The sequence below is a fragment of the Syngnathoides biaculeatus genome, chromosome 11 (assembly GCF_019802595.1).
Source record: "Syngnathoides biaculeatus isolate LvHL_M chromosome 11, ASM1980259v1, whole genome shotgun sequence".
Lineage (NCBI taxonomy): Eukaryota > Metazoa > Chordata > Actinopteri > Syngnathiformes > Syngnathidae > Syngnathoides > Syngnathoides biaculeatus.
The window spans coordinates 22,415,557-22,480,260 of NC_084650.1; the positions used below are offsets into that span (position 1 = coordinate 22,415,557).

Consider the following 64,704-nt stretch of genomic DNA (forward strand, 5'->3'; position numbering starts at 1 on the left):
CTCACATGACATGCCATGTTTATAGGGGCTGCTTGGATTTTATGACGGTCCCGCTACATATTTCAGTGTTACGGAAGGCAGGTTTGTGTAATATTACAGTAATACACTGTTTGTCACGATGCCACGCTCAGTTACTGCTGTAATCTTATTCTGATTGTTTAATATTTAATGACTAGAGATTTTTCCATACAAATATTGATTGAAGTTGTGAATGTTCTGCTGTTTTAGCCCAGGATTGTGATAGAATATGGCATGTTCCAATTTATGGGCAATTTCAGGTTATACCGTAAATTTTGTGTTCCCTATTTGAAGGAGGCATCTTTACTACAAGAGGCCTCTATTTGTAAATATGCTTGATACTTTATCCTTTAGTTCCCAGAAAGAAACGGTGCTTTTGGAATTTAGTAATTGTTCCCTACATTGTCTCCCCCTCTCCTGTACAAGTACTGCACACTTGAAAAAAATTTTGTGTTGTTGAGAAGTTCCTCCTATTTAGACATTAAACATGAAAATACTTGACAAAAGGGCAATTCCTTAATTTCCATATGAAACAACATTTTTCATTGTACAGTATTTTGTGTTGGTGAATCATAATCTTGGGGAAAAAAAAAGATGATTTTATTGAAACCGGTCCCCAGTCAATCGCAGGGCTCGTGTAAACAAATGGCCACTTACTGACATTCATGGCGACAGATGATCTACTCTTCAATTAAAATACCTGCAGTGTCCAGATGGCCTATATTTTACGAACAAGTCACATCGATGTTTGTTTTTTTTTCTCAAGAAATAAAACTGCCAGTCATTTCCAAATTCCGTAAATCGATCTATTTTGGAGGAATCAGTAAATAAGTAAATGCCTTGGGAATGGCCCTTTTTCATTGCCAAAGTGGACACACTGCCATTAACGGAGCTGGAGACCAAATGCCATGAATAGAGTGGAATGTACTGTACTATAAAGTTGCAGTATTCAATAATCAGAATCAGAACCTACTTTAATGGCCAAGTATGTAACAACACACAAGGAGTTTGTCTCCGGCAGTCGGTGTTACCATTCATGTTGAGTACTGCGAAGAAGAACAAACAAACTAACAGGAGTGAAGAATAGACATTCAATTAATAATAAACTATTCCTTATAAGAGTCACAGTTGTGCAAAGATGCAAAGTCTCCTAGCATTTAGAAAAGTTAGAGGGGGTCCACCCCCCACATTATGTTAAGCTTGTACAGAGTGCCCATACCATTCGTGGTTCACAATTATTGACCAGTGCAATGACAATTTTCCAAAGGGAGCCGTTGAAAGTGACGAATCATGCGATAGTCTACAGTATATTACCGAGTATCTGTGATAGGCTCCAGCACTCCCGCGACCCTCGAGAGGATAAGCGGCTCAGAAAATGGACAGATAGTTTTGTGCTGCGCCCCTGATTGATGATCTCTCACGTCACACTCGTGTGCGATGACACCCTGTTTTAGAGTCACCGGTACAAAGTATCTTCTAACCAAATGAGGGTCTAGCATAACAAAGCTAACTGTGCTGCCTGGAACGTGCCTATGAAAATAGTCATTTACTCTAACTATTGTATTCTATGTGAATGTACACTGACATTCTACCGCCACCAATGTGCTCCATTTTCTCTGAGTAGTTCACAAAGTTGCTGCTTTGTGATTCACCCAGTGCAATTGGTGCATTTGAGTGTCATCCAGGAAACATCTGTGCTATATTGTCTTAACACCATCAGTGGAAGGCCAGACTGAATAATCTTCTGATATCACTTCGAGAGTTCCATCTAAGTAGGGGGATATTTGCAGGATGTCGTGACACATATTTTAGTCAACTTCCACCAGTTTTCACCCACCACATTCCATTATTCCATCACGTGTTTTGTACAGCATGTGATTAGTGTTGACTCGTGTTTTGGCTCTTAATGTCAATTAAAAAAATGTGAATACGAATATCACATGGCCCACATATGGATGGATGGAGATAATGTATATATATATATATATATATATATATATATATATATATATATTATATATATATATATATATATATATAAAATTGTAGCACCTTCTTGTTTTCAGATTTGGGGAAGGTGTGACCTAAAGGGTAACAAATACAGTTTAGTGTGATTTAAATACTATTAATTGATGGAGCGGCACGGTGTCTCAGCTGGAAAGCGTTGGCCTCACAGTTCTGAGGTCCCGGGTTCAATTCCAGACCTGCCTGTGTGGAGTTTGCATGTTCTCCCCGTGCCTGCGTTGGTTTTCTCCAGGCATTCCGGTTTCCTCCCACATCCCAAAAACATGCAACATTAATTGGACACTCTAAATTGCCCCTAGGTGTGATTGTGAGTGCGGCTGTCTGTCTCGATCTGCCCTGCGATTGGATGGCAGCCAGTTCAAGGTGTACCCCTCCTGACAGCTGGGATAGGCTCCTGCATTCCCGCGACCCTCGTGATGATAAGCGGCTAAGAAAATGGATGGATTGATAATTCATATGGTTGGGGGCAGAATACGTAGAATACCACTGTTCCACAAATGTTTTATTGAGTTGGTAGTGTGAATGGTGTTTAAGCCCCATGGCTCCATCAGACAGTTCATGTCTGTTACTCTTAGTTTCTTCTTCTTTTCCTTTCGGCTTGTCCCGTTAGGGGTCGCCACAGCGTGTCATCTCAAATGAATGCACATTTTTTTGGCACAGTTTTACACTGGATGCCGTTCCTGACGCAACCCCTTAGAAGCTTACAGCACCTGGTATTCCCAGGCAGTCTCGTCTCTGATGTACACAATAAAAATGTATCTGAATATATCTTGTACAGGTAGGCCCTTTACTCCTGATACCGTTAAGGCCAGATGAGAACCGCCTGGTTGCCCTGACTATTTATTATTGGAATAGAGAGAAATAAAAAATCACTGGCTGTTCAGTCAAAACAAAAATTGTGATAGGTGGGTGACAATACGAGGACGGCGCTTTTCCTTTAAACTTTTGGACAAAATTAATACAAGGTCACAGTACTGAGCAGCATCACAAACTAATCATGATTTATACTTATTCATTTAAACTGTCCAACTCTCATATGGTGAGCATACTTGTAATCATCATGGACACACTGTGTGTGGGAGAGAACGCCATAAGGGAAAATGTGTGTCTACCATGAAAGATTAATGGCGTGTATGCAAAAAGAAATGCACATTTTCCAAAAGTAATGCAAGTGGGTGAATGCTTCGTAATCTTGAGAGAGATTGTGTAGCGATAAAATCATGAATCTGACATTTCCGTTAAGATGTTTACTCTGGATACTCACACTGGTACTCACAAAACCAACAAGTCATCTTACAATATTTCCAACATAGTTTTTTCCCCAACATTTTTCTGATTCACAATCAGTTACATTTATTGCAGTGATATACAGTGCCTTGTGTAAGTATTGGGATCCCTTGAACTTTTAACCTTTCGCCACATTTCAGGCTTGAAACATAAAGATATAAAATTGGCAAAAAGTGGGACACAATCTTGAAGTTGAACGAATTTTTTGGGATATTTTATACTTTTTTAACAAATAAAAACCTAAAAAGTGGGGCATGCAATATTATTCAGCCCCCTTGGATTAATACTTTGTAGCGCCACCTTTTGTTGCAATTACAGCTGTAAGTCACTTGAAGTGTGTCTCTATCAGTTTTGCATGTCGAGAGACTGAAATTCTTGCCCATTCTAACTTGCAAAACAGCTAGAACTCAGTGAGGTTGGACGGAGAGGGTTTGTGAACAGCAGTCTTCAGCTCTGCCCACAGATTATCGATTGGATTCAGGTCTGGACTTTGACTCAGCCATTCTAACAACTGGATACGTTTATTTGTGAAGCATTCCATTGTAGATTTGGCTTTATGTTTTGGATCATTGTCCTGTTGGAAGATAAATCTCTGTCCCAGTCTTAGGTCTCTTGCAGACTCTAACAGGTTTTCCTCCAGAATGGTCCTGTTTTTGGCTCCATTCATCTTCCCATCAATTTGAACCATCTTCCCTGTCCCTGCTGAAGAAAAGCAGGCCCAAACCATGAGGCTGCCACCTCCATGTTTGATAGTAGTGATGGTGTGCTCAAGTTGATGACCTGTGTTGCTTTTACGCCAACATATCGTTTTGCAGTATGGCCAAAAAGTTCGATTTGGTTTCATTTGACCAGAGCACCTTCTTCCACATGTTTGGTGTGTTTCCCAGGTGGCTTGTGGAAAATTTTAAATGAGACTTTTTATGGATATCTTTGAGAAATTACTTTTTTCTTGCCACTCTTCCATAAAAGCCAGATTTATGCAGTGTACGACTGATTGTTGTCCTATGAACAGATTCTCCCACCTCAGCTGTAGATCTCTGCAGTTCATTCAGAGTGATCATGGGCCTCTTGGCTCCATCTCTGATCAGTCTTCTCCTTGTTCGAGGTGAAAGTTTAGAGGGACGGCCAGGTCTTGGTAGATTTACAGTGGTTTGATACTCCTTCCATTTCAATATGATTGCTTGCACAGTGCTCCTTGACATGTTTAAAGCTTTGGAAATGTTTTTGTATCCAAATCCTACTTTAAACCTCTCCACAACAGTATCTAGTATTTCTGCCTGGTGTGTTCCTAGGTCTTCATGATGCTCTCCGCACTTTAAACAGAACCCTGAGACTATCACAGACCAGGTGCATTCAAATGGAGACTTGATTACACACAGGTCGATTCTATTTATCATCATCAGTCAACATTGGATCATTCAGATATCCTCACACACACCCCACTTTTCAGTTTCGTATTTGTTAAAAAAAGGATAAAATATTCACAAAGCACTGTATGTATTCCTACTAATAAAGAGGGCAAGTAGAAGATGTGTTGATCAAAGAGGTGAAAACGTTATTCAATCATACTAGGGGAGCATGGTGACATAACGATTAGATGGAAACCAATCCTTCAATACTTTCACAAGACAGTGTATGTACACATGTAGATTCTATGTGTGTGTGTGTGGATATATACACTGTATACACACACATTCATACATACACATTATATTTATATATATATATAAATAATAAGGGTTGCGTCAGGAAGGGCATCCGGCGTAAAAATTGTGCCAAACATATGTGCGTTCATCTGAGATGACACGCTGTGGCGACCCCGAAAGGGACAAGCCGAAAGAAACTTACTTTTATATAATATAATGCGCACACACACACAACCCCTAAGGAAGGTGGTATGGTGGATCAGCTGGAAAAGTGTTGACCACACAGTTATGAGGTCCCGGGATCAATCCCGGACCACCTGTGCGGAGATTGCATGTTCTCCCCATGCCTGCGTGGGTTTTCTCCGGGCACTCCGGTTTCCTCCCACATCCCAAAAACATGCAACATTAATTGGACACTCTAAATTGCCCCAAGGTGTGATTGTGAGTGCGGTTGTTTGTCTCGATGTGCCCTGTGACTGGCTAGCAACCAATTGGGGGTGTACCCTGCCTCCTGCCCGTTGACATTTGGAATAGGCTCCAGCACTCCCCGCAACCCTTGTGAGGATAAGCGGCTAAGAAAATGGATGAATGGACATACATATACACACACACACATAAACACACACACACAGTATATATACATTTAGAGATACAGATACTCTACGTAATATATATATATATATATATATATATATATATAGAGAGAGAGAGAGAGAGAGAGAGAGAGAGAGAGAGAGAGAGAGAGAGAGAGAGAGAGAGAGAGAGAGAGAGAGAGAGAGAGAGAGAGAGAGAGAGAGAGAGACACACACACATTTGTGATAAGTGAATATAATTGTGTTGAGTATTTTTTTGTGGGTTTCTTGAGTTGGCTGGTTGCCATTTGCATGTGGATTTGTGTGGGCTTTGCTACCAGTAACTACACTCACTTCACTTCACACAATGTGACCTTTTATTCATATTGTTTATGCCAGTCTAAGTGGGCTCTGGTCTATAACTATAATTTATTGTCTGACTTGATACTGAACCTTCGGTTTTAATTTAAGAGGCTTCACAAAAGTAGGACATTGAGTGCAGACTACCTCACTGTTCAGGGCTTTGAGATGGTGATGTGACAGTGAAGACCTTTTATTATTACATACAGTTAAACAGTAGCATTCATTTCATCCATCCATTTTCTGAGCCATTTAACCTCACAAGGGTCACGGGAGTGCTGGAGCCTATCTGAGCTATCATCGGGGAGGAGGCAGGGTACCCCCTGAACTGGTTGCCAGCCAATCGCAGGGCAGGCATTCATTTCATTCATGACCATCGGATTGCAAAATGCCAGGAGTTTTTAAAGTTGTCAACCTTCACAGGAATTCAAGGAAAACGTATGAGAATTTTTAGGAAATCATGGGATTAAATGGGGCTAAACCAAGATATTTTTTTTTTAAATGACGGTTGTCTCTTAATGGGAGAATTTAAATGTGATGACATTGAATATGTCGGAAGTGATCGTGCTCTATGCGCTGTCAACAAAATTGGCAGCACTCAATCTGTTTCAAAGGAAGAATCGGCCATCCATTCATGCATTTTCTTAGCCACTTATCCTCACAAGGGTCGCAAGAGTGCTCGAGCCTATCCCAGCTGTCAACGGGCAGGAGGCAGGGTATACCCTGAACTGTGTTCTATGTTGCAAGGCACATCGAGACAAACATCCACATTCACGATCACACAACTTGGGGCAATTTAGAGTGTCCAATTAATGTTGCATGTTTTTGGGATGTGGGAGGAAACCGGAGTGCCTAGAGAAAACCCACACAGCCACGGGGATAACATGCAAACTCCACACTGGTGGGTCCAGGATTGAACCCAGAACCACAGAACTGTGAGGTCAAAGCTTTTCAAGTTGATCCACCGTGCCGCCTCCTGGTAACAATAAAACACAAATATTGATATAACTATTTGATGAATCCAGAGAATGCCCAAATTATGTTTTTATGTCTCGTTGAGTGCACCTGCATATGCTGCTCCACCATAGTTAGAAAAAAAATAACACAGTCATGTGTTCTAAAAATAAAAAATAAAAAAAGTCTCTGACTTGAATGCTCTTTTAATGACTCAAAATTATACGTAATATTTTTCACCCAGACATCACCTCGTTTTTATGAGTACATTTTTAACCCTTATCCTTCAAGGACTTCAGTGTGACGACCATTCCTCCAGCATCGCAGAACTGAAACTCATCCAGGGAATCATCGCGCACAGGAGAGGAAATGGGATTTCCGCATGCCGCATGAACACACTCATCCTTTTCCTCATCTTCCTCAAAGTCATCCGAATACTCCACTTGGTCCTCAACATCGTGACAGCATTGTGAAAACACTGTAAGAGCAAAAAATGATGAGTTTGCCTTGATACGTGTTGAGCTAAGAAGGATTTTTCCTTTTCTTTATTTATTGCAATAGTTTAAAAAGAGTGGCTTTGTGACAAACTGTGAAGGAAATAGTGGAATGCACGTATGCAAACTGAAAACCAAGAATGATTTTTTTTTTTCCCCTTCAAAACAAGAGTGTTTAAAACCACAAGAAATATTTTGGTCACTCAACACAATAACTCGAGTTTTGACTCCTGAAACTTTGACGAAGCTAATTAATTCTGCGGTACAACGGACCTTTACGTCGGGGAATTAATTCTTTGAAGTTAGATTAACAAGCAGAGGTGAACATTCTTGTTACAGTGACAAATGTGTTTCAGTTTTGAGGAACTGGTGGTTTCGTCCACATTTTCCCTTCATTCACCACATTAATGGTAGTTGAAGCTAGTTTCTACTTTTCATTTTTAGTCAGTGCCAAGCTAAATACCCCCGATGCGGAGCTTTTTGTTTCTGTTTTGAGCGCCCACTCGAGAATTCTTTGATGGCTTCCTCTGAGTGACTCATATATGTAAGTAAAAAAGCCAAAATAAGCTATAAGACAAGTAATGGTGAAATGTCATCACTGTATAATCGCTAGTTTGAAATATTGAATGTGTTTGTTTTTAGGAAATTGCAACATCAATAGTTTGTCTTAATTTCAGGAAATGAAGAATGTGGACTAGTGTAACAGTAACACGTTGCATGAGTATGGTGAAAAGTAAATCTTCTTACTTTGGCTTGATTTGAAGAGCCAAGAGGAGCTTTTTAAACGCCGCTGCAAGTTGCGTTTGTACATGAGTTAACAAGTTGGACATTCTGCCAGAACATTCTGGTAGATTGGAAGCATTACCATAGACTAGCCAGAAGTTGGGCTGCACTGTATTTGTTTACCAAAAGAGGCTCGTCCCTCGGGTGCAAATCTGCTCGACTTCTTATACCTTAATGTATTTTCTGTGCGGGAACACATAAGGGGTTCATAAATTTTATTGTTTTATTTTGTAACAATAATTTTATGGCTATATTTTTGAAAAAAAAAGTTCAGGAAAAGAATTGTGGGGGGCATATCTGATAAGGTGGAGGGCTGGATCTGGACCAGGGGCCTACGATGTGGCAACTCTGGCGTAAGGTAATGATTTTCCATTTGTGTATGCTAGCTCCTTCTAGTCTAGTGGTAAGCTACTCAGTGTGTGATATGTTGAAGGGGAAATCCAGTGCTTTGCATGAACAATGTATCCAATAGGTCATGTAATATGTACTCGATTTTGACAATGTGATGTTAAATCCTTTCATTTAATAGTGTTTTGAGAAGATTTTTATCGATAATTACGAATTTTCAGGGGCGCTGCCATTTTCACGAGTCACATGACTTACGTGCGCGGATGTAACGTGTAAGGTGCTACACCAAAGGCTCGATTACATTGTGCCCAGCGCTGATTTCTTGTATTTATCCTCATCTGATGAAGAAATAGCAGTATCGGTTGATCGGGAAGACAGAGGAATACTTCCATACAGATGTGAACTTGTGCCTGTAAAGAATGTTGAATATTTGGATGGTTCTTCAGGCGGAAAGATGCTGGAGCCTCACTACTTGGAGGCCTACGCATGGAACATAAGCGCGTAAACAAAGGCCCCCGGAGCTCCGGGCCGGCAGCCGCGGATGGTTCCTCAGATGGGAATGACGCAGAGTCTGATGAGCTTTGGTATCCGGAGGCTGGCCCGAGCCGAGCTTCGTTGTCCGCCAGAGGCCGTTAGCCGAGCTTCGGCGCCCACCAGAGGCCGTTAGCCGAAGCTCGGTTTGCGGCCCACCGCCGGAGCTCGGTCGTCAGACTCCGCATCATTCCCGTCCCAAGAACTGCTGCGGGCCCCGCGCTCCGGGGGCCTTTGTTTACGCACTTGTTTGCGCGCAGCCCTCCGGGTAGTTAAGACTCCGGCGTCATCCCGCCTGAAGAGCCATCCGAATATTCAACATTATTTACAGCCAGAGGTTCAAATCTGTATGGAAGTATTCCTCTGTCTTCCCAATCAATCGATACTGCTATTTCTTCATCAGATGAGGATAAATCTGAGAAATCAGTGCTGGGGACAATGTAATCGAGGCTTTGGTGCGCCACCTTACACGTCACATCCCCGCACCTAAGTCATGTGATTCGCAAAAATGGCAGTGCCCCTAAAAATTTGTAATTGTCGATAAAAATTTTCTCAAAACACTATTAAATGAAAAACGATTCAACATCACATTGTCAAAATAGACATAGACATATTACATGACCTATTGGATACTTTGTTCATGCAAACCACTGGATTTCCCCTTTTAAGTTCTTAGCAATGAACGTATGAAACCAACACCTGAAACACGATCTTGTGGTCAGTTGTCTTTAACTTTTAAGCACGATGCATTTAGTATCTGCAGAGCTGACTATGTTTTGGTATGGTTTTAGGTATGAATTACCCGGGAACTCAACAGAGCCTCTCCTTGTTGATAAACCAGAGTGTCGAGTTTGTTCTTCTAAAGAAGACCAGCTTCCATCCTCGTCCTCATCAAAGTCATCAGGGTAAAGAGAACCCCAGTGATTCTGTCCATCAGCACAGGCACCATCATCCTGGACAAGGCACTCCTCGTACATTGTGTCGTGACACTGAATATGTCGTAAGTGATCTTGCACAAAGGCGCTGTCAACAATATTGGCAGCGCTCAGTCTGTTTTCCGGTTCAATGCACAGCATTTTTTGGATTAAAGAGGAGATACTTTGGGAGTAGAATTCAGGCACCGGCTCGTACTGTCCTTTGGTGATCTTGTAAAAGAGACTGAGGAGGTTGGAGGCTGCAAATGGAGGCGTGAGAGCACAGATCTCATAGAGCAGGCAGCCCAGAGCCCAGATGTCAGACTTGGAGCTGTAAGGCACATCCTGGCACAGTTCCGGGCTCAGGTAGCAGGGCGTTCCAATACATGTAGAGGCCATGTCAGCTGTGCTTGACATCACTCTGGATACCCCAAAGTCACCTAACTTTACAATTCCTTGTTTAGTTAGTAAAACATTTGAGGTTTTGATATCCCTGTGAAGTATTTTAGCTTTGTGTATGTAACTCACAGCCAGGGCGACCTGCACAAACCATCCCATGACGATGCTCTCCGTGAAGAAGTCGCTTGGTTTCCTCTCTTGGACTCTGTCATCTAATGTCCCGCCATCGCAGTAGTCCATCACAATGTAAATAAAGCCGTCATCAGGGCTCACGAACACGTCGCTGCAGTTCACTACGTGAGGTTGCTTTAACTTCCGAATTATCTCGGCCTCTTGAAGAACTGCGCTGTGTGCTCTTTTGCTCTCCAATTTGATCCTCTTCACTGCGTGCAACCTCTCTGACTCAGCGTTTCTCATCAGGAAAACTTCTCCCGATGCCCCCCTGCCCAAACACATCACCTTCTTGTACTTATCCATTTCCTCAGGCACAGGTCAGAGCTGTTAGGCGACCTGCTCTACACAAGAACGCTGCGCCATGATGTTTTTGTGTGTGTTTCAGTTGCTATAGAGACCAGGCGCTGTGAAAAGTGAGAGGAGGGTCCTTTGTGTTCTGTTAATAAATGTCCATAGAGTCCTTCCATTTGTATTCTTCTCACAAGTTCAATCTGTTCGTGTGCTACGGGCTCCTTTACGCAAATGAGTTGTTTATTAATTCATTATATATGCTGTATGATTTAAAAAAAAAAAGTCAACTCTAGAATGATGCCACATAAAAATAACATTTTTATTCTCCGTGCAAACTTAACGTACATGTATTCTTTTTGTCAAAATATGATGTAAAATATTACATTGCTAAATAGTTACTGCCAATTTGAGGATAACGACATATAATCAGCATTTCCGTTTGACATACATATCTGCTCAGGAAAATTTGAAAGTTGCAGTACAATAGAATTGAGAACTCAATTTGGGCGTGTGAACAACACATTTTACATTAGATGGCGCAACAAAGATGAGCTATCGACAATGTACCAATGTTCGCCGTAGAAGAAGACACAAGTTGACTGCGCATACGCAACAAAACCACAAGCAAGTGGTGTTTACATTTTGCATTCTATTTTGAATTTCAGTAAAAAAAAAAAAAAATACTTAAAATGCCACCGAAGGGCAAAGAAGGCAAGGGTACGAAAGGTTCGTACTCTCTTAGTTATGCATTTTTGCTTAAGATTCGATATATCGTCTCAAATCACGACATAGCTTGCAACTGCGCTCATCTACTATACAGTAAAGTACGTGGGCTAAGTTAATAGTAGTTATTATTGTAGCGTTATTGTCGATTTTCATCATTATTATTATTATTTGTGTGATGGTCCTGGCCGATTCCTCATTGCTGAATCTTGTGCTCAGTAGGAGCGTCAGGAAGTACAGAACCTGAGAAGAAGGAGAAGGCACCGAAAGGTGGCACTGCTGTAAAGGTGGTTACTTTTTTTCTGTCTAATTGTGTACCCCCAACCAAAGTACTCACGTGTACCTTTTCTCTAGGTTCGCCACATCCTCTGCGAAAAACATGGGAAATGCATGGAGGCGATGGAGAAACTGCAGGCGGGAGTTCGTTTCAGCGAAGTAGCATCACAGTACAGTGAAGACAAAGCAAGACAAGGAGTAAGGAGGACACTACATTCAACCTTGATTTATCTCATTCCTAATTACATTGACCTTTATGCCCAAGTTCACTTCTTGTCTCAGTTTAGTGTTGTACAAGTTGTTGTTTATGTATAATATTAAGTAGTAGGGTTTCAACAATGAATCGATAATATTGATTAAAAATGTATCTTTAAAAATGTGCTGGCAAGGAAGTTCATCGGGACTCCAAATGAAAATGTGTTCTCAATTGCTCCACCTTGACAATTAGAGGCTGAAGCAAGCTCAATAGTGTACCAGGTTCCGACGACGCGTTTGATATCAAGTGATAATTAGCAATCATTTCTCCAAATGAGGCAAAACTTCCCTACTGCAGGCTGTTTATTTGTCACTCCCAGTTGTAGTTTGCTGTAAACTCTGCGCATAAATATATACAAAGAAGGCATTCACAAACATGCGAACAAAACAATTGGAAAATTTGAAATATTAAAATAACACAGTGTAGCCCTGTTATATACTTCTGGTGTAGTGATAATAAATGAGACATATGGATGTGTGTATAAAGCTCTTCACAACGGATGCATGTCACACCACACAAGATTGCCTTGAGGGGGTGGCGTGGGTGACTTGGGCAATTGGGGAGGGACAAATTTAAAGTGGACCACCACGTGCAACCTAAAGCACCTACATATAAAACTATTATGCATTTTATGTTTAAAACATGTACAGTATGATTGATCAAATTTACAAAAAAACATAGGTCAGCTATTAGGAATATTTAGAATTTTTTTTATTGTTCTGCCTGCCACCTGTTTTTCTGCAATTTAATTAAAAAAATATTGGTATTGCTCTTGTGTATCATCTATGGCCTGTTGTCAACGGTTTTATATTTTTTTAACAATTCATAATTTATTACTTGGAACAGTGCTGGTGTGTTCATATAACAGCCAATTTTTTCCTGGCCTACCAATTTGAAATCCAGTACTCTTTTTGAGGAAAGGGATGAACATTTTAAAAAATCTATAATCTGATTCATTGTGGAGAAAAAACATTAACCAAGTAAGTGATTATTAAAATGGTCAATAGTTGCCACTTGAAAAGATAGTATTGAAGCGCAGTGGATAGCGGTAAGGACGTTTGTCTCACAGTTAGGATGAGATTCACCTGCGATCCTGATGAGGACAAGTGATATCGAAAATAAACGGATGGTTATGGTAACATTTGGGCTAATGACTAATGTCTTGCACAGGGCGATCTGGGTTGGATGACGCGAGGATCCATGGTTGGACCCTTCCAAGAGGCTGCTTTCAACTTGGCCGTCTCCTCCATGGATAAGCCGGTTTACACAGACCCGCCTGTAAAGACCAAATTTGGTTACCACATCATTATGGTGGAGGGGAAAAAGTAATGAGGAGTGACATGAAATTTGGACTTCTACGTTCAAACTGAGCTCCGTTTTCAAAGTGATTGTTTCAGTGTTCCTCCCTTGGGCCAATGTTTGTACAAAGGAAAGAAAATGAATAAAATGTCTTAGTTAATTGCACACTACCATGTTCTTTGTTTATCCATATACATTCACTCAGATCAAAGCAGTGAATGAATTGTTATTAGATCTTATTTAAGGTAACAGGGTGCTTTGATGGAAAATATTAAAGTATGAAGGTTGTAACAAGAAATTGCTGAGTAAGTTAAATATTGTTTTTCTAGCTGTTACATAAAATGAGAGACATGTTAGAGCCTAAGAAATGTCCTTATTATAATATCACATCCACAAACAAAACTTCGGGATGCAGCCTTTTACACTAATCTAAAATTCAACCCAAAATTCTGAGCAGGATGGTGCATTGGTAATTTGCACCTCTTGTTTTACAGTTCTGAGATTCTGTGTTTGAATCCCAGCTCGGTCCTTTCTGTGTGCAGTTAGCATTCTTTTCCATGTACAGCATTGATTGTTTATCAACGTGCGCTGTGATTGACTGGCGACCATTCCAGTGTACAGACCGCACGTGTCCCCCAAGGTCATCTGGGAAAGGTTCCAGCTCACCTGTGATCCAGATGGGGTCCAATGCAAAATTAACGTGCATATTGCAATACAAGTATCACAATTTTAAATATTGCCTGTAAAATGTTGGTACTTAGCCTAGATGATTAATTGTATCTTAATTTCTTTCAGCCACGTGTAATACTGCAAATGGTTAAAAAAAAAAAAGATTATAAAAGCCCTATGAATGGATGGACGCCAGACGTTATATCGCGGTTGCCTCTTGGCTAACAAGTTGAGATTTGTAATAGTCATTAGTTATTCTGAAAATTCCTAATCAATCAAACGACCAATCACGACTAATCAGATATAAAGTCAAAGTCAATAGGTGTAGCCCATTTTCAATTCCTTAGCTCCAGCACTCCCGTGGCCCTTGTGAGGGTAAGCGGTTTGGAAAATAAAATGGTATTTCCGAGCCTAAAACATAATGAAAATAAATATAAAATAAAATCTGTCCACGTTTGTTTGTGTTGGTTTGGTTTTGGGGAGCATCGCGTCTTCCAGGCCGCTAGGTGTCACCAGCGTGATCGCCGAGGTCCTCGGATCCCCCCCTTTGACGTTGCCGAGCTTTGCTAGGCGATTGGCGAGCTAAGATGGCGGCGCCAGAGGACCCTGAATTATCGCAGGCGCAGACCGAAAAACTCCTCCAATTTCAGGTAAACTGGGTCTAATGCACGACCCGACACCAGTTCGTCTTGACGGGGTGGCTTTGCCGGCCTCGAACTGGCACCTTTTGGCCGAAGTGTCAGTGTTTGAAGCTTTTTTTACACAGTCAACTTCAATTGTGGTTAACTTCAGAGCTAACGTTAGAACCAAGGCTAGCATTAGCTTGCATCTCTTCAAGTTAGCCGACTTTAAAGTTAATTGAAATGATTGGAATCTCAGACGACCCGTTGTGTCTTTTTCAGAGCCACCGACGCAAGATGCCGGTTTCCTAATCATTATTTGGTATTTGCCTTCAGAAGATTTTGGCGCTGTTGTCATTATATAGCTGAGTCCTTGTTTCAAAGAGTTCAGTTTGATCGCTCTCTGTTGTCATGAACGAGCTCCCACTAAAGTTTTTACTCATGATGTCATTTTTTGCAAAAGTGTTCCATACTGAAAGCAGCCCAACGCAATCCTTTAATCCAGTTGAACTATACTGGTGTTTCCTTGATGGACATTTAGAGCTAATGCCTTGGTTAATGAGGGGCGTCTCTACGTCTCCCTGATACACGTGAGGCAAATTTTGCTGTTAACCTTTATTGTGCAAACGCACTTGTTTACTCAGGTAACTTTGATTCCTTAAAACTTGACATCACCTGTAGCATTAACTCGTAATAGCTGCTTCGACCAAGGCTTAAATCTCAACGAATCAATTTAATTTATACATGTATTCTGTTTTTGACAGGACCTTACTGGCTTGGAATCAATCGACCAATGTCGACGCACGTTAGAGCAGCATAACTGGAACATTGAGGTAACCTACTAGTTTTCATATGCTGACCCACCACACTACCACAATTATGTGTGTTCCACAAAGATTCATCTTTTACAAATATTGTCATTGTTCAATGTTGTTAATTGAAATGATCGTGGCTGTCCTTTGTCATGGCGGAGAGGTTGGAGAAATGGATTGTGCTACACTGAGAATTGTTTCCTAAGATTACCCAAAAGTCTCCAGGGGTCTCCAACAATACAGATAATGGATGACTCATATTCTGTAAAACAGTGATGAAAGTTCTCCGGATTTTTAAATTTTCATGAAAATTGCTCTGGAAAATTGAGGAAAAATTGCCTAAAATTAATCCCGATATAAATTGACAAGATTGAACGAGCATGCATTTGAGTTAATTGTTTTGCTTTCAGGAGTGTAGCCATGTTGAGGCACAAACACTAGTAACAGTAATGCCCCTCCCTTCGCATTCTCTCAAGATGTCGCGTATTTTGTGTGGTCTTGACATTAATTTACGTGTTTATTTCATAAACGTTAACTAAACAAGCCTGCTCCAAAACAACCGGTATTCACCCGGAAACAGGAAATGCAAGTTAACCGTACTGAGCATGTACGAAAGCGCATGTTCAGAACTGCTTCACATAATGTGAGTGCATTTACATCGAAAGTTATCAACATCACGAGCCATGTCAAAGGAAATTCAGTTACAGCATGGGTGCTCATTGCGTCGATTGGGAGGCAGTGTGACTGCGTGCCCAAAAAAAAAAAAAAATAAATAAAAAAAAACAGACTATCATCCACCTCGTCGTTGGTTCAGGTGTGGCTAACATGTCGAGCGCATGCACATAAAAATGCGTTCCAGCAAGCCGGCCTCCTATTTACGGCAGTCCCGTGGTGTGTGCACCCCCCCCCCCCCCAACAATACGTCATGATTGCCGACAGGAATGTTTGTTCCAATGTATCGCGAGCTTGTTGCCATGAATGGTGACCATGTTGAACTAAACTTTCAGCATTTACAAACGATAGCGTGTATAGACCGTTTTCATGTTTATTCCTTGACAGGCCAGTGCGTTTAACTTTTCTTCAGATAAAGTTTGTCAGATCAAGAATTTTTATTGATGAATATTTTTAAATACCGTTGTATATCATGTTCTACTAATATCAGTTGAAATTGAATCGAATTTCCGTGCCTAAAATACAATGACAAAAGTTAAAGAAATGAAATCTGTACACGTTTCTTTTTGTTGGTTTGGTTTTGGGGAGCAACACGTGTACTTACACACACAGCCAAGCTTGACCTCAGCAATAATGAACAGCACATTTTATATTTTTTTGTGTCCTGGATTCCCTGGAATGATGGTCCTGTCGTTGGGTTCATAACTTTGAAATGATCTCATCACCAGTGAAGGTTTTATTTAATGCTTCGTCAGGATGTGTGTCAAAGTGATGCTTCTGATAATGTGCTGACCTTATTCATTAGGTTGATTAAAAGAAAACTCGTTTTTCAGGTGTTAGGGGTACGTTGCCTTCTCTTCATACAGGTAGTTTCCTGTGGCAAAGTCCCAGAAGAAATTGCTGTTGACTATGGTGAAATGCCTTTGGGCGTGTCATATTTTTTACTAACTGCCAGACTCATGCCACACAGATCGGATACATACAGTACAGACTTATCACTCATTTTAGTGAAACCCGTCTTCTAAATTTTACCATGACTATGGCGGCATGGATGCACATCTATCTCATGGATTTGAGGTCCGGGCTCAAATCTGGCAAATCTGGTGTGGAGTTTGCATGGTCTCCCTGTGCCTGCGTAGGTTTTCTTTTTATACTCGTTTCCTCCCACATCTCATTAACTTGCATGGTAGAGTAATTGCAAAACTCTAAATTCCCCCCTTGGCGTGAATAGGAGTGTGAATGATTGTTTATATGTGCCCCATGATTGCCTGGCAACCAGTTCAGGCTGTACCACTCCCCCACAGTCAACTGGGATAGGCTCCAGCACCCCCGCCACCCTCGTGAGGATAAGCGGGATGGAAAATGGACGTTGTGACTATGTCCTGCTGCCGCCATTAGTGTCAAGATGGATGGCTAACATCCTGCAACCTGGTCAGGAGAGTCAAAAAGCAGTTTAGCTTGCCAGCCCTCTCCAATGGTAGACAGGAAGTGTCACAGTGTTGTTTGATTGACAGCCTGCTGGCAAATATGGAAATCTCGGGAGTGGGTGGGGGATAAATGTGGTTTTGCATGGATGGGAAGTAAGATTGGTTTTACCAAGTGATGAGCCAAATGTGTGGTATTGTAATTTTGAATCCTTGGGGAGCTAATGTAAATGGCCTGAGAAACTACTCATAGCTTGCGAGCGACTTGTTGGAGGCACCTGGTTTTTACTTTATCACATGGCTTGGCAAAGTTCTGTGTGTGTGTGTGCGCACGCGCACGTGTGTACATTCTTACGTACCAGTTGAGTGTCTCGTCAATGTAGTCCCATAATGTGTTGTTCGCAGTTTCTGCTGGTCCCATCGGTTGTCCTGGTTCATTTGAATGTTTGCCTTTCAGGCTGCAGTACAAGACAGACTCAATGAGCAGGAAGGAGTGCCCAGTGTGTTCAACCCTCCACCGCCTAGACCATTACAGGTCAACACATCAGACCACAGAGTATATAGTTATATTGTCTCCAGGCCACAGCCCAGGGTAGGTCTCATGTAGTTCATTGGAAAATTCATATTTGAGTTGTATACATAGAGGTGGGTCTCGGGAGTGCCTGACCACCCATCAAGTGTGAAATCAAACATTAGAGGAAATCTTTTGTTGGCTGCTTATTTCCAAAAATATGCTCTTGAATGAGCAATTCTGAATTTTATTCAATAGTAGCCAGACTGATGCATTTGTGTCTGATAAGATTAAACATTTTACTGTTCTGTATTTTGGTGCTTGTCCATCTATTGTTTTAATTTGCTTTGTATTTCAGGGCTTGCTAGGATGGAGTTATTATTTGATAATGCTACCTTTCAGATTTACTTATTACACACTTCTGGACATATTCAGGTAAGATGAATAACATTGACCTACACCAAGTGCTTGTGGAAAGAGGAAGTTCACAGACGTGTACAATATTTGTCTTCCAGGTTTGCCCTGCGGTTCGTGAGGCCGGACCCACGTGGTCGTGTTACAGACCCTGTTGGGGATGTTGTTTCCTTTATTCATAATTTTGAAGAGAAGTATGGTCGCTCACATCCTGTTTTTTACCAGGGAACATACAGTCAGGTGAGTAAAAATGTGGATCAGTTTTTAAAGTAAATGTGCTTTGCTTTGATTAGACACAAGATAAGTCTACTTTTATAGAGGACTAGAGAAATTAGAGAGTATTGTTAAGCGGCAGAAATTTGAAGACAATGGCACCACTACACAATATATTCCGAAACCACCGCATCCCGTCCTTGATGATCACGTTGCTTTATCTTGTGAAACGCTGTTGGAGATGTGGAATGTGTTTCCATAGCGATGACATCTGCATTGAGCAATGCTAATGTATTGTCAGGTTATAAAAGAACAAAATAGCTAGCTAGTCAGGTCAATATCTGGGCTAAAATCCTGTTGCCAGTCATAATTCCTCTTTATACTCCGGCGCTCACATGGCTGACAGCCGCTGCATCGCATCACGTGACCGATGGATAAGGCAGTGTGGCAAAAATTGTCGCTCCTGAATGCTGCAGAGATCAGAGCTTGTGATTGGTTCATTTTTGTCACATTTTTTTCACATTGGTTTCACGTACCACCTACACTGGCGCCTTCATGATTGATTTTGCAGAATCATTAACCGTATTGTCTGTTCATCCATGTCGATTTGTTCTAGCAGACATTGTACAACAGTCACCATTGTTTTTGTGTCACAGAAATGAAAGTAGAAACGGCTCCCTTATATGGCTAAAAAAAAAAAAAATTCACGGAAACGCCACCTTGTGGTTTCCTAACCAATACTAGCCCTAGCTACATCCCCGATTTGGAAGAGAAGTACAGTACATTTTCAAAACTGAGTACATGAGTAATACTTGAGTATAAAAAGAAGCCTACATGGGAAGTTGATCTATGTTCACAAAAATCCTCCATTATAGCACAACTACTTTATGGAGTAGTAGTTCAGGAGTTCAGAACGTTCATTGAAAACTTCTTCCACACCAGTGAATATGTAAAAAAAATAGCCATCTAATATTTACTGTCAGGTTGTGTAGGTTTGCTGTCATGTCTGATTAGTTCTATTTGGCACCAGCATAATTTGAGGCAATAAAAAAAACTTTATTTATATCTACACTTCATAATTTGTTCATCAAAATCTGTCTGAGATTCCGCTTGTTTAGTGTTCCAATCCTATTTGACTAAGTTCTCGCACACATTTTGACAGGCATTAAATGATGCCAAACGGGAGCTCCGCTACCTTTTAGTCTACCTTCATGGAGACGATCATCAAGACACTGATGAGTTTTGCCGGTATGTCTTTTGATTTTTACCCCATTTTCTGTGAGGCTTCCTTTTAGAGAACAAATGTGTTGAGTTTTGTGTATGTCATGTGCTTGTAAGCTTTCTGATGTTTCCAGATTTTTTAAGAATGTATTTATATTTCAAGAAAAGAAGAGATTAATCTTGTGCTGCACATTTATCGCTCTCTGTAGCTCCACGTTATGTACAGAAGAGGTGGTAACATTCATCAACACCCGAATGCTGTTCTGGGCATGCTCAACAAGCAAGCCTGAGGGCTACAGAGGTAAGCAGACTGGTTCCTATTTGACTCGGCATTCAGGGCAGTAATACTGGTGTTATTTATTTATTTTTTAAAGTTGGACACAAGTCAAGTTTACATGTGTGAAAATGTCTTTGCTGTTTCCCTTATATTTTTTTTACTCTTATTTAAAAAAAAACATACTGGTAAAAATTACTGAGACACGGCAGCAACACGCTAGCACAGCGCTAGAAAAAAAAACAAAACATACCGTTAAAAGTGACTTCCTCTGCACATATATTCCACCGGTCTCACAACGATTACCTTTTCCGCTCGAATGCCCCCTTGCGGCCGTTAGAAAAAATGCACAAATTAGCTGGATCACCCCATAAGCCACAGGATTGAAAGCATGTGAAAAAAGTCACGGTTTATAGGCTGGAAATTATGGTAATTTTGAATTGGACGTCATTGTTCAAGTGGACTTAAAGGGAATATAGTTTGCCAAACCAACTTTCTGTAGTACTTGGGGTGTAAAATTGTCTCTGGTGCCTCTGGAAACATGAAATATGAATTATAACACACAGCCTCCAAGGACAGTTGAAAACTACTTATAAGAACCTCCCATGATGATGATTACCATGTCATGATGTGCATCTCGTGAGAGGGCGGAGCTAGTGCTCGCAGGGGAAAGAAACTGCAGCATGACAAAAGTCACGCTTTCCCATTGAAGGCAGCTCAAGCTTTGCGTCTGACAAAAAAATATTTTTAAAACACTGCCCGGATGAAGGAGAAAGAAGACGTGTCCGATACCAGTGATAAGTTGCTGATTATGACCAGATGATGAAGTTATTGTAGTCAGTGAAATGTACACACAGCGGTCCATGGGGGGGTTAAGGGAAGCATTGCCCCCTCAATGTCTTAGATCAATCCATACAGTGAATGGTTTGATAATTTCAACACACCTGGCTCCATGACTGGAGTGTTTCCAGAATCTCATTAACTTGGAAAAAAAAAGTAGGAGAAAGTGGAAAAGTGAATCATGGACCTATTTGGCGTTGTCAAATGAAGACACTCCCAGATGAGAAACTCTCCTCTTTCTTAACGGCTCGATTGCATCCACAAACTGACACAAAGCAAAAATTTGGATCCAAAAATAGCAGACAATCAGGTTCTCCTCCTCTGTTTGGCACGAAGCAGACATGTCACTTCCTTATAAACGCATTTTGGCACTTTTCAACAGCTGTCCTCGTCATGTGACCCATTGGTAAAATGATACACACACTGAGAAGGTGTTTCGCTTAATGAGTTCAATGCATGCGTCAGTGCACCAGTGGTGCTGGACCCATCACAAAAAAAAAAAAACATTGAAATTGAAAAAAACGAGAATTATTGTTCTTAAACTGTTAAACTAGCTCGCGTATTTCACAAAATGATGAACCTCGTCCCATCTTTGCTAGTGAACAACAGCCTTTCAGGGATACACCTTTTATATCCAATCATGACACTTACCTGTTTCCTGTTAACCTTTTCTTCTGTGGAATGTTCCCAACAGTTGAGGTCATTCCTCAAATCAACATTTTGTCTTTTGTTGGCCCTGTCCCAGCGTTTTTGGGGATTACCTGCAGGCATCAAACTCCACATGAGAGAATGTTTTCAAATGATGAGCTGAATGATAAAAGACACAACAGGTATGAGCAGCAATGATGATAAACGCTCTTGTCCATCCTAATTAGTGTCCCAAGCGTTGCGGGAGAACACTTATCCATTCCTGGCCATGATCATGCTGAAGGACCGCAAGATGACAGTCGTCGGCCGTCTGGAGGGTCTCATCCAGCCCGAGGACTTTGTCAATCAGCTCACCTTCATCATGGAGGCCAACCAAACATATCTGATGTCTGAGCGCCTTGAACGGTACTGAGAATAGTTCAATTCTAATGCTGTGTTCAGAACAGCTGCAAATTGAACCATTCGCAATAACGTGATTACGTATGAAGTCGATGCAGTTTGGGTGAATAAGCGAAAATGGCCAGACGACTTACTTTTGACACAAGAAGCAAAAATTCACTTCTTTGTCCATTCTGCTGGGTAAGGAAATTTGAACATCAAACCATAAATCGCAGCGTTATAGTCAGTGTTCACAGAAGATGGCTAAGCCGTGCTAAACTAGCGCTAAGCTATCGCCAAATGTAGTTATGGAACATCCCTACACCAAAAGGCTTTCAACTCTTGTAGTAGTGGAAGAAAAAACCCTGACATAAATGCTTAAACTTGAGCGTTTGACAAGGGTTAGAAATCTGACCCACAAAATAGCAGTTATGTGCTCTAATTGAAAATTTTGTTTTCAGGGAGGAGAGAAGTCAGACCCAAGTGCTAAGACAACAGCAGGACGAAGCGTACCAGGCATCTCTTCGTGCCGATCAGGAGAAGGACCGAAAGAAGAGGGAGGAGGAGGAGCAGCGGCGGCTGGAGGAGGAGAAGGTTCGGCAGTGCGTTCTAGCCGAGGAGAGGAGGCGACGAGTGAGTCTTGCCTTGCCGTGCATCGCGACATAGCCCGCCTATACTAACAAGTCGGGTCACATTGCACTTGTTTTTATTTTGTGACGCCAGACATTAGAAGAGGAGAAGGAGAGGAAGTCGGAATGTCTCCCGCCAGAGCCGCTTGCAGATGATCCAGAAAGTGTCAAAATAGTGTTCAAGCTGCCCAATGACACGCGGGTGGAAAGACGATTCCTCTTTGGGCAGTCTCTAACAGTGAGTCCGCACTCCGGGTTGTGTATTTTATCGACGTGCTTGCATTTTATACTTTGTTGGTGATCAGTGTAGTTTGAATAATCCACTCGCCATCTAAGGAAAATATTTATTCCATAGAATCCGCTTCGTGTATAGTGGAAAAAAATAATTATAAACCCTACACAGTAAAATGTGACTCTTCACAGCTGGGAAAAGGTCCATTAATAAGGGAGTTCAGTTTTCATAGCCAATATCTTTTGATGCTGTCTTGGTACACAGCATACATGCTCAGTAAAACTTTATTCCATGACCAGTGGGGCAGTACTTTAACTTTTAACCCAAAATATATACAAAATAGCAAGCAAGAAATGTGTACATTAGGACGCCTAAGATGTATAGGGTGTTCCAGAAAAATTGATCCACACTTTCAATAATTTGTAAATTATTTTACATGTAAAAAAAACCCCAACATTACAATTTATAAATGTATAAATTTTTTGGGACACCCTGTACATTTATTTTAAAAGGTCAGGAACAATTTTCTCCTCTCAGCTGGATCTTGACAAACAGGAAAGAAACGAAAACAAAAAAGCTCCCATCCTTTAATATTTATATACATTTTAAATCTTCCAGCAAACAGCTACATCTTAAACTCTTTAAAATACATTCATAGCTTTGTTTCTAATTACATGATACGTTAAAAGGTGATTGCTGAAAAAATTATTTAGTACGGAATGGTTGCGATACAACGAAAACTTAAGAATTTTGATTTTTGACTCGTTTGTTCATTTGTTTGGAAATTGAGATTCGCGTTTCAGAGTGAAATGAATGGAAATGCAATCATCTTCTCCGGGCCAAATATTTTTTTTTGTTGTTGTCAGTGAGTGGTTGAAAATATATTGTACTAAAGAAGTAAATTAAAACACAGTATTAAATTGAAAAAAATGCTAAATAAGTAGACTTTACACGGATTTAATCGGTCAAATCGGTATCAAATGATTTTTTTATTTTATGCTGATCGGTCAATCGGCTTTGTCAGAAATTCGCTGATCCGATCAGTGACATCATTGGTCAGCTCTGGAAAGACAATTAACACCGCGTCACCATCGCGTGCAGTACATGTGAATACAAAGGCAATTTTTTTTTTAGGCCTTCTCTTTTGATGTAGAACTGTAACTGTCTGGCGGTCAATAGTTACTTAAAAAACACATAACATGCTCTTAAGGGACTTTAGACGTGCTCTTTACAGGGACTTTTATATGATTGTAATTTTAGATTCCCTGAAACAGCGATAACTCCTTCTATGGCATTTAAAATGTATAATTGCAAATGTCTTGACACAGAGGCGTTCACGCTCATGTTTTTCCTCGCAGGTAATCTATGACTTCCTGTTCTCATTAAAAGAAAGTCCAGAGAAATTTCAGATCGTCACCAACTTCCCTCGCCGAGTGCTGCCCTGCCTTCCGACTGAGGAGCAGCCCAACCCTCCCACGCTGAAAGAGGCCGGACTCAGCCGTTCCGAGGTCCTTTTTGTTCAGGATCTCACGGACGATTAAAAACAACAACAGCAAAAAAAAGACCTCATGCCACTCCTGTGTGGGAACACCTCTAACGCCCATCCGTACCCAACCAACCACCCTTTGTCCTTTTTTTGGGGAGGTTAAATGGCCACTATGGGATCATTCAGTATAAATCTGGACTAATGTTAAGTTCCCCGTTAAGCAGCCAATGTTCACCTGTGTTTGCAGGGTTCCCAATAGCCTGGAAAGTCTTGAATTTTATTAAATAAATTTTTCTTGAAGTTCTTTCTCGAACCTTTTTTTTTTTTTTTCATGCAGGGGTCTCGTCTCACGGGTGTCAGCAGCCTGTTCATTTTGTTTCTATACCCTCAAAGTAGTCATCAGAGGCTGGTTTTTAACTCCTCTAAAATAAAAGTATTGAACGCCCAACAAGTAGCTGAACCTTTTTCCTAAACCAGACACAGGACCACGATGACCTGGGAGTATCTATTGATCGATTTGGACTCAAGGATATTGGCCACGGCTTCTTATTGCCTTTTACTTTCCATGTTTTCCCCGAATGCCTCATGAGATCAAACCAAATTTAGACTTGAAGGAAATATGGGAACCCTGTTTTAAATGAGTGACATGTACATAAATGTTCATAAACATGGAGTCCCCCCCACCCCTTCCCGACTCATCTGCGTCATCTAATGACCAGATGCATGTTGACTATGCAGACTGAAGTCCGTCGCGTTTAACAAGAAAGAGGCCACACGTTTTTTCTTCTACGTGGTACGCTTTTAAGTCTGCTGTCACTCATTGTTTTGCTTGTGACATCCAAATAAGCTCTTGTAAAGATGTAATTTCCCCAACAACTATAAATTAAAAGGAAAAATGAAATTTGGCTGTATTGAATATTTGTGATTGCGCCACAGCTTTAAATGACACGAGCCTCATATTGGTATACATAATACATTTATTAGTGAACAACCCTCACCAATCAGCCACAACAATTGAAAAGAAAAAAAAACATGATTGCACTACTTGGTAAAGCATAACTAGCAACTTTCATTTAAAAAAAGTACAAATCTTAGAAAGTTCAAACAGTATACAGATGCAGATAATACACAAACTAGTTCATGTTAAATGCTACAAACAATGAGTCAATGGAATGAGAAATGAAAAGAACCATTTCCTCTATGTAACGTGTATATATATATATATATATTAGTTTCCTTCCTCCCACCCCTCCGCAATACAAACATGGAACAATGAGGTAACTGTAAATGTGCAAGTACCAAAGCAAAATATATCTGCCTAACACAAGACGCGCCCCTGGCTCTGTAAGGTGGGTGGGCTGAGGACCCCTTTAACAAGCAGGGAAGGTAAGAACAGTAAACCGCGATCCCAGCACAGCAAAAAAAAAAAAAAAAAATCATTGGTAAACGATAAATGGCATCTATAAAGCAATCGATCACAAATCCAAACAAGTTTTAGCTGCTTATTGGAACATTTTTTGTTGTTGTTACACCAGACAAGCTGTTAAGATTATTGAAATCAAGTGAAAGACTACAAGACTCTATTCTGTGTCGTCTTCATCAAGAGCTGCTTCAACGGGAGTTTTTTCTCTCTTTTTTTTTTAAAGTGGGGTAGCTGTATTGTCAATTCACATAATCATAACTGTAATCCCAAAAATAAGCGCTAATAACGGAGTATATGTGAACAATACATTTTAAGATATTGATACACTGAGGGCAAGTGCCTGAGAGGCTGGTACAGTACTACACTTGAGTATGTATGACAACACTTTTTAAACCCTTAAAAACTATAATTATAATGATTTCCACTGGGGTATTAGTATAACATGCTTCAAGAATACATGAGATCCATGACAAACTATTGCATTCACGCAAGTGAGTTTTCATAGCTAAAAGCAGAACATCTAGCACCTTGTCACTATGGCTTCTTGATAAAACTACAGTAGTCTCAGAGCAGGTTGTTTTCAGTCATTAGGGCAACAACAGTAACACAACACGTAAGAATTGATGGACCAAGACCGTTTTTCCCCCCCCCCCTCCCAGCAAAATGAAGATAGCGCAATAAAATCTTGTAGTCATTCAGTTCTATTAGAAATATGTGCAGTACAATGCATGGCAGTTATCAGCTGAGCGTTAAGATCCAAAACCTCCAGAAGCCAACTAGAACTGGATGACAAGCATGCATATTGTGCACCGTTATATACTGCAGGTCCGCCCCTGCCCATCCTCCACGCGCTTGCTCATCTTCTTTTTTCTTTTCTTTTCTTTTTTATTTTGAAACATGCAAACACCTTCTGGAGTGATTAGGTAGGAGTGTGCGCACATTGAGAAATTGGACCACAGCAAAAAGTCAAAAACTGGTTTGTAAATGACTTGGTGTACGTTGCCTCTTTTTAGTTTTTTTTTTCTTCTTTTTAAAACATGCCTTGTCTTTAAAACGTGTACTATTTCAGATATATTATAATTGCTTACATTAAATCCTTTGTGGGCAGAAGAAAATGACATAAATTCAGTTATATCCTTTCCGTTTGACACAGATGCTTCTTGTCCTGTATCCTCAATAACAGAGTGGCCCTGAGTTTTTTTTTTTTCCTCAAACATACAATATAGCCTGCGAATAGATATGTATGTACACATAGATTAATTCTCAAAGCTGTGGGTAGAACTCATTTAATGGCTTTTTTTTTTTTTTTTTTTTTAATGGCACACACGTCAACGACTCACATTCACTTAAGACACTGAAGTAAAGAAAAAGGCAAGATCCCTTTACACGTAAAAGCAAACGCTTACGACTGCCCGTTAGTGCTTACTAATTTTTTTTCTTTCTTTTTTTTTCATTAAGTGTCAACACAAGCAGGAAAAAGAGAAGTCCAACAGTGTTTGTACACTACTGAACACGTTCCGTCATTTGAACTCCGTGCGGGTCACATTGCGGTGCAAGATGGACGGCGTGCTGAGCAGTGTGACCAGTGACTTCTACGACATTCGTCTTGTCTTCAAATCTAAAAAGCATTCACGCGCAAGTTATTAATACACTTGTTCTTTTTTTACTTTCCTTGAAACACCGCCATTAAGCTGATGACCACGTAACCACAACCTAAACGCAAACATTGTTAGTGCTCCAAACGCTTTCCTTCAACTTAAGTTTCTCTCAAAGGTTACAAAGCAATAAATAAACCTTTAAGAAATGGTGAAAATGACACAGTTATTTGTCAGGATTAGTGATAGGTTTGTGCTTGTCAAGGTCATAAGAAGGCAGGTCTAACATCTGGAAAAGTAGGCGATATTTATGTACTGGATTTGGCTCACAAACAAACAAGACATTAACAGCCACGACTTCCTTCAACGGGAAGATACAAGTCCATTCAAAGTTGGCGCTGCGGACATATTGCTGTCAGCACAGGACGCCAGCACGCCGTTCGGACTGCGGCGACGCGCATCTGTTTTAATGCTCGTCTTTCCACATAAGCGAGCCGCTCCTTTAAGATGAACCCCCCCCCCCACCCCCCTCAACCCCTTAAGTTGGATCATTTTGGTGGTAATGCTTGCTGTAAATATTGCTAGTCGGAATCAACAGTTCATGCAAATCCAAGCATGCCGCCCTGTATCCAGTGGTTACACAACACGTCGGCTCCGTGAACAGGAAACGCACGCACGCAGAGGAGACACGTAGCACTTGTGCAGTTACGCTAGGTGACCTTGAAATGATATCGTCCATGAATCCAAGACACCTTTTTGGATACATGTGCGTTTCGGAGAGGATGGTGTGGCAGATGCACATCACTTGCAGTCTCAAAGCTCAGGCTGAATTGAAAGTGGACCCAAAACTGTCAAAATGATCAATAGCGTATTGCAGAACAGATATAAGAAGAAGCCCGTTTAGCCAACACTAACATGCATCTATGGTGCTTTCTCAACACATCCTATTATTAGTCTCTGTTAATTGTGTCCAGCCTTCCATCCTCCAGGTTCCTGACTCCTTCCCTTCCCTCACGAAGACCACCACCGTGACGAACCTCACTTATCTCAACAAATACAACCCTGTAAAGAAAAGCAGCAAACAATGCGCACGGATAGGGAAACTCTTTGGAATCTGCAACAAGGAACGGGGAAGGCCAGAGAAAGAACCAGCTGGTGATTCCAGCACTCCCGCCTTCTGGCTGCTAGCGGGGGTTTTGTTTTGTTTTTGTTTTTTTTCCCCACAAGACTTGTGACAAATGAAGCACAGCAGAGGTACAATAGGCTCCGGGAACCATCCCGGACTGCTTATTATTTAGGAAGTGGATTGTTAACTGTAGTTAGTGGTAGGTGTCCACAGCTTTCGGACTAACTCTGGCATGTGCGCAGCATTTTCCACTTCAGCTCTCACTCGGCCTCCCGGTGCACGTCCGACGCGTCGGCTCGGCAGATGGGACAAGTGCGATTGGTCTGGAAGTCAAGTGGAGGCGCCGTCACATTAAGCTCATGCCCATCGACGGTCTTTAATGGACCTTTCCGACCTGCCGATCACTCATATAATAATAGCCAATCAGATAGCTGCATTGTCTTAACCCCTGGTTTGACAAGCCACTGCCGCCATTTTGTCCCACAAGCAATGCTGGTTGTCAGTAGCGTGTGCTTGGAAAAGTTAATGTTACAAAGAAAATGGTGGGGGTCGTGCAATTCTGATGAAAGATATCCTGCTAGGTTACAAGGGGCGCGGTTGATTAATTTTCCAAAGCCTAAAACAGTTTCTAGGATGGATGAAGGCTCGCGGAAGACCGCGCGTACAACCGAGTGTGGACAATATCAACAAACACAAGGCTGTATGTTCGAAGGTAAGTGAGGGAGAACTATCTTCTCTGGAGTTTGGTTTCATTATTATCAGTGCTTTATACATTGCAGGAGAACAACTTTCACTTTGTTAGCGTATCACTGACCTGCTGAATGAAATGTGCCATGTTTTATGCCGAAGAGTCGGGTTAGTGATGCGTAAATGCGCGATGTCATGCAAGAGAAATGTCCATTTTCCTATTTGTATCACATCAGACTTTTAAGACGGAGCACTGGGTTCCATTAGGAGCCAAGTCAAACTTTTTCCATCTGGTGACTACGGTATTGAGTTAATCACCATTGCTTAAATGCCCTTGTAGAAAATCGAACCTAACTCACTTATAAAGACTTCAATGACTCATGATCTTTACAAGTATAAAGTACTCACCCTACTTTACATGTGCAGTACGATTCCACTATTTTATCCTATTTAATTTCAATATGAAGTCTGTGAGGCGTCAAACGTTTTTGCATCGATCGCCAACGTTTCGCTGCAACTCTGACATTGCGTCCTGCTCTGTCCAAAATCTTAATTCTGGGTACATATCCTTGCGCGAAATAGTTGAGGCCTCTTTGTAGAACTATCTTGGACAAGTCTGACGCATTTGGCAAAAGACATACTGCGATATTATGTGGAATACGCGATAGAGAATCAACTTCAAACCTGTTCTGTTCAGTCACCATTTTGGAAGCCTGTGGGACATGGCAACTGTAGCTAAGGGGGCGGAGCTTAAGATCAGCAGTCGGAAAGGTCCATTGTCTTCACGTCGTCATCTTACCTTTAACCATTTATCCACACATTTGGCGTGGAATTCGTGATTGCAGGGTAATACACGAAGTAGCTGCCTACACTCAAAGTCACTAAAGCACACAACGCACCTGAAGACACAAAAAAGTGAGTAACACATTAAACCTATGTAAAATGTATGAAAATGTTGATTTTTCAGAGCATTTGAAGCAAATTTGTAAGTTGCCAAATGTACCAGCCAAAATCCCAGACCTAAAAACTTGTAGTGACATAACAAATACAAATATATTGTGATATAAACATAAAAACGATAATTATAGTTCATAAATAACTCCTAGTTTATCACAGGTAAGTTCCAGATAACCACCACGATACCCAAAATCCAGGAAGAAGTGACCAAATATCGATGTAAGGTTAAAATATATGCAGCGCCAGGATTTTTGTCCACTTGGGGTCGCCATCCTTTCACTCTACACTCCAGTCTACGTGACCTTCAATGTGGACCTGACATGCAAAAGAGGACGTTTGGATGATTGGCTGTTTACGGGCTTTAGCCACTGAGAGAGAAGAGTGACTGCGTTAGATGAGTAAAACCCGGTTCAAATACTCAAACCCGACTCGTGAAGAAGCTGAACACTTTACCAAAACCGACATTGCATGACACGGGAAATGATGTGCTGAAAAATAGAATGAAGGTAATGTGGAGGCTTACAATGTTTGCTCAGATAGATGATTCTCTGAGCTGAACCTGTAGGATGGAAGTTGCTCGATGTCAGCCTTGTTGAGTCCGCGTGGTTTTGCTTCACCCAACCTCTCGGCCAAATTCAGTAAAGCCTGCGGGGAGGCAGATGCTTAGCAAAACAGGCGAGGTTTGTAGAAACATATCTCGACACTTGTCAAACCTTCAAGGCCAGATATTTTTAAAAGGCTGCTCTAAAAGGCATAGCACAAAAAAATGGAAAAATATGGGTCTTAGGGTGATAAAAGTTGACAACAATGCTGTATATGATGAACTCCCAGTACATTGACAAACATTCTTGTACTATTGGACACATTACTTTTGCTCACACAGTTATACACAAATCGGTGACAAATCGTCCACCATCCTTGCTTGTAGACAATGAGCCTTTCAGGGACGTGTGCGCCTTTTTACAGCCAATCATAACAGTCCCATTTTTCCAATCAACCTGTTCACATATGGAATGTTCCAAATAGGTAGCGTATTTTGCAGACTATAAGGTTCAGTTTTTTTTTTTCCAGGCGTGATTCGACTGAATGAAAAAAAAAAAGAATGAAAAATAGCCAGGGGTCTGGGGGCTGCAAGCATGATCAAAGGATGATCACCAATTTTAACGTCCAAGTTTCATAAATTGTATTATGAATGAAATATATCTAGTACATCTATAAATAAATGCTATTCTGTTTTCATAATGTAGACAATATTTCATATTCATTATTTAGGTGCATACCTTTACCCTAAAAATTACAAATTCAACTAAGCAAACTACTAGAAGTGAAACTAAATTTAATTCAGATTTGCCTCATTGCATGCAAGCGTGCTTTCATAACGTGGATATCGTATCCATTCAAAAACGTTTTAATTTTTGTTTTTGTAAATGATTGAAACGCATGAATTTGACAACAATTATTATTAATTAATCAAGTTTCAATTTCAGTAAATAATACGAACATTTTTACAGGTAATTGCTTCTAAACTCTCACCTCCTGTCTGAGCCAACATACTAAGCCTGTGAGGGCCCCCTTTGACCACTGTGAGCAACCTCAGACGTATGCACTGTGGTCAGATAGGTGTCATCCACTGAAGCTACAAGGCTCATTCAAATATTCTGATTACAGCTTTTAAATTCCCATCAGAACATTTTTAAGAACAATTTTGTGTTTTTGGAAACCTACAATGAAAATGTCAACAAACAAAAAAATACATTGCTAACTAAACCAAGCTAACTATGAACTATAAATATGCAAAGGTCGCTTCCAACTTTGTTTCAATTTTTTTTTTAACCCACAATGATATCCCTGTCTGTTTTTCTTGGTGTAAAACTGAATTATTGCTTGCAGAATATCTTCAGCAATGGATGTTGAAAGCTGAACGATGTTCCCAAACAGTTTAAGGTTAATGTTATGGCGTGCCTCCTATATTTACAATACAGAATTAGCTTTTTGTGCACTGTATTGTCTGTGCTTTCATCCTCGATCAGGCTGTGCCAGGGCGGAATTTTAACATTACACACCATCTCATCCTGTACTTGCTACTTTGGCTTCAGAACCAACCTTTTTTTTTTACTCAAGAGGGAAAATATCATCCAGTTTCACCGCTTTTTCTGATATTATTTACATACCCGACATTCATTAAAGCAACAGCAATTCTATTTTTTTTTTTTTTTACTTTTACCATTACTATCAAGAGTAAACACAAGCAGCATGTCTTAACTCTCTTTGCCCTACGTTGCCCAGACTGTGTTGCTAACTGGTGGTGTTTGTAATTATGAATGTACCCCTTTAAGAGCTAAAGGGGGCGGAGTCAGGCAAACTAGGAGTAGATCATGTGCTTTCATATTTCATGTGGGGTCAGACTGTGGTTCACTGCTGGATCGGTTTTCATGTACGCTGAGAAGTTGCCTGAAGATTTCATTGGATTTTAGTTACCGGACATTTGGAGTAACACAGGTGGTTTTGGTAAACTTCTTCATATGTTATTTATACTATAGTTATCGGAATAACTCTTATGTTAACATACCAGGCATGTTCTCAGTTGTCTCATGTAACGTAAGCATACTGTTCAGCGTGTTGTTGCCCTCTATTCTACTTTTATTTTAAATTGTTGTCATTTAAATTTTCTATGACATGTCTATTCTTGGTGTTGTATTTTATCAAATAAATTTCCCCCAAAATTCGACCTATATTCCAGTGCGACTTGTATATGTTTTTACCTTAGTTTTTATGGATTTTCTAGGTATTGCAACTTGTACTCACGTCGTGTATACCGGAAAATACGGTAAAAACATTTATTTTGCACTCCTCAACTTCCCTCGGCTTTTGTTGCGCCTGTCCCAGATTTTTTTAGAATATGTTGCAGGGATCAAATTCAAAATGCATCTTAGGATCAAAAGTGTGGCCAAGCAGCGAGCTAACCTCATAGTTCTCCATTTCTACATCATCCACATCAAGGTCAAGACTGATGGCTGGGCCTACTGCTGTTGGAGGCACAGGAAGCATTGAGCTGAATCAAGAAAGAGAGAAACAATGACAGGCAACCTTTCTCTGCTACCTCTCCATTGACACAAGTGGCGGGAAGATGTCTTTCGTCTCAAGAAATGGGCACGATCCACACTGTATACTTACAGGAAGTAAGGGAGGAAGCCTGGGTAGTAGGATGGAGGAGGAGGGGGTGGAGGAAGAGGCTGCTGTAGCCGGTATCTCTGTCCACTTGCTCGCCGTGGCAGCATGTGAGAATATGGCTGGTTGGGGGGGGGGGGGGGGGGAGAAATTAAATAAACTGTAGATGTGAATCGTTACACACCAACCCTAAATATGGGAATCACTAGCAAATACAGATGAATTGGATTTGCAGTAAGACGACAATTACAATTACACATGGAAAGTCCCTTGATACAACTTGTGCTGCAAATTTGTGTGACATAAATAAGAAATTACTTGAAATATTTGTGAAAGTCAATTTTAGCAGGTTGCATTTGCATATTTGCACTAAAAAAGAAGTGACTGTATCTTGGAAATGGAAAAAATATGAACAAAAGTTCATATTTGTTTTGGTTTAAGACAGGCATGCAGGGGTAGCCTATAAAGGAAATACTTTGATACTTCTCCCCCAAAAATCTGACAAATCATCAATAACAAGATGTAACCACGTTTTAAAAATTTAAAACGTCATCTTGCATATGGAGCATATAATATGGCATTTGAGATATCACACAAGTCTGATATTTAGCATTTACAAAACGTACATTTCTGTGCTCTACGTTAAAAATGTATATGTTCTCATTGGTCCTGTTGATGCTAGATGGAGGGAGATTCTGCAATTCACATTTTCATATTAAAAAGGTCAAATTGTAAATCCTAAAAACTATACTGCAGATTTTGAACACACAAACACAAATTGGGTGAAAATAAAAGTAAACAAGTGATTCCGTGGGCTGTCTTACCACTCCAAAGGGAAGCTCCTGATGCAGAGGCTCTTGAGGAAGGTACTGTATGGGCAGAGATGGAGGCAGCGCTGGTGGGTGATGTGAGGGAGGGTAAGAGAAGGTACCTAACGGGTGCTGGTCCCCTCTAAGGTCAACTTCATTCTCTACTCTCTGTAGAGGCTGATAAGGAAAACCAGTTTGATAAATGCCAGAAAGCAAAAGTGACCACACAGTTGGTGCCATTTGATGTGGACTACTCACCATGCGTGGATGCTGAGGCTGTAAAGGGACAAATTGGCTCATCGAAGTAAGGTGCGGCGGCTGGTGGGGGGGTACAGATGGGTTTGGGTGCAATACAAAATGTTCGCTGGAGATCAGGGGCGGGAAGGCTTGGTAAGATACCGGCATGTGCTGCATTGTACATGCCTGTATGAGCTGAGGGGTGGCAAAATTACAGGAAGAGGCCCATTATTACAATATATTCTTGCATATGATGCATCCTCCACCTGATCTACAAATTCAACTTTCCTACATGTTTTAGTTAGGGCTAAGCGATCTGACAAAAATGTGCTTCATGGTGTTCACAAAAATAAATCCTGAAAATCATACATTGTATTTTCTGGATTTTTCTTTTCAGATCATCTCTCTCACAGTTGACATGCACCTACGATGAAAATTTCTGACCCCTCCATGATTTCTAAGTGGGAGAACTTGCAATATAGCAGGGTGTTCAAATACTTGTTTTCTTTACTGTAAATCCAATCTCAAATACTGGTAGTTTAATATGTGAAGAAAAACAACATTATATTTATGGGGAAAATAAATTGCAATATCCGGGCAGCAGTGGGTGTCAACACAGGAATTTAGAACAGTATGTTCTTAACCCCATTGAAAAATACAAAAAATAAATGCATTTTCCACCCCGTGGTCAACCATACGGGTGGGAACAGTTCGTAAAATCCACGATCTGGTTTGCATCTCGTTTTTTTGTTCACGGTTTTCTGATCAGTACATGTTGACTCTTGGGAAAATCAATGACGTTTTATACATTTAAAAAATATTGAAGGGGGGGGGTTTATTACAGCTCAACTGTTCGGGCACTTTTCTCTGATTCTCAGCTGCCTAATTCTTCACTTGTTGGTGGCCAATTTCCATGTTTGACATATTACACAACCGTAGTTGAAAGCATGCGCTAAACATGGAACATGAACTGAAATATTACTAAAACTACAGCACTGACAAGTGTTGCCACAACGCCATGTTTGTCCAGGCAACACCACGCATAGCATACGTTAGATCAACACATTCATGCCGCTAAATTTGCTAATTCACAAGACACATTGTATCTTATCCACTAAATTCTGCAGAGAAACAGACTGCACCGCTGCTATTGTGCGCTACATGAAAGCCACTGACATTTGGGCTTTTCCCTTTCAAACTCACAGGAGGAGGAAGGCAGCAGAGTAGAGAGAGCTGTCCACTGAACATTACCGAGCATGCTGGGAGCTGCTGAGTGTTGCACCCCGGCAGAGGTTGCCCAGCGTGGATGGGAAATCCGTGGGTCGTCACCGTCGTAACAGTGTATGATATTGGAACAGATCCCTGGGGCATCTGACATAAGAGGAAAGAGAAGTGGATAGAGATGAATTCAAATCTGAGGCAATGACTACAAACTGGACCATCCACATAGCCAAGTACGGCGGTCGTCTTGCGGACCCGGAGACAACATAACGCAGTCACTCAAATAGTGACCTCCCATGTGGGAGAAATCGTGCCCTAATTCATGGATTTTAATTACCATAATTTCCGCCCTACAGAGCGCACCTGATTACAAGCCTCACCCAGTACATTTATAAAGAAAATACATTTGGTACATACATAAGCCGCACCCGTTTAAAAGCCGCAGGTGCCCACATTGAAACGTGATATTTACAAAGAAAGACACAGAAAGAGTTTTTAAAGTTTTAATACCTTACCTTAACGTAGCAACAACACGGTAGCACGAACAGGGGTGGTAAAAAAACAAACATACCGGTAAAAAAAATAACTAAACAAACAATCGCGACAGCTACACAGTAGCAACACGCTACCACAGCACTAACAGGGGCGATTAAAAAAAATAAACATATCAAAAAGCCTGAGACGCGGCAGTAACACAGCAGCAACACGCTAGCGTGGCGCCAACGCTAGTGAGGCGCTAATGCTCGCACGGCGCTAACAGGGCCGGTTTAAAAAAAAAAAAAACAGGTAAAAGTTACTTCCTCGGCACATATATTCCACCGGTCTCACTGACTTTCCGCTCGAGTGCCCCCTTGCGGCTGTTAGAAAAAAATGCACAAATTATCCGCATCACCCCATAAGCCGCAGGGTTGAAAGAGTGTGAAAAAAGTCGCGGTTTATAGGCTGGAAATTACGGTATCATTTGTAGGGGAATACAATACATCTGACAAATTGCTAAATACTTTTGTTGTGTCTCACGACAAATACATGCCTCACCTAAAACCTGGTACTCTGCAACTGAGAAAGCACTGCAAGTAATTGTATGAGGAAACACGGTATTGGCTACTGTGAGAATAATGTAGTTGTCGATGTGCTACCTGCTCGTGTAAATCCACCATGATGGGGTTCTGCTGAGGCAGGTGGGCCGCAAAGTGAAGCATACGTGGGGGTGTGCTGGTGGGGCTGTATTGTCTGGATTCATCTAAAGGAACCTGTTGGTGATGCTGGGAGAAAAGTAGATGATGGAGATTCTCATCCTGGACCAGGGAAGAGTGCAGCAAAGGCCTGTCTCGTAGCCCCCACTGGCGCCTCACTGGTGGGCTGTTTTATATATATATATATATATATATATATATATATATTAAAAAAAAGCACATCACAATGGGTTTTATATGATCAGGATTTTGGGAGCTGTCCACAGATTATAAAAGTAACCCTATCAATGATGAGCTCATGCGACAAAACAATATATTTAATTAAATAACATATTTATTCAACATACTGTGCACTCTTTGGTGACTAACCTAATTCTTTCCATTACCTTCTGTAAACCAAAACATCATAAACTGGTGTGTCCTATTAATGCAAATGCAATTAATCCGTTACAACCCCAAAACTAAATGACATTTACCTTTTGTTGGCGTCAGTGTGTGGTTAAAAATGTTAAAACACTGCTATAAAGAAATAACACTTACAGTGCCCTCCAAACTTATTGGCACCCCTGGTTAACATGTGCTAAAAGCCTTTAAATAAATTCAGTGTTTATTGCAGAAGAATACGGTCACACTGAAAATGTAACCTTCAACTCAAATGAATTGTAAGAAAATTAAAAAAATTCCCGACTAAAAAAATTATTATTTTTCATTAAATCACCTGTTCCACAATTATTGGCACCCTTAATAATTCCCAGGAAATAAATATAATTGAAGCATTTCTGTCATTTCTACAGTAGTTTACAAAGTTTACCAGAGTATGTAGGAACATTTCATTAGTAATTAATCACTTCCTGTTTCCCTGGGGTATAAATATGACGTGACACAGAGGCCATTTCTCTTATCCACTCTTAAACGTGGGAAAGACAAAGGAACACAGCATACAAGTGAGGCAGATGAGCGTCGACCTTCACACGTCAGGCAGAGGCTACAAAGAAGATTGCCACCCAACTGCAGCTGCCCATATCCATTGTAAGAGGAATAATTAAGAAGTTCAAAACTGGAACAGTGGTAAAAAAGCCTGGACGAGGACGAGGAGAATTTCATTTTGCCACCACGCACAGTGAGGAGGATGGTAAGAGAAATCAAAAGATCTCCAAAGTTCACTTTTTCAGAATTACAACAAATGATAGCATTCTGGGGTCACAAAGTCTCCAAATCAACTATCAGGCGCTGTCTACACGCCAACAAGCTGTTTGGAATGCATGCACGGAGAAAACCTTTCCTCACTCACAATCATTAACGCAAACGCCTGGAGTTCGCCAAGCGGTATTGGGGCTTCAACTGGGACCGTGTGCTTTGGTCAGATGAGACCAAGATTGAGCTATTTGGCAACAAACACTCTAAGTGGGTCTGCCGTGCCACGAAAGATGCGCAGGCTGAAAAGCACCTCATACCCACTGTGAAGTATGGGGGTGGGTCAGTGATGCTGTGGGGCTGTTTTGCTTCCAAAGGCCCTGGGAACCTTGTTAGGGTGCATGGCATCATGAATGCTTTGAAATACCAGGACATTTTAAATCAAAATCTGTTGCCCTCTGCCCGAAAGTTGAAGATGGGTCGTCACTGGGTCTTTCAGCAAGACAATGACCCTAAACATATGGCCAAATCTACACAGAAATGGTTCACCAGACACAAAATCAAGCTCTTCCCATGGCCATCTCAGTCCTCAGACCTCAACCCCATTGAATACCTGTGGGGTGAGCTGAAGAGGAGAGGACCCAGGTCTCTGGATGATTTAGAGAGATTCTGCAAAGCGGAATGGCTGAAGATCCCTCTTTCTGCCTTTTCCCATCTTGTGAAACATTATAGGAGAAGCTTAGGTGCTGTTTTGTTGGCAAAAGGGGGTTATACAAAGTATTAACACCAGGGGTGGTAATAATTGTGATACACATTATTTGATGTCAAATCATTATTTTTATGTGTGGGATTTTTCCCCACTGAAGAAATGCACTTGTATTGAAGGTTGGATTTTTCTATTTTTTTCCATTAAGGGCGCATATTATTTAGAAAAAAAATAAAATATTAGAAGCTAAAAAACACATCTTAACCAGGGGAGCCAATAATTATGGAGGGCACTGTAATTAACATGGTAACTGTTTATTGCTCAGTGACAGTAACTAAAGAGGGCCAAAGAGAAGAGTAGGACTCTTCCATTGAAAAGGTTTTCCAGAAAATCATTGGTTGATCCAGGGATTTTTTTTCCTGCTCAGAAAGAAATTAAAGTGAGAAGGCTCTTTTGCTTAACATTTTCACTGCCTCGCTCTTCACCAGCGAGTACTCTCATTCAGTCTAATAAAGCGCAAAAAAACCAACAACAAAGACGCAGGCCCTGACTTGCATTGCGTGGAATCCACAGTCAATAACGGTTACAAAATGCAAGAAGAACGGATCTTTCCACTCATCAATAAGTGACACGTGGTTCCTCACAATATCTTTTGCAGTTTCCCTTTCCTTCTGAGCCATTCTTAATGTTTAGCCCTCATCGTTTACCAAAAGTTGCGGGAACACTGGACCTACTTGAGTGGTCATGCATTAACGGGGCAGAACTTTGGCCTCATGACAACATGAATGGACAGCTATTTTGACGTAATTACGCAGTATATTTTATGAAAAGAAAATAATCTTCTGACTTTTTTTTTTTTACTACAACTATGAATCTAATGAGGACATTGCGGAATTTGTGATTGGATGTTGAAGATCTGGAGGCAGACACTAAAGGGCTAAAAATAAATTAGCTTTTACACGCAAACATAAATAACAGCAGTGCTGAACAAAGCCGGAGTAAACGAGATTGTGTCAGCTGTAAAGTCTTAATTGGCGGGTCAGATCAATGTGGGGAAATATGACATTACAGCCGATCTCAAAATGCAAAATATCTGCTGATCACATTGGTGGAAAGTCTATCAGAACAAATTAATGAATTCTATGAATGTTAGGAACAATCAATATAAATGTGTACACACAAAAATAATCATTTACATTTAACACCAAATTGATTATTCAACGGCTCCTCTATACAGTAATTTCCAAATGTAGACAATATGATCTTTCATTATTTAGTAACAGCAGCAACACGCTAGCACAGCGCTAACACGGCTGATTTAAAAAAAAAAAAAAAAAACTACCGGTAAAAACGACCGAGACACGGCAGTAACACAGCAGCAACCCGCTAGTGCAGCACTAACACAGCCGTCTATAAAAATAAATCAATGAATAAATAGATACAGAATAAAAATAAAAACACACCGGTAAAAGTCACTTCCTCGGCACATATACTCCACCGGTCTCACTCTTACCTTTTCTGCTCGAGTGCCCCCTTGGGGCTGTGAGAAAAAAAATGCAGAAATTAACCGCATCTCCGCGTAAGATGCAGGGTTGAAAGGCCGGAAATTACGGTATATATTTTTGGGAATTTGAGAGAACTCTGGGAGAACACCCACGCAAGCACTGGTAGGCGATGAAAACCCCACAGTTAGCTTGCACCCCAGATTCGAACCCCCAACCTCAAAACTGTGAGTAGGATGTGCTAGCCACTTGAACGGCATGACACCTTAAAAAAAAAAAAAAAAGAAATGCACAAGAGTGTTTTTAATTGTACCTTCTCCTGAGATGCACAGGGGTGTTACAGGGCTCTCCAAGGAACCTCCTCGGGTTCAAGGGGGCTGTTGGGGGCAGCCTATTTACTGCTACTTCCCATGGTCGCATTGGTGACGTCGTGCAGACGAGTCACTCTCTGGGAAACGAAACTACACAGTGGCGGAGGCACTTGTATGTCGCCTCCGATTGTCTTAACCCTGCAAAATATAAATAAATAAATAAAGAGACAACTCTAGACTCATACAAAACACCAGTGTTTATGCAGTAGACACGTAAAAACTATGACTGCCCGAAACATGAAGTACGCCTTCATAAAGCAGAGGCTTATGTTTTTGCCATATTGTACACACGAGCGTGGACAATACGATTGCCTACAAATTTGGACGACTCAGTACACTTTTCACAATGTGTTTTTCATACAACACCTACCCCAAACAGTACAATACTCATTATGATGTTTAAACACCACTGAAAAGTCCAAAGTGTTAATAATTCCGTCGTGGTTGTCAAACATGCTTTCTGCTTTTTGGGACCCCTGGCTTTCCATCAGGCTCAAGTGTGTCAATGGGCCCCAAAAAATTAGCCAAACATTCAGTAATTTATTTTTAATCATAGAGATATTTATGACTCAAAGGGAAATTTAACCTTGACTGTTGTATCCATATTTTGTTGTACGCTTCATAAATGGAGAACCAAATATTTGCAGGCAAGCAAGGAGAGATGTCAGTGTGAAAGAGGGACTCTAAAGTGCTACACCGCTGGCTCTTGAGCTGCGGTGCCTTGCTCAAAAGTTACCTCAACTGCAGCCAGGAAGCAGAGCAGCATGTCTTGAACAACTAGTTTCCATTTTAGATTTTGTCTATATAATAATAACCTTTAATACCATGAACATACATACATGCACATGAAATTTGTTTTCTAGATTTTACCCAACACAGAGAACACAGTGAGGCAGAGGGCACCTTCAGCGCCCGGGGAGTGACTGTGGACCAACATGTTGTGGCTGGTTGTACATTCATCCATTTTCTACAGTGTTCCCCATTTGGGTCGATGGTGAACCGGAGCCTATCTCAGCTGACTTTAGACAAGAGGCAGGGTAAACCCTGGACTAGTCAGCGGCCAATCTCAGGACACATATAGACAAGCAACAAATGTCACTCATAATCACCCCAGTGGAAGAGAAGCAATGCATTAAAAGAACAATAAAGCAACGGTGTGTTTTTGTTTTGGGATTCTTCGTCAATATAACTTCCGCTCTGAACTTTTAAAATACATCCCCAGGAGCATCATGGTAGGTCTCATCATTCTTTCTGATATTGTCACTTCATTGGCTTGCACTTGCACAATCTAATTACTTTGAAAAACAAACGATTTTTTATGATTTATTCGTCTGCTGTTCATCTTCCGATCACGCTCCTCAATTCTCTTCACACTCCAGCTACAAAAGGGCTCGAAAGGCGGTGAAACCCAATGAACTCTGTAACCACGGGGGTATCTGACAACCCGAAAAGTGGGCCAGAGGTGCCAAGGACCAAAAAGTATCGATGCAGGAGACAATAAGAAAATCCATAAAATTAACATTTTTAATCTTCCAAGACAACAATGTCTATATACTTGATTCCAAAACCACACGTTTTGTACACAAAAGGCGAGAACAACACACATACGATTTCAAAGAGAAAAGGGACAAACTGCCCTAGTTGGTCTATCATGAAAAGCCTAAGCCTACTGGAATAAAATTAGTGCGAATATTTAGCAAAAAAAAAAAAAACAACAACATACATACATAAGAGCCGTCCGTCCTCCGGGCGTTATTAGGGGTCGCTGTTACATGGCTGAACAAAAACATGGAAAGCCATGTGCTCAGTAGACAAAGCAACAACAAAAGCTCTCGCGTCTCTCCTCCATTCCGGTCCACTTTGTTGTTGCACCGCTTTTAGGGAGCCGTGTCGCACGAAGCTGTGCAGACACGCACGGCGGTTTCTCTTGGAAACACAAAGGTGACGGCAGATGAAAGCCCCTTTCTGCCTGGGACAAGTCGACGTCCCCTGTTGAAGGAGAGCTTGGCTAGCTACGTTAGCCGAGCTATGCTAACGCTTTGTCCACCAGCCTCGTAGCAAGGACAGTTAGCAAGCGCACTTTTTGGGCTCCAACTAAAAACAAGGGGCTCACAGATAATAATAGTAATGAAAAGAAGTTGAGCAGAATAAAAACACCTCAAGTTGGGACTTAGTCATAATGAGAGTTGGTGGCGCTTGAGATCTTACTTTGGTGGCTAGTTTGTGTGGTCCGTGGCGTGAGAAGGAGATGGCAGGTGTTCCAGCTTCCAAAATGCCGTCTCCCCCCCACCTACCCTTCTCTGTGGCGGCCTGCGAGCGACGCACGTCCTTCGATACAACGCCGTTCCCCGACTTTAGTCCACAACTGTTTCCTCCGACTGATAAATATATGAATCCCATAAAAAAAAAGTGCCCGACGGTCCTTCTTGCTAACCCTAGACAGCTAACAGACGCTTCCCTTTTACTGCGCAGGGTCTACGTCTCCACGGAAACGGTAAAAAAAATAAATAAATAAATCCACAACGCGTCAGTGGTAACATATCCCGAGCAGATTTAGAAATAAACGACACAAATGCCGTTTTTCAGAAAATGCTCTTTGCCGCGTGCACGTTCGCTACACTGCATTGTTACGGCCAAGCCACGCCCCCTATTTTGGATTGACCAATCGGAGCGCGACTAAAGCAGACAAGCGACGTCCCGGCAAACGGTGCAAAGTGTTTGTTGTTACTTGCGAAAAAAAACACCACAGACAAACATCAACCAAGCGGGTCAACGACAACTGCGACTTTCCTTTGATCGTATTTACTCGAGCAATGTGAGAATGAGAAGCGAGCCTTCTCACGTTATTCAAGTACTGCACAGTGGACATCGAAGTTGATTAGTTTTCAGTCAAAGGACGCGACTGGAATCTACCAAACTCACCATGTTGTGTCGACACAGTTTTTGATGCCTTCCCAGCTTCATGCAATCACAGCAGCACGAGAGTGAAATCATTGATAATCGCGTTGAAGCCCCCGCGCAGAGCAAGAGTCCTCTTAAAGGCAAAGTGAGCGAGTATGACTGAATAGTGGAGGGAGGCCATGGTGTCCTATGAGGACTAGCCAGTTATGTAATTTTGCAATCGCACGATAGAACAGCAAACAGACTGCATTTCTGTACGGATTCGATGTTCCAGCTACGTACTTTGTACGCCTGCAAACGCAACATGAATTATTTCCAACATCATCCATCGCGAAACATGATTTGCGTCGCTATTCGTTAGTGTGCGTTTCGAGTCGAACGCGGTCGCTGCAGACTTTTTGAACCTCGTCTACCGGATGCAAGTCGAGCTAAACCACACCAAAGTGACGGCTGGGGAGGTTCGTGGCTCAATGTAAACATTACAACATCGCGCACAGCGGCAGCAAAAACAAGGAGGGGCTGTGGAGGATGAGTCCAATGAGCGCCATCATAACAACACGTCTGAGCAACATGGACCAATTTCCGTGGACCGCGAGTGGCCCTATTACCTGATTGTTGATGTGCAAATATCCGATCGCTGATGTTTCCCTTGTAATGTTCACATCTCGTCAGTCGAGAGCGGTATCCTGCGGTCTCACGTTGCCGCGTGGAACATTACGTGATTCTCAACAGTGCTGTAAGGAAGAAGAAAAAAAGGTCTATAAAGTAAAAATCCTGTCAAACATCTCGTCGGAGCTTGCTGTTTCTGCATGCAATTGCGATTTTGTCTTTGCAACGTTGCGCGTTCATTGTGCACACGCCATTTTCTGGGTTTGAAACTCGAGTCCAGCCCACCACAACGTTCTCTTCCTCATCCTGCACTTCCTTAACTAAAAGAAGTAATACAGTACGCACGAATATTTTGGTTGCTAAAATAGAGTTTATGGTGTATCTTTCAATACATTCAAAAATAATAATAAAAAAAGCTCGACGCTGTTAAAATAATCAGATGCGTTCAAAAACGTGTATTTCGCTTCACTTCTATTTTTAATAATCATCATCCATCCATGTTCTTAGCCGCTTATCCTCACAAGGGTCACGGGGAGTGCTGGAGCCTATCCCAGATGTCAACCGGCAGGAGGCAGGGACACCCTTAACTGGTTGTCATCCAATCGCAGGAGACAAATAGTCACTCACACAATCCCACTTAGGGCCAATTTAGAGTGTCCAATTAATGTTGCACGTTTTTGGGATGTGGGAGGAAACCGGAGTGCCGGGAGAAAACCCACGCAGGCACGAGGAGAACATGCAAACTCCATGCGGACGTGGCCGGGATTGAACCCAGGACCTCAGAACTGTGAGGCCAACGCTTTACCAGCTGATCCACTGTGCCGCCGTTTTAATGATCACTTACCCATTTTGTATTAATTTCCCCACTTAACTATTTGTTTTAAAAAAAATCTATGTTGTAGAGATTTAATTTTGCTTCTTCAAATACCTTGATTTCCATCCTTATTTACTGATCATTTAAACATTTGAAATGTTTACATCAAGTGCCACTTTAAAACATACTTATCTCCCCCGAGTACCACATAATGACCAAAATAATAATGAAAAAATATTACAGTAATAAGCCTCAGTGTTCATCAAAAAAGAGGTTTAATTCCTAAAAAGTATAGTGATTATTGTAATTAGTTTGAACATGAATAATTGATTTTTTCAGAAATCTAATAAAAACCTACTTATAAAATGATTCAATGAAATGTATTAAGTTGAGTATGACATTTTTTAGAAACAGTTATTAAAAAATAAATGTTAAATATGAATAGAGAAACCAAAATGTACTTTACTCAAAGAGTAAAATGTGTACTGCACATTAAATGTAAACAATGTACTATACTGGCCTTTTAAAATGTTTTGAACTGGCGTTTTGCTACAAGCTTCATTCTAATTTTTAACTGTACATCATGTTTTAAATGTTAATTTTCTGTTATGTTGTGAATACTATTTATTCATTGATTCTGTCCCATACCACTAGAGAGAGCCCATGTACCACTAGTGGTACTCACAATGCCATCTGGAGAATCACTAATATTACATACAGTACAGTACACAGTGATTATGTATGCACTATGCAGTGATATATTAATAATAAGTGATAGCTAAATAAATCATGAATACAGAAATTCAAATGATCCTCCACAGATATCCAATAATATCTGTTCTTACCAGAGCAGGTATTATTTGAACAAAATTGCCTGATATTGTCGTACTGTAGTTGAGTAGAGACAGTAAAAGATTTCCAGCTGCGTTGGAATTTCAATGTTGAAAGAATTTTCTGATTCCGCATGAATTCATTCATTGTCATTTGTTTTTGCCTCATGTACTATGTTGTCTTACAAAATATATAAGAATATTGCTTTTCCAGTAACAGTTGCAGAGTCAAAGAGCTGTTGAGAAACTTAAGACAAGAAAACAGCTTTGTGGCTCAGGCGGACCAGGGCCGAGTGGGCCGCGTATTAAATAAAAGTTTGTTATTTTGCACATTGGAGAAATCTTGAAATGGGTTTCCTCTATAGTGTGGCTGGCCTTTGGACTGTAGATCGGACATTTAAGGGGAGCCGAAAAGGATTGGACCCATCATTGTTGCCTCACGATGGAGGGAACATGTATACTGTAATTATGGTGGGGAAGTGAAAAGGGGATACAATCCGTCCCCCCAAAAAATGTGAGCTAAAAGTCATAAAAGAGACGAATACTAGCATCAACTTGGACAAACAAGTTTGCTTCACATAGTACATTTTGATGTTTTGAAATAGCATATTTTTGTTTCATTTCAATGGAAGTGCCTTGTTAAGTGTCTGTGTTGATTTTGTTTTTAAATCAAATCACCAATGAGGTCAGTTTCAAAAATGGAAACATTGTGTTCCGATTTACAGGAAGGACTTGGGCAGTGCTTTATTGCCGTCACGCCCTTTTAATTTGTATTTCTATTGCTTGAACAGGTGTGGCACCCAAAAGTCATAAACCAAAGTCTAGTGGATAAGATTAAGGGGACAACATGGGAACACCTGTCATCCATATTTCTTGTCTTGCTCCTCATTGTCAGTGTATTATTCTAATTTGCAAATAACCCCAGGAAACATAAACTGTATCATTTTTATGCCAACCCCCATCTGAGGTAAACAAGCAATCTTGGTTTCAAATTCAAATTTCAAAGAGAGCTAATGCAACATAATGAATTCCTGTGACTAAGTTTGATTTCAAATGAAATATTGTCACTTGAAAGAGTTTTTACTAGAGAAAAATGATGAGAAAATACCAAAACACCAAAAAATATTGTGGCACAGATATGATTAAAAACAGTCAGAGTTCAATTTTTTTAACATTTATTTAGTATTTACTTCAACTATCCATCCATCCATCCATTTTCTTAGCCGCTTATCCTTACCAGGGTCATGGAATTACTTCAACTATTGTAACTTATTCATATGCCTGATTTCATCACTGATGAAAGATTCTAAAGGATTCTGGTAACTTCTAGTATAATATATCGAGTCTTATCCAGTATTTTGAAAATAAATTACACGTTTAAAATATCGAGTGTTCAGGTTTTGAGAACTAAATCATTTGTGACAACTTCATCGATAATATTTGGTAATTTGTCATTATTGCATCATTTCCAGCTAGAACCGTACCGTTGCCGGTATGAATATTTTTCAATTGAAAAGATGTCATTTTCTTGACATAAAACCCTGCGCTTTTGTTTTGAAGCAGAATATGGCTTATGAATGAAGCCAGTGTGTATGTGCGAAGATGATTTATTTGAAGCTCTTTAATTGGGGGCCTGGAGGGAAGGATGGTGGTGGTGGGGGTCTGCTTTATTAGGAAGAGCTCATTAGGGAGGTTTTCTGAAAAGTGCTTCACCAGCACGCTTGAATGATGCGATGCCAAGTTCCCATTGGGTTGGACCAGGGCAGTCATTTTGTTGGGGGTGCTTCGGCACTGGACTCTGGAAACCCAGTATGGAACCAGGCTATGCAGTCCTGCTGACAGGGCCTGTCTGACACGAGTTCCCTCCCACGAATGTGTGAGAGAAAACAACAGCGGAAAACTGTTTGCACTGACCCGGCGCTCAAGGAGGAGGACTTGCTGGCGTGCCACTGGCTCTTTTATGTTAATCATTTATATTTATAGACGGTTATCACTTGAAGGAACACGAGCCAAAAGTCCCCTCATAACGTCAGAGGGAGAAGAGCCTTCCGTCCATGTCGCCAGGTAAGTCGGATTTCGGGTTTTATAATTAAAATGTGAGCTGGTGGTTCAAATTAATTTTGGAATATTGTCTATGCAGTCAGTCTGATCACAAAGTTACTCAAATAAATATAATGAAATTGTAATTGGTCAGCAAGAATCATTATTTAGTTATTTATATATATATATATATATATATGACATTGTTTCAATTATTATCAATTTTGTTTTTTGTTTTTCTTTACTCGTGGATATGGATACCACTGGGTCTGAAATAAAGACTAAAGTGAATCCAACTGAATTTGCCAAAGATGAACTGAAATTATTTTACCTCTAAAACGCTATTATTGCTCTGGTAGCAATCAATTTGAGTTTTCAGGGACAGAGTTATATTACCATCAATTCAACTGAATTCATTCAATTCAAACAAAGCTAATAATTCCGTCGTGCTTGGCAAACATGCTTTCTGTCCATTTTAAAACTCCTTAAGTCAGTAAAGATTTGGATTTTCTATTTTTCAAGCCATTGTCCCCACTCTCAAACGCTTTGGGTGTGTTCAGGGGTGTCAAACGGTTAGGGTGGGGACTAATGCGGTGTCCCAGGACCCAAAGCCTTTGTGGGACCCCTGGCAGTCCAGCAGACCCATGCTGGACCCAAGTGTGTCAATGGGCCCCGCAAAATTAAGAAAATTGAAATGATGTCATGTCATGTCATGTCATGTCATGTCATTATCCAAGCCACTTATCCTCACAAGGGTTGCGGGAAAGCTGGAGCCTATCCCAGCTAGCTTCGGGCGAAAGGCAGCCTACACACTGAACTGGTCGCCAGTCAGTCGCAGGGCAGATATCGAGACCATCACTGAGCGGGAATCGATCCCACGCTGATCGGACCAAAGGCAGGCGTGGGTGTACCACTACACCAAAAACTGAAATGATGAAAAACATCATCATCATCAACTTTAGAGTATACATCCTCCACAATTCAGTACATTGTTACCGATATTTGCAGAGGTTTTCAGCAAGCATTGAAAGACGTATGGCTAATTGAAATTATTATTCTGAAATTACTTTACGGGGTCTTTAAAAGACGGTATTCTTGTATTTCCTCAGGAGCTTCATTATTTTGATTTCATTTTCACAGTTATGGAGTGGATCCCTGCATCCTTCCTGCTGTTGTGTGTCATCACCTTGATCAATGGTGTGTATCCGTTTATTAACTTATTTATCTTGGTCACTTTACAGTGTATACCAGACTTGAGAATTTTAATATATTTATACATCTATTTTTTTTTTCTTACAGCAAAGAGCAGTCCGATAATACACACAAATCTTGCTAAAGTGTGTGAAGACACACCAAAAGGTAGTTCTGCTTCCGTGATGTTCCGGTACGGTTCGGATACAATTGCCCGACTAACTATGAACTGTGATGTCTCCGTAGGTGCCCACGCATTCAAAATAAACGCAACAGATAAAGATAATGACGCATTGACATACTTGCTCTTTGGGGAAAATGCTTTATACTTCAGTGTTGACAGCAAGACCGGAGATGTGACGGTTTCAAGAAGGCTCGATAGAGAGGTTCGGAGTTGGTTTTTCAAAAATCCTCTGACTCAAAATGAAATTCATATTGGGTTTTATAATAAATGCGCTTTATAACCCCCCCCTCCAGACTAATGATTTATTACCACTTGGAGTTACCGTTTCAGATGGTCACCATTATGTAAGTGGATCTGATCATTTACATTACTTTATATCAGCCTCCTACTACTGTACATTAAGGAGTGTATTCCGTATTGTTTTTCAGCCGGAGAAAAATATAAGCATAGTTTTAAAGGAAGCCAATGACAATAAACCCACCTTTCATGAGTCTAATTTTGACGTCGCAGTGAAAGAGGTTTGTCAGAGCTCTTTTATCCACTTCATAAATTGATTTATTGTTATTCATCATCTTTTTATGACAATAAAGATACCTATAGCTGCCCGGTGTCTCCAATACTTGAATCACACAGCATGATACAGTAACTGATTTTCACCAATCATCTATTATGTAAGCAGAGAGGCACTAATTATTATAGCCCTGATCAATCACTACGTTAAAAATATACTGTATGCAAGTATAAGTTGATATTTTTTTTCCTGATCCATCCTGTTTCTTAGAATACTCCACTAGGTACAACTTTGTTTCAAGCGGTGGCCACTGACGAGGATATTTCAACAGGTGGTCAGGTTAAATACAGCATTGCTGATGTGAGTATCATAATAACAATAATGTTATTATACAGGTTTCCATCAACTTAATTGAATTATGACACTTGATTTTCCAGGTTACCCCGAGCCACGGATCGAAACTATTTGATATCGCTCCCACAACCGGTCATGTCACTTTGACCGGGCAGCTAAATTACACTGAACTGAATACTTATCGGCTGAGCATCAATGCAACAGTGAGTATTCATACAATGAGTTGGATTGTCTTCCCTAAAGGAAGCAAAGGAATTCTAGAGAAGCTTTGTGCCATGTTTACAGTGGAGCCTTAATTGCTCTAATTATGTCGACTAATAGTGAGCGGCAAGGACACAAACGTTTGTACTACATTCCATCCGTGCATGCTGTCCTCCACTACTCCATACATACAAATAAGTCCAATTTCAATTTCTATGCTCACCATTGCATTTTTCCACCTCTAGAGCAGCATGACAAGAGTCAAAGCCATGAAATTGGAACAGGGGAATGTTTCCCACTCTGTTACATCACCTTTATTTTTAAAAAAGTCCATGAGCTGAAGATATTAATTGTTGAAGTTTTGGAGGTGGAAGTCTTTCCGGTTCTTGGTTCAAGTGCAACTTTAGTCGATTAGCAGTCCGGATTCACTGTGGTTCTTTCTCGTACTTCATAATGCGGTACAAAGCTCTTCGCAGATGTGCAAGTTACTCACGCCTCAGGAAAATAAAACCCCCAACCCATATTCACATATGCTGACCTTTGAACTTTGTGCCGATAACGGTCCAGATGGTCCTTTTCCTTTTTGGCCCGGAGGACATGATGTCCAAGTTTACCCAAAACAATGTGAAATGTAATTATACATAGGGAAATGTTCTTAAACTGTCACCTTTTAATAACTCAGCCTTTCCAATAGATGTGTTCACCTGTGGAATGTTCCAAGCAGGTGTTTGGATTTGTCATACGACTGTACAGAAAAGCCCCCACCGACAATTACTAGTGTTTGACCCAATTTTGTTTCCGCTTTGTCCATATTTGGTTGGGATCAGACGACCCCTTTCATCTAATTGATTGCCAGTGTGGAATAATTCACGCTGTTTTTTTTTTTTTTTTTTTTTTTTGCAACCATGACCATGACTGTGATCTTTAATCCATCTATCCAGCCATACATCCCTCCATCCATTTTCTTAGCCGCTTATCCTCACAAGTGTCACGGGGAGTGCTGGAGCCTATCCCAGCTGTCAACGGGCAGGCGGCGGGGCCACCCTGAGCTGGTTGCCAGCCAATCGCAGGAGACAAATAGTCACGCTCACAATCACACTTAGGGCCAATTTAGAGTGTCCAATTAATGTTGCACGTTTTTGGGTTGTGGGAGAAAACCGGAGTGCCGGGAGAAAACCCACGCAGGCACGGGGAGAACATGCAAACTCCACACAGGCGTGGCCGGGATTGAACCCGGGACTTCAGAACTGTGAGGCCAACGCTTTACCAGCTGATCCACCGTGCCGGCTAGTGATGTTTTAGTAAAGAATAATTTAACTTCACCAGCCCAAAAATAACTCAATTTTTTTTCAAAGCAGAGCAACATTTAGGCTACATCATAAATTTAACCTTTGTTATTTCCCATTACAGGACGGCGGTGGCAGATGTTATTACAACGAGACAAATTATTTCTCAAGCATTGCTTATTCCGTTATTACCGTTTTGGACGTCCCGGATCTCGACCCCAAATTTTTGGGCCTACCCTATATTCAGAGTGTCGAGGAAAATTCTGCGGTGGTAAGTTCCTGCTCATCAGCATATGCATCTCGGACTGTGGTGTTCCCTTTCAAGGTGAAAGATTTGCTCTCTCTTTTTTTATTTTTTACTAGGACTCTCCTGTTTACACAGTGACAGCCATAGACCAAGACACTCAAATCAATGACAAGATCATCTACAGCATTGAAAGTGAGGTTGAAAAAAAATATCACTCTTTGCTGACAATGAAGAAGAGTTAAATATATGTATTGTTCTCCCCATGACTGACAGAATCCACTGCAGATGGGTTGTTTAAAATTTCAATGAATGATGGCCTTATTTCTGTGGCTTCCATAATCGACAGAGAAAAAATTGGTGATAATGTTATCCTGACCATCAAGGTATAGGTTTAAAGTTTTTAGGAACATGATAGAAATTCCAAGACCTCTCATTACCATTATGAGTTTGATAATCTAGAATATGTCCATATGCTTTGTGACTTTAGGCAACCGAGTCCCAGCCAAACATCCACGGGGTATATGCCAGCACCATGGCACCAGTACACATCAACATAATTGACATTATTGACAACAAACCAGAGTTTTACAAATGTGAAGGCTCAGGAGAGCTGCAAACCTGCGACAAAGCAAGTCAATTTAAAGTGGACATAAAAGAGCACTCGCTGGGAACTGTGCCCGTTAACATGATGGTCAAAGATGCAGATAAGGTAATAACGTCCTATAGGACATGTCACTCAGAATTGTGGTGATGGTTCCGTTTTGTCCTCTCATAGATTAAAAGCATTCAACTGACTCTGGAGGGACCAGACAAAGACGTGTTTTCTGTCGAGCCGAAATCTTCCACGTTTGACAGCGTTGTTCAACTTTTGGTCAAAGAGCCACAAAAACTGGATTACGAAGACACGGAGCAAATGGTTGTTGAGGTAAGACGAGTACGAAAGAAATAAATGATGACGACAGAGAAATTTGAATGGACGTTTAAATAGTAAAATCTCCCAGCAATGCTTTAACGTACAATGTCAGAGTAATTCATAAAGGTTGGGATGAAAAAGAATTGTTGGATTGGGAAACAATAACTAACATATCCTAGTTGGAGCAATTTAGGGTTCAGCATCTTGCCAAAGGACACTTCAACAGGAGACATTCGGTGCCAGGATTTGATTCACCAACCTTTCTGTCAAGGGACAACCCCCCGACCAAACTCTTTAGCCATATATGCTAAATAAACATAGTCTCAAATAGGATTGTTTTACGCTAGTCAATTTTACTACTATGCTGTTAGATCCTTTGACAATTACCTTGATCTTTCATTTATAATACACTCTTGAGCAGGGGTGCCCAGTCTTTTTTACCCCAAGATCTACTTTTCACGTAGCCAGCGAGCTACCGAGGCTGGGGGGCGCTGGGGGATTGGGGTGTGATGATGCTCTCAATGTTATGTTATTAATGTTATGTGATAAATTATACTCTATGTAAATCTATATGTATATTTAATATACAGAATTGGCTTTTTGTGCACTGTATTGTCTGTGCTTTCATCCTGGATCAGGCTGTGCCATTGTGGAATTTTAAAATTACACACCATCTTATCCTGCACTTTCTACTTTGGCTTCAGACCAGACCTTTCCCACTCGGAAAATAGAAAATCTCGTCCAGTTTAACCGCTTTTTCTTCGATTATTCATATACTCCGACAGTCATTGCCTCTTAAAACAACAGCATTTCTTTTTTAACGTTCTCCATTAATACCAAAAGTAAACATAAGCAGCATATCTAGTTCGTCTTTGCTCTACGTTGCCCAAACTGTGTTGCTAACTAAAGCAGCGGTGATGGACGCTATCATTATAAAACACATTGATGGTCTGCGTAAGTACTGTAACATTTGTAATTATGAATGTACGTCTTTAAGAGCTGGGATGGGGGGGGCGGGTGTAAGGTAAACTAGGAAAAAGAGTGTGGCGGAGCAGCGGTCGTTGTTAGAGAAAGTTCCGTATGCTGCCTTAAGAGAAACCAGTGGCTTCTTCTTTTCATTTTTTTTCAGTACGTATGTGAATTGTGCCATTGGATGTAGCAACTAGTCATCCCTCACTCATTGAATCACATTGCAAAATGCCACAAACTGAATAGCTGTATGTTATACTTTCAACTTGCATTTGATTTTTTTTTTGTGTGTGCAACGAGGAATATCTGTGAAGAGACTGCATCAGCGGTGCACAATTTCGCACACGTGCAGTTTACAGGGAACATTGGCTGAGGTTTTTTTTTTTTTTTTTTTTTGGCACCCCGTCCCGTCGACCAAGACTGCCTCGATCACGATCGACGCATTGAACACCCCTGCTCTTGAATATAATACACCCCCTCCAAAGTTGAGCCTCAAAATATTTCATTTTACTGAATAAAAAATACAAAGCAGTACCATGAAACCTAATAAGATGATCCCGATGGTATAGTGGTACACACGGCTGACTTTGGCGCGGGCAGCTCAGTGACAGTGTCGATAGGTGCCCTGTGACTGACTGGCGACCAGTTCAGGGTGTTGTCTGCCTTTTGCCCAACGTTAGCTGGCATAAGCTTTGGCACTCCTGCGACTCTCATGAGGATAAGCGGCTTGGAAAATGGAAAAGGAAAACCGAGAGTCAAACTGCCATTATTAAAAAAAAACAAAAAACTTTACAAGCAAAGATTTAGTCACATTTTAATATTTTCAACTGCATGAAAATATCGTTTGCACTTAAATTAGGAATTAAATTAGGAATTAGCAAAATAAATTTGTTGCATATAATTTTGACCGTCATATTTGAAATAAGATGTTGACTGTATCATGACGCAGGTGATTGCCAGCGATCCAGAAGAAATCAGCTTTGTCTCCACTGCCACAGTTACTATTACCATAATAGACATCAATGACAACAATCCCAAGTTCCCAAAGGATAGTTACCTAAACTTAAAAGTGCCTGAGCACTCTGACGTTGGCACCGTGGTGGCTACCATCACCGTAAGTCCTTTGAGCTGAAATCTTCATGTAAGATAGGTCTAGTAAAAATAAATAAATAAATGAATATATTTACAGGCAGATGATCCTGACACAATGGACCAAGACAACATCACCTACACGCTTCATCCAGAAAGCATGTATGTCTCACCTCACTCCCTTGGACAAAGAAAACATCTCATTTTTGCTGATTCACAGCACTGACCTCAATGTATCTGTTCCAGACGGGCCTATTTTGATGTGGAGCAAAAAACGGGGGTGATTTACGTGAAAAACAAGACATTGTTGGACCGCGAAGTCCGAGCTTTCTACCCTGCCACTCTTCAGGCCAAAGACTCAGATGGCAAGCCTGACACCGCATTACTGGAGTTCCTGTTGACCGACATCAACGACCAGCCTCCAGTCATCAGCAAGGAATATTATCAGGCGTTTGTTAAAGAGGGTTCACAGCTTGAACTTCAAGTAGAGGTAAGTGACAATTATTTGCTCACTTTCTAAAACATACTAATTGCAGTACATTTGGGGTTTTATCCAACAAAATCAACCCGTTTGTTTGATACACTGTTTTCTCAAATGATGTTTTTCTTTTATTTGTGGCGATTCCATTGTGAATCCATTATTTTTGTGGTGCTTTGTCCTTTAAATAAAGTTTTAATGTAAAAATCTGTAATTTTACGATTCTAAATTAAAGCTACAGTTACAGTCCAGAGGTCATGGATCAGTTTCCAGGCTCCACCATTCTTGTGTGGACCTTGCATGCGCTTCTCGTGCTTCTGTGAATTTTTTGTGGGTACTTTGGGTTCCTCCCATATTCCAGAAAAATGCATGCTATCTTAATTGAAGACTAAAAAGTCCTTGATTTGGTTATTTGTCTGTTTGTGTCAACATGTACCCTGTCATTGGCTTGCAACCTGTCCAGGGTATACCAGCACTTTCTATTTTTCTTGCACCTGGAATTGCTCTCTGTGATACTTTGTGATTAAAAAGAACGGCTAATAGGTGCCTTTATCTGTTCACACATAAGCATCCCCATGGACATAGAAATGTACATATTTTGAGCAGTACAGATTACTCAAAATAAGTAATCAATCTTGACTGGTCTTGAAGTTGTCCTTCCTATTAGAGTGCTGTGTTCCAACTAAATTCACCATCTCACTATAAAGATATGTTTGTCCATTTTCCTCCACTTTGATCAGGCGACTGATGCCGATGAGCCAGGCACATTAAACAGTCAAATCGTGTATGCAATAGTGCCTAGCAAGTACAGTGGTAACTTTACCATAGACCACAGTACTGGAGTGTTGACGAACCAGGTTGAACTGGACCGTGAGGCTTTGGATGCTGAGCTGAAGGGGAAGATTGAGCTCAACGTTACTGCTACAGACAAGGGTTCGCCTCCCTTGTCCTCCATGGTCAGCGTTATCATCAATGTGGAGGTATGTTCGCAGTGGGCTGAGTTGGAATGATTTGTTGCGCTGCAAGTCCTCGTGAACATCAATTCTTCCATGTCATACATCCCAGGATGTAAATGACAACGCACCAGCGTTTAAAAGCTCCTCATACAAATTCAGTGTCAAAGAAGGAGAAGCAGGTGAGCGTAGCATGATAAATTTTGACTGTTTATAACTGCGGGGTCTAACACTTTCCTGCAACCAGGTGCATTTGTGGGGACCGTGCTGGCTGAAGACTTGGACCAAACAAAAGATTTCAACCGGATATCTCTTCGAATCATTGCTGGAGGTTATGACAGTTTCGCGATTCTCACCACTCTAGAAGAGCATATTTGCATGGGGAACATCACAGTGGACCTGGGCATTGACCTGGACTATGAGAGCGCGCGGCAGAAGTATGAGCTGCAAGTGGAAGCCACAGATTTGGGACAGAAAAAGGCAGTGGTGATGGTGGAGGTGGATGTGTTGGACGTGAATGACGAAAGGCCCGAGTTCTTCCCTTCCAAGCTGGCGAAAGTGAAAGAAAACACGACAGTATCTGAGGCAATCGGGAGATTTACGGCGTGGGATAAAGATGGCAACCACTCGCTGATCTATGAGTTTGAGTCTCTCAAGTGCAGATGCAACGGCTCTCTTTCACCTTGTGAGTGGTTCATTCTGGAGCCCACAGGAGACGTGATGGTCAATCCCAAACACACTCTGGATTATGAGCTGTGTGACCAGGCGCTGATGGAGGCTCATGTAATAGATGAGTACACGGAGAAAGGGGAGAACAACAGCGTCGTTCCAGGTCTGCTCACTCATTTCTTGTGCATACTCATAGCAATTACTGTATGTACTATTGTTTCTTCCCGGGGGCTCAGAGAACAAAATCACATTATTTTTGTCTCGCAACCCCGGTTTCGGGATTTTTGCAGCTTGTTCACAACACGTCGGCAGGATTTGATTGTCATTTGTTGTCTGAGGACAATTACGTGGTTAGTTACAAATTTGAAAATGTATAATATGGGAAACTGTAAATGTCATTCCCCAAGTGACAGCTGTCTAATAGTAGATCCACAAATGGTGAATAATTAATGAAAAGAGGTCGCAAGAATATTGTGCCCTAAGGACTGTCTATTGCATAAGACTGCCAAAGCTTGCTGACAGTTGCGACGTGTGCTGCAGAACAAACATTGTTCTTATACGTACTTGCTCTGGAGAAAGTACAAATTTCTCTATTCTTGTGGAGTTTGTGTACCCATTTACTCAAACAGCATGAAATTTGTCCAGTTTAAATACCGTACATTAACGTCGCTTTGCACTGGGACTTTCTTTGCAACATTTCAGGACTAATGGAGATCAACATTGAAGACATCAATGACAATGCCCCACAATTCATCTTCTCAGATTCTGTCTTTGGTGAGCTATTGTTTTTTTGTTGTTGTGCGTATTAAATGTAAAGGTAAAACTACTTTTACATATATATATTTTTCAACTCGACATTAACAGAAATAGACATACAATATAGCTAGCGATGTGGTATTGGTCATGATGAAATAACCACATATAAAAAATGATAAAAATAATAAACATAAAACATCATAATGATCAGCACCTCCAAATCCGAGACTATGGTCCTCAGTCGGAAAAGGGTGGCGTGCCCTCTCCAGGTCGGGGATGAGATCCTTCCCCAATTGGAGGAGTTCAAGCATCCTGGGGTCTTGTTCACGAGTGAGGGAAGAATGGAGCGGGAGATCGACAGCCGGATCGGTACAGCGTCTGCATTTATGCGGACTTTGTATCGGTCCGTTGTGGTAAAGGGGGAGCTAAGTCAAAAAGCGAAGCTCTCGATTTACCAGTTGATCTACGTTGCTACCCTCACCTATGGGCATGACCTGTGGGTCGTGACTCAAAGAACAAGATCCCGGATACAAGCGGCCAAAATGCGTTTCCTCCGCAGGGTGTCTGGGCTCTCCCTTTGAGATAGGGTGAGAAGCTTGATCATCCAGGAGGGAATCAGTGTCGAGCCGCTACTCCTCTGCATTGAGAGGAGTCAGATGAGGTGGCTGGGGCAGCTGATTTGGATGCCTCTTGGACGCCTCCCCGGTGAGGTGTTCCGGGCATGGATGGGTTCGGTCACCAAGTCTTCAAGTACATAGACGTTGGTTAGACTACCTCTCAGTCAAACATACAGTATCACTATCACCAGTGAATATCCTCAATTTATGTATTCACAATGGCTTATAGGACTCTGCATCGTATATACATAAAAAAAAAAAAAAATCACCACCTTGATTCAACAACATTGCTCAAAATAAGATCTTTCTTTTTTAGTTGTGGTATCCGAGACTGCAAGCAAGGGGACATCAGTTGGAGGAGTCAAAGTGAGTCTGAACAAATGTAGATGTTTAATGAAGTTTTTCAATGGACTGGAATTCTGCCCAATGTCTTGTTGCTCTTAGGCAAGTGATCGTGACACAGGGGTTAACGCACAGCTTGAATTTAAAGTAAGTGAAGTGCGATTTGAGGACATCAAAAACCAAACAAGCAGTGAAAGGCTTCTGTTTGAGGCAGTTACAACGCAGCAAAAGGACATTTACATTGGGATCATTCAGTGAGTGCACAGTGCAATGTCAGGATCTTTTCTGCAAGCCCGTTTGGGTCTTCTCACAAACATTGCAATAACTTACTCTTACAGAACCACCGAGGGGCTTGATGTCACTCAGAAAGGGAAATATTTGGTAACAGTGTCTGCAACCGACACCGGTGGCCTTTCCACCAATACTACCCTCGAGGTGAGTGATTCGGTCATGAATCCTCCATCAGCTCTGTTAGAATATGACGCGATATGCGCTAAACGGGGTTTCTAAACTTCCATTTTAATATTGCAGATTTTCTTAGTTGACGCATCTTATAAAGTCGAACTTCGGTTCAGAAAGTCGCATACCGAGGTTGAAAACAATAAGGCCGGTATTATCAGGTATGTGGATAATTTGTAGTTGATCATATTTCACTCTTCAAAAGAAAATGGCACCAGATTGTTATTCTGTCAGTGGGGGTAAAACAAAACAAAATAAAACAAAATTGTTGACTGATTATATATATTTTTTTCATTTTTTTCAATGAAGCCAACATCTGCCCTCTCTTCATTTCCAGGGCGCTTACATCTGCCACCAAAGCAATGGTTGAGGTTATTGCCATCAAGCCAGACACTTCTGAAGAATCCAGGTGAACTATTATTCTCTTTCTTCATCTAAAATTATTGAGTAGGGAACGGCCTTGAATAATGACAGATATTTTTTCCCAGTAGAGGGTGCAAGTGTTCATTTAGTCATACCGTGGATGCTATAATGTTTTAAAAAAGAAATCACGAAAGCAGCAAAAACCCTCTGGGATTGTTTCGCATTTTTATTATTATTTAAATGTAAAGCACGGGCTGAGTTGTATTCTCACAGGGCTTCGGTTGGTGCAATCATGGTGGCGTATTTTCTTTATTCAAATGGTACGGCTCTCATGTCAAATGAAGTGGAGCTGATGATTGCTGAGCCCAAACATGCAATTGCACTGGAAGAGTTGGGGCTCGTGTACATTGTAAGTATTGGCTTTGTTTTTGGAATGTTCGAGGAAGTAGGAGCACGCATTGAAAACTCCATGCATTTAATAATGAACATGATGCGTGTATGAAAATGCTGTGCTCTGTTTCAGGGTGGTTCATCGGTCAAACCTCAGGAGTCAGAAACTCTGAAATTCACTCTGATTGGCATCGTGGCAGGTCTCATAATCGTTCTGGTTGTCCTCGTCACTTCACTAGTTTGCACTCGCAGAAAGTAAGTAGGGGCCAACTTTGAAAAACTAATGGGTAATCTATTTTGTTTGTCCGTTTTTATGCATGTATGCTTTTATTTTATACGGAGCATAGTCTGCAATAAAGATTAGACAATAAAGATTACACAAGCCAGTTATCCATTCACTGGTCCGCCATCTGTCGTCGCATTGCGCTCACCAACTCTCTTCGCGCTCCAGCTACAGGAGGAAGCTCAAGGCAGCGAAAGCCATGAACTCTGCAACCATGTTGGGATCTGACAAACATAAAAGTGGACCAATGGTGCCAGGGACAAACAAGTACACCATGGAGGGGTCAGAAGACATTACCACCATCCATAAATCTGCCATTGTCAGTGAACTGTTGAAAGTGTGCCTTATTCTGAACCCCATGCCATCTTTTTTTGACATTGTTAGGGCAAACCCAGTTCTTAATCTCAACATTGACACAGCCATGGTCCTGGACCTGGAAGAGGAGAGCTCAGATGTTGACAAAGTCAGGTAAACTGAAAACTGTTTTCACAAGTTTGGCACAGGCAGCGTTGAACTGTTCAAAATATCATAATATGATAAAGAATTAAGATTGAAGTGGGATTAAATGAACTGATTGGCTAATGCAATGACATGAGTGATCATAGTCCTACATTTAGAACGAATAATGTTAAACGGACCTCGTTTCTCTCATGACTGATGTTAGATTTGCTTTTATCCCTAGCCTTGACTCCCTCGACTACAGTGATGACTTGAACAAGTCTGAGAACGATGTAAAACCTGTTATGGTAAATAACACATTTGAACTTGTACATTTTTAGTAATGCAGTGGTCTAACGCTATAGCTACTCCTCATCAGGATCCTATTCAGGACGAAGAGGAACTGGAGGATAACGGGCCACCCGAGTACATTGAACCTCTGGGTGCGGCCCTAGCCGAGCGGAGCCAGAAAAAGGGCTCGGACAGTCAGAGAGTTGGTATCAGCAACCCTGCATTCAGCACCACAGACCTGTGATGCCATGCGAGACAGCGAGCGACCAAGCAATCGGACGACCAAATCGGCAATCAAACACAATGTTGAATTTTTCAAACTTGGATGCACAACTTGGACAAGGATGCTACTGAGAATGTGAACATTTAACTGGTGGACTGACTATTGTAAACATTCATTGTCAGCAAAACTAAAAGAAAAACCAAAAATGACACCAATATCACAATACCATATTTGCATTATCTTTACATTATTGTCTGAATCATTTTAAAGAGATAGGTTTGTCAAATGGTTAAACAAATGATTCAACTTATTTTAAATGCTGAAAACGGTCTTTTGTACAACCAAATCCCAACTCACTATCCGTATGCGGTGTATCTAGGATATTTTTAGTTTCACCACATCTAAGCAAACACATTTGGATGATTGTTGTTTTGCAAAACCTGTGAAATAAGAATTACGATCATCAAATTTATTGTCATCAAAGAACACACTTTATCGATGTATATACATTAAATGTATAATTTGCATTTACCTGTCGTGATGCAGACCCTGGACCAGGAGCTTCATCCGGGGAGAACTAATGGCCTCAAAGTGCCAGCCAATCTCTCTTGATTGTTTTATTTCAAAACCAACGTGTTGTACAAATGCCTGAATCTTTGTAATATAACACTGGAGCTATCGATACTGTAAATGCATTCAGTATTTGTAAATATCCAAGATAAACTTCAGTTGGTTCAGATGCAGATTCATAGATTCTAGATTTGTTTTATCCAACATTTCAATCAATCCTGCATTTTCCAACCCAGTCTTGCTACATCTCGCACACTCAGAAAAGTATCACACCCTGGCTGCAACTGTAGTACTGATCTTGATTCTCTCAGAGTATTCTTATAAAATGTAATCACACTGACATCATTTGGAGGACAGAAACCACCAAGGCAAGGTAGAACCCGTTTTGTGCAGAGGGTAATCTTTATTTTGGTCACTATGTTAAAAAGCAGCCATTTGAAAACAGAAGGAATTGTGTCACCAGTTATAGAAACAGACAATGCAAGTGATGTCACCCTTTGACATTAAAAAAAAAGATATTGCATTGCTTCATTGGATGACTTGAAGATTGTACGTTTGACAAAATGTGTCAGTCTACCTTGTTTGCTGGTGTTTATGTCGACTGTGGGACTTCATGCAGCGTGAGCTCATTACTAGAAGCATAGAAAAAAAAAGTTCACCTCTAAATTAATGTATAATAGTGCAATAAATAAATAAACAAATACATCAAATGTGGATGTAACTCGAATTGTCTGCACAGCAAATATCACGGACCAACAACTCCGAAACTAAACTATATCAAACATAACATTCAGCATGTAAGATTGAAATAAGATTGCTTCGTTTTTGATAACAACTAAATGAATATAAATGGCAAAATTGGCAGCAACAACGCATGACTGACCTCATAACTTGTGATCATGATTGTGCTTTTGTGCTCTGATTGATGCCTTTTGTCAAGTTCCCACAAAACAAACGTCAGAATGAAAAGCCCATGACAAGAAACTACACAAAAAGCCTGCGCTGACATTGGAGAGTCTCTCACACATTTAGATTTGAAGTTCACACCCCGCACACAACTCGCCCACATTTAACAGCATAAAACTCATTGACCGAGAGGCCGTAAGTCTGTTTTCCAGCGCTGTCCATGCAGCTGGTTTGACGTGGCAACTTGTTGCCGTGGTTTTATCTGGAATGTATGATGTGCTTTAGCGATAAAATCAGCTATATAAATGAACAAAAGAAATAACATTCTGCGGCATGAATATTTAAGGAGAATAGCAATAACAATAGCAACAATGACATTAAAATAATACAGTGGAACTTGTTAAAACTGAAGCTAGGAAAATGTTGTACAATTTGGAGTTCAAATTAATTTTGGTATGTGTTGGTAATGTAACGTATAGCATGCTGAAATTGTAATTGTTAACAATAGCGATGACTCGCCAACAAACGGCACATTCGTACTGCGCTGTAAACATTAGCTCACAGTATTTCACGACCAACGATTGAGCATATACATTACGTACAGTACAAATACTGACAAAACAACCAAGTGGCTTAAAATGCCTTCTTACAGTGCCTGCAATGGGCACTATTCATCTATTTATTTTCTCCTGTTGAGGGTCTTGAGAAGCTGGAGCCTATCGCAGCTAAATTCAGACGAAAGGTGGACTATGCCCTGGATTGTTACTGAGCGAAGCACATAACCATAGTTCATATTTCAGCAATATAATATAAACCAGCATGTGACATTCTTCTTGCTCCATTCATTACAGTGCATATACTGTGTGTGTTTCTTTTGGCTTGTCCCTTTGGGGGTCGCCACAGCATATCATCTCAGATGAACGCATATATATGCTTGGCACAATTTTTACACCGGATGCCCTTCCTGACGCAACCCTTCTCAGGGATGGAGGCCCCAGTGGGATACGAATCCACAACACCTGGTTGACCAAACCAGTGCTCTAGCCACTGAGCTACGGGGCCTCACAATGCATATACTGTACCAGGTAAAATTTCTCAACAATTTTATGAGGGTTCAAAATGCTAAAACGGGACTTCAAGAAGATCGCCTGTAGAATTAATAAAGGTTTTATGATGACGAGACTTTTAGCTGGAGAATATCGCAGCGTACTTTGTGAAAATTACAAACCATAAGACGGATTTGTCAACCATGAATCATGTGGCACATATAAAAAGACAATTTAAACTGACTCCACAGCCAAGATCACCGAGCGAGAATCGCGCCCACGCTGGCTGCATGAAAGTCGATTGTGTGGACCACTATATGATTGGAGACCCACTTTAGATTACAAACTACTCACAAAATATAGGGTTAGTTTAAAATGCAGTACAGTTGTACTTAATGTGACCTCTAAAATTTGTAATGCGCACATGCAACTCTTCAATGTTGCTGTACTTCTGTATTTTTTTTGTATATTCAATGTTTCCCAAAAAAGAGCTGACTCACAAAATTCGTAACCTTTGTTTGGTCAACACTTCTGAAAGGAATCCCGCTTCTTTGCCTTTCTGTGACTCTTCCAGTTTCTCTCTCTCTGTGTTGCAACCTGCGGAGAATAAGTTAAAAAGGGGGCAGCCATTTCCCACTGAGGACATCTTATTTGAAGCCTTCCAATGGCGAGGTACTACTGATCAACTTTAAGGTGTCGTCATGTTCGTCAAAGAGCTAACAGCACGATGAAGAGGAGCGTTTGAATACCAAATCTAAGTCAACCAGGAATTCTTTTAGTCAATTCATAGATTTTTAATAATCTAATAATATAATTTAATAAAAAAATAATATCACCCGAAAGCAGATTTTTGTTTTCGAGAGTAGTGTCTATTGTTTACATTCGAAGAACTTGAACGTCAACTTTGGAGGTTCAGAATTATCATTTGAAAGAAAGTCCACAGAATAGACGGCCAAGGCAGCCCTTTACCACCCTAGACCCCAAAGTCACTTGGGGTAGGCTCCAGCTCACTCAAGACCCGAACACGCTGTGTGGTAGAAAATAGATGGATTGATGGACAGTCAGGAACCTTTCCATCAATCACTCTGTGGTGTGAGCTCGAGAGCAACAATGTGGCTGCTGCATGTTCTCCATCAGAAGCCGGAATGGGTTTCTTCTGTTCCGGCCCACTTTGTCATCACGCTCTCTCGTTTTCCCTGCCCGGCACCGGGTCGACCCTCCCTGGGCCGCCTCGTACGCCAGCGGTGTGGCCGATGGCT

General features: G+C 41.0%; 5 protein-coding genes across 15 annotated transcripts; 3 read left to right on the forward strand and 2 right to left on the reverse strand.

The window, feature by feature from the left end:
- The first annotated feature begins 7,204 nt into the window (after positions 1 to 7,204).
- pin4 (protein (peptidylprolyl cis/trans isomerase) NIMA-interacting, 4 (parvulin)) lies at positions 7,205 to 13,515 on the forward strand. Of its 6 annotated transcripts, XM_061834906.1 has the most exons (6): positions 7,207 to 7,342; positions 8,409 to 8,497; positions 9,860 to 9,923; positions 11,742 to 11,806; positions 11,874 to 11,993; positions 13,222 to 13,515. In XM_061834906.1, the coding sequence occupies exons 2-6, from the start codon at positions 8,477 to 8,479 to the stop codon at positions 13,378 to 13,380; spliced, it is 429 nt and encodes a 142-aa protein (XP_061690890.1). In that variant the 5' UTR covers positions 7,207 to 7,342; positions 8,409 to 8,476; the 3' UTR covers positions 13,381 to 13,515. The 6 variants fall into 6 exon arrangements, with proteins under 6 accessions (XP_061690889.1, XP_061690890.1, XP_061690891.1 ...); XM_061834905.1 differs by lacking the exon at positions 8,409 to 8,497 and having other exon boundaries at positions 7,205 to 7,342; positions 9,810 to 9,923; XM_061834907.1 differs by lacking the exon at positions 7,207 to 7,342 and having other exon boundaries at positions 7,420 to 8,497.
- Positions 9,966 to 11,192, reverse strand: nek12 (NIMA-related kinase 12; the record flags this gene model as incomplete). The annotated part of the gene is made up of 1 exon (XM_061835581.1): positions 9,966 to 11,192. A coding segment is annotated over exon 1 (843 nt), but the record flags the coding sequence as incomplete, so codon positions are not given.
- A 994-nt stretch (positions 13,516 to 14,509) lies between the features above and the next one.
- Positions 14,510 to 25,298, forward strand: faf2 (Fas associated factor family member 2). The gene is made up of 11 exons (XM_061834380.1): positions 14,510 to 14,669; positions 15,404 to 15,472; positions 18,005 to 18,139; positions 18,417 to 18,493; positions 18,574 to 18,712; positions 19,848 to 19,933; positions 20,116 to 20,207; positions 21,896 to 22,073; positions 22,508 to 22,679; positions 22,770 to 22,913; positions 24,266 to 25,298. Exons 1-11 carry the CDS (start codon positions 14,607 to 14,609, stop codon positions 24,446 to 24,448), a joined length of 1,338 nt encoding a protein of 445 aa, XP_061690364.1. The 5' UTR covers positions 14,510 to 14,606; the 3' UTR covers positions 24,449 to 25,298.
- A 1,812-nt stretch (positions 25,299 to 27,110) lies between these two features.
- On the reverse strand, positions 27,111 to 44,326 carry rnf44 (ring finger protein 44). Of its 5 annotated transcripts, none has more exons than XM_061834383.1 (11): positions 44,032 to 44,326; positions 40,465 to 40,660; positions 36,753 to 36,975; positions 35,599 to 35,766; positions 34,417 to 34,590; positions 34,174 to 34,335; positions 33,356 to 33,471; positions 33,146 to 33,233; positions 30,705 to 30,826; positions 30,024 to 30,123; positions 27,111 to 28,860 (listed from the first exon to the last, which is right to left on the reverse strand). In XM_061834383.1, exons 2-11 carry the CDS (start codon positions 40,569 to 40,571, stop codon positions 28,798 to 28,800), a joined length of 1,323 nt encoding a protein of 440 aa, XP_061690367.1. In that variant the 5' UTR covers positions 40,572 to 40,660; positions 44,032 to 44,326; the 3' UTR covers positions 27,111 to 28,797. The 5 variants fall into 5 exon arrangements, with proteins under 5 accessions (XP_061690367.1, XP_061690368.1, XP_061690366.1 ...); XM_061834384.1 differs by lacking the exon at positions 44,032 to 44,326 and adding an exon at positions 43,445 to 43,950; XM_061834382.1 differs by lacking the exon at positions 44,032 to 44,326 and adding an exon at positions 42,731 to 43,201.
- Positions 44,327 to 47,657: 3,331 nt separating this feature from the next.
- cdhr2 (cadherin related family member 2) lies at positions 47,658 to 62,760 on the forward strand. Of its 2 annotated transcripts, XM_061835945.1 has the most exons (31): positions 47,660 to 47,740; positions 48,857 to 48,913; positions 49,016 to 49,075; positions 49,154 to 49,293; positions 49,385 to 49,435; positions 49,520 to 49,609; positions 49,873 to 49,962; positions 50,040 to 50,159; positions 51,568 to 51,714; positions 51,807 to 51,882; positions 51,964 to 52,073; positions 52,178 to 52,399; positions 52,466 to 52,615; positions 54,522 to 54,686; positions 54,762 to 54,823; positions 54,908 to 55,151; positions 55,880 to 56,119; positions 56,205 to 56,274; positions 56,340 to 56,924; positions 57,464 to 57,535; positions 58,451 to 58,500; positions 58,579 to 58,730; positions 58,815 to 58,911; positions 59,008 to 59,096; positions 59,273 to 59,344; positions 59,572 to 59,707; positions 59,822 to 59,943; positions 60,140 to 60,253; positions 60,356 to 60,439; positions 60,654 to 60,717; positions 60,789 to 62,760. In XM_061835945.1, the coding sequence occupies exons 1-31, from the start codon at positions 47,731 to 47,733 to the stop codon at positions 60,942 to 60,944; spliced, it is 3,897 nt and encodes a 1,298-aa protein (XP_061691929.1). In that variant the 5' UTR covers positions 47,660 to 47,730; the 3' UTR covers positions 60,945 to 62,760. The 2 variants fall into 2 exon arrangements, with proteins under 2 accessions (XP_061691930.1, XP_061691929.1); XM_061835946.1 differs by lacking the exons at positions 60,140 to 60,253; positions 60,356 to 60,439; positions 60,654 to 60,717; positions 60,789 to 62,760 and having other exon boundaries at positions 47,658 to 47,740; positions 59,643 to 59,707.
- The last annotated feature ends 1,944 nt before the right edge of the window (positions 62,761 to 64,704 follow it).

Bases quoted from the DNA above. Each gene is read 5' to 3' on its own strand.
- pin4 (XM_061834904.1), top strand. From the start codon at position 9,800: ATGGTTTTAGGTATGAATTACCCGGGAACTCAACAGAGCCTCTCCTTG. The intron at 9,924-11,741 runs GTAAAGAGAACC...TGTGCTCAGTAG, and splicing joins TCCTCATCAAAGTCATCAGG to GAGCGTCAGGAAGTACAGAA. The intron at 11,807-11,873 runs GTGGTTACTTTT...CCTTTTCTCTAG, and splicing joins AAGGTGGCACTGCTGTAAAG to GTTCGCCACATCCTCTGCGA.
- faf2 (XM_061834380.1), top strand. From the start codon at position 14,607: ATGGCGGCGCCAGAGGACCCTGAATTATCGCAGGCGCAGACCGAAAAA. The intron at 14,670-15,403 runs GTAAACTGGGTC...TGTTTTTGACAG, and splicing joins AAAAACTCCTCCAATTTCAG to GACCTTACTGGCTTGGAATC. The intron at 22,914-24,265 runs GTGAGTCCGCAC...TTTTCCTCGCAG, and splicing joins TCTTTGGGCAGTCTCTAACA to GTAATCTATGACTTCCTGTT.
- rnf44 (XM_061834383.1), bottom strand. From the start codon at position 40,571: ATGCGACCATGGGAAGTAGCAGTAAATAGGCTGCCCCCAACAGCCCCC. The intron at 34,591-35,598 runs GTGAGTTTGAAA...GCCACCCCTCAG, and splicing joins TCTGCTGCCTTCCTCCTCCT to CTCATACAGGCATGTACAAT. The intron at 33,472-34,173 runs GTAAGACAGCCC...CCCCCCAACCAG, and splicing joins AGGAGCTTCCCTTTGGAGTG to CCATATTCTCACATGCTGCC.
- cdhr2 (XM_061835945.1), top strand. The intron at 49,963-50,039 runs GTGAGTATCATA...TTGATTTTCCAG, and splicing joins TTAAATACAGCATTGCTGAT to GTTACCCCGAGCCACGGATC. The intron at 56,925-57,463 runs GTCTGCTCACTC...GCAACATTTCAG, and splicing joins GAACAACAGCGTCGTTCCAG to GACTAATGGAGATCAACATT.